The following is a 72,089-nucleotide window of genomic DNA, read 5'->3' as shown; positions in this document are numbered from 1 at the left end:
AACACCAGTTATCATCACACAACCTTCTGTGAGTCACAAACTTTTTTATTTATTTTTGATTCCATGTTTATCTTCACCAATAGTCACTCAAAAGGTAGAACATGTTTAAACGTCACAGATGTCAGATATTACACAATAGAAACTGAGCTTGAATAGAAACGTTCATGTTACTTTGGTCACTTATTTAAACTTCCTGTGTCTTTCTTAATGAGGTCAAGAACATTTGTTTCTTCTTCTCACTGCATGTGACAAAACCACAAAGACCTTCCTCACAGTCCAAACATTCTTCATTTTGATATTGCATTATTAAATAAGGCCGCAATTTAAAAGTTGACTTGTGTGAATATATTTATCAATGAAAATATTGTATATATTAAGAAAATTAAATTACTTGACTGTATTATGTCTGTTAAAGGAGTTGTCCATGAGGCTTCCAATGTTCCTGATCCTCCTCCTAGTCCATCCACACAGTTCTTTCTATTGATTGAAGTAGTTCCTGAGTAGAGGTTGAGGTTGTGACGTATCAATCCTTGAAGATCCGAGCAGGTCAGACTCCTCTTTTGGCCTCTTGTTCTCTTGTGAAGGATCTCTCTGGTGTTTCCACGTCCAGGCTCATCTGAGGTCCAACAGAAGTATCATGATGACAAATCTATTCCTTCACATTGACCCCAGAATAGATCACGTTTTCCTGTATATCCACACGTTTTTCCTTTCTTCCGCTTCTCCTCTTGGTGTAACTCGGCACAGTGTAAACCAATGATTCAGAATTGTCCTGCTGGAAAACGAGAAACATATTAGTACTGATGGATGAATAGAGAAGTTCAGTGACGTCTGATTTCTACCTGCTGGTCCCCGTCATCAGCTTTGGACGTTGGTTGAAAACGTGAAGATTCTATAGAGGAAAGAAAATATTACGCAGATGAACGTGTTTCATTAAACTTTCAACCAAAATAACGTGAAAACTTCTCTGAACTTTCACTTGTGATTCCTGTCTCTAGTTTGAGTTTCTATTCTTCTCTTGACAGCATTGATGAGATCAACTGTAGATGATCCTCCTAAAAACCACCAGAACCTGATGTTACTGGATCCTGTGGTTCATCTCTCTTATATATACAGTATATACATATATATATACACATAGGTATATATATATATATAGATTCATGCCAGTAAAAATGAGTTAAAATTCAGTCATAGACAAATCAATACTAATATGATTTTACCTGAAAAAAATAACAGAAATAACCAATTTCCAAAACAAATATCAACTTAAAGATTTCTAATATAAATCAAGCAATTATAGGATATGTAAACATACGTTGAACGGGGAGGTGATGAAGACAAAACACATCCCTGATGATTAAAAAACAATGTATTTTCACCCCCCCCCCAAAAAAAAAGTCAACCCCTTCTTTTCTATTTTGTCTTTGTGTGTAATCATCATCTAAAGTGAGGAATTCGAGGTGAAAGAAGAACAAAAAGAAAGTTTGTGGCAGGAAACAGACTTTTGGAACTTCAGAGTTCTCATGAAGAGAAAAAAATAAGAGTCAATATGAAGTCAAACTATTGCATCATTCCGAAGCAAGAACATTGAAGGTGCACCTAATTCACTGATCTACGTTTAAAAAAAGAAAGATCTAACAGTTAGTCTTCCTTTCACATCTTTACACATTAAACATCAGAAGAAACCAAGACAAGAAAATAAATTCGAACCATCAATTAACTTTTTTGAATCCAAAAACGACTTTCTAAGTCAACAATGGATCAGATGTTACTTATTTTGTATCATTTTTAATTTGTGGATAAAAAAATATATATTCTTACTGTTTAAATCTTGCTTTAGTTTCCAGATGATGTAGGTCATTAGAAGAATAATGAGCAGACAAATGGCGAGACCAGCACCAAACACAATCTCCAGTTTACTTCTGAAGTCACTGCTATTATTTCCTGTTGGAAAATACATTTACAAGTGAATTCAATAATGTAAAATATTTGGTTAAAATACCTTGACTGTCTTTGGATCCATTTCCCCAAAAAATGTTTCCACATGAGACCACGGCGCAGGAGAGGGTCTCATGGTGAGAGGAGCTCACGTCTCTGGACAAGGTGTAGAAACATTTCCTCGACTGAATGGTAGAGTTTTCTTCACATTCATCTCCTCTAATGTCATGAGCCAAGAGAAAACTCGGTGCTTTGTCTGCTCCAGATTTGAACCAGTAAACTGATTCCTTTCCAGAACATGAGTTTTTCTTCTTTGTGAGGAGTGAACATTGAAGATTACCGGAGGTTCCTGAATGCAGCAGATCAGTCTGAACCACATCAGTTATATCAGAATCTCTGTCTGTGAAGAAGTCCAAATATTTAGTTCTGATTGATTAAAATGGAGAATGAAAACAGATTTAACACGGAAGTTAAATATTGTAAATATAAATATGTGATTCTGATCTGTATCAATAGTGGCGAATAAGATACTCCTTACCTTTAACGTGCAGAAAAAATGTATTTATAAATGTCGTCTTTAAGAACAAAACTTCACTGCAGAAGTAAAATCCAGTGTCTCCAGACTCTGCTCTGCTAAGATTCAGATCAAAATGATCTGAGTCACGTTTTGCGGTCAATCGGGGAGACTTGGTTATTATTCGACTTCCAGAGTGATCCATAGAGAGTAAAACTTCCAGCAGGTTGTCAGAAGTTAATCTGGTAAACTGTGTGATTCCATAGCTCGTCCCAATGTTGCATTTGAAAGTCACATCCTGTCCAACAAGTACGGTGATTGTTGAGAAGTTTTGATCACATCCTGAAACAGATTAAACATGTCATTTTTTTGTGTAAATGTAAAATTGTGAACGTTTTAATTCACAATTTATTTTTATTCCACACCAATTTTTCTCAATTTCTCAATAAAAAGCTGAGTATTGCTATAATGTTAAGATAAAATAAAGATCTATTTTTGGTTGAAATTGTACCAAATAACCAAAACAATTTGATCGGTTTATTACGAATGTTTCTGATGAATTTAGAGAAACACAAAACTAACTCATCCAGAATCAAAATGTTTTCAAACAAAAACTAAAAAATAACAGATGAAAACAACGAGTAAGTAGTATATAAAAAACAGAACAAATTATTGTTATTACAAGTAAATCAAGTGTTTTAATGAACTAAAAGTTCATAAAGCTGATAATTCTTACCTCCAGTCGAGACAAATATGAAGAGAAAATAAATGTAAAACATCTTCACCACAAGTCCAGCCAAGTTTGAGATACAAAACCTACAAACTGAAGCGTTTATGTTGCAACACAAGTGGGTGGGAACAAAAGAATCATTGGTCGGTCGTCGTTTGTTTCTTCTCAGTTCGACCAATCAAAATAATCTGCATTTTTTTTACCCCAGAAGAACTTCTGTGTAGAGATTTCAAAGCATGGTTGTGAAAATATGTTACTCCTCTTTTTACAAGCTTGAAGAATGAATTAAATGGCTCTCAGAGTTATTGTTTTTTCTTAAATATCTTCTGCTTCATGTGAGTTTGGTGCAGCACGAACGAATAATCTTCTTCTGATGTATTCAATTATTGTTTATATATTTATATTTGAACTTTTAACTTGATTTTTGGAGGAAGTCTTAGAAGCGTCTCTTATTTATTGGGCTTCTTAACACAACATTCTTTGACTCACTATGAGAATGAAGATGGATGTGACAAAAGATGTTGATCCTGCTTGTGAAGAATGTCTATTTTCCTCTTTCTTTGGTGTTTTTCTAGTATTTCTGAACTTTATAATAAGATTAAATTACATGAAAAGATTCCGGATAAAAGAGGCCAAACTACGTTTCTACGTGGATCAGAACCGCTCCTCTGTCATCTGTGACCCAAGAGTAGCACATTACATTTTGAATGAACAAACAAATTAATAGATTATACATGTTGGCCATTAACCTGAAGACACAGAGAAAGATAAATAATCCAACAAAGATATAAAAAAAATAATTTAGGCAATCAATAAAATGTAATTAAAAGAAAATGATACATATTTAATTATGATGGTTATTTTTTAAGTATATTACAATAAGTAAATGATTTACTTAAAAACAAGAATTAAATGATGATTTAATTGATTTAAAAAAAAAAACGTGTAATTTAATCTTTTCAAATAAATACAGAAGAAAAAAAATGATTTACAAAGATATGGAATAGCGACAGTTTTAAGGTTTTTTCTATTCAAATCAAATTTATGTGCAATACTTTACATACTCCATGTTGTTTATACTCACTAGATATATATATTTTCCCATTTAAGTTACATTTCAGTGACACATAAAGACAGAAATATGATGAAAGTGTGCAACATTAAAACCTGTCAAGCAATGGCCCCTGACTTCCTGTCTTCTTCTCTCTGAGGCTTGATGTGCTTCCTCTCTAATGACTCCTAGTGTAACATGTCTTTTAAACATGTTCACACAAAACATTTAAGCAAGCTTTTTGGGCAAATGGGCAAATAAAAGGTAATTAAATATCATAAAACATGAAAAAGGGACATGTTGAGTGTTTTAATGTCTTTCAAAATGGACTTGACTCCACAGAGCATGTTCATGACGCTCGACTGCTGCAGTTCAAGTCACACCTTCATGCAGGATGAGGTTTGCAGAGGGTATTTATGTTTGTGCAGCTCTCGTGTCGTTACTTCACACCCAGAAATGAAAAAAAGTCCACTTTTCTAAACCTTGTGCAGCAATAGACAGGAAGAGCGTCTGACGACCACAACAAAAATAAACTTTCCATTCAACTGTGAACAACAAGTTCTGCTGGATCTGAAACTGTTTTAAAATAAAAATAAAAAAACTTTAGTTTATAATTAGATAAAAATCAAATCAAAGTGTAACCTTTAAGGGGGATTTAAAGTTGTAAGGTAATTAGAAAAAGGCAATCAACAATATAAACAGTTAAATTGATTTTGTGACTAAATTGTGTGTTCGTTCTGTGGAGTGTGTTACGAGAGTGACTTATCTTCATGAACTTTATAAACTGTGTCATCAAATGCATCTACTGTCTTTATGAATCTCCACAGTTTTCCAAATGTTATTTCAAACTTATGACAATTCAGATAAAGGGTCTCAAACTCAGTTTAACAGTGTTTTGACACTTAAAATAATCACTAGAAAAGGTCATAAAATGAAATGTGTTGTTGTTCCATCCAGTAAAGTTGTTGAAGTCTGATCTGAGTGGAGGTGAACTGTCAAAAACGTTTATTTATTGTGTGCAAAAGCTAAGAAGAAGATGAGGAGGATGTTTCAATATTAAAAGGGGCGTTTTGAGATCAACCTATCAAATCACAGGTACATGTTCTTGTTCCCACCCCTTCTTTGTTTCTCTTTGAAGGCAACAGATGAAGACGTTTCACGTCAAAGTGTCGATGTTAGTGGATTTACCGTGACGATGTGGTAAGTATTTATCTCTCACTGGCTGATTGATTTTCATTTAATGTTTGATAAAACTGATAACTGATCTGATCCAGCCTTACACCCCAGCTCGGGCTCTGAGGTCTGTGGATCAGAATCTAATTATGGTTCCACGCACACGACTCAGGACCAGAGGAGAGAAATCTTTTCAGGCTGTTGCTCCTTAGCTTTGGAACAATCTTCCTCTCTCTTTGCGCTTGATGGAGTCTACTGACTCCTTCAAGAAACATCTTAAGATGTTTATATTTGTTCAGGCTTTTCCTTGATTTTCTGGAACTCCTGTGTTGTTCTCAGTATTATCTTGATCTTTAAAGTGTATATACTTTTTTTAATATTGTTTTGTTTGTTTAAGCGCTTTGTGACCCTGGTCTAGAAAAGCGCTATATAAATAAATATTACTTACTTACTTACTTACTTACTTACTTTAAGTTTCTCCACGTTTATTCATTTTTCAACCACATTTCAATCAGACTAACAAAGTTTTAACATATAATAATATGTTTTAATTCAAGTCGAATACATGCTGAACTTTTTAGTTCACACTAGTTGATGTTTTCTGCTCGCTCTTGTTACTTCATATCTTCCATTTTGCAAAGTCCTGAGCTACTTCTATTTCCTCCCACAACCACACAAACACGTCAATGCACGTAAGTGACAGCCCATTTCCAGCTTTCAACTGTAAGCGTTGAAGTAGGTCGTCTGAAGGTACGAGAAACTTGGTTTGAAAGAAACATGATTTAAAATCAAATGACTTATGATTTTGATTTTGAAACAAACGCAAAACATTGAACTTCTTCAGGACAAGTTTAAAATGTTTGACATCTACAGAATATTGGTTTTGAGGTTCATATGAATGTGTGACTTATATTTGTTTTTATTATTATGTTGTAGCTGCTTTTCAACAAATGCTCATGAAGACCAGGAGGTAAAACTTTAAAAGAACACACTGAGCAACTCAATCCAGATTATTCTCAAAGTATATCACTGTGTTTTCTTATAATCCGGCAGGTTAATGAGGACGTTCTGGTCTTTGCGGCACCAATTTACAACAAGAGGAAAAAATGGAAAAGAGAATCCTGATATGCAAGATAACGTCAAAAATACTGGTGTGAGAGGACGTGAATAGAAGATTACTGGAGGTCAAATTCTTCCTCCTTCTGGATTATTTGATTGGGATTAATAGCCTTCAACATAAAGGAGACAAAGTTCAACAAACCAGCTTCCATGGTTGCATCATCTCGATCAGTCGACAAAAACAGATGGTTTTTAAAACGACATTCTATCATCACTTTGCTTTCCAACTGAATCATCCACTAGATTGTTCCTGTGATGTCACATGACAATTACACCATTGATGTTTAAAGTGAAATCAAACATTTATTTCTAGGTTTTGTTTTGTATTTGTGACTGACAAGTAAATTAATATGGTAAAAAAAGCCTAGGATTTTTTTTTTCAAAATTAATGTAATGGTAAAATAAATATCTTTAATTTATTGTTGATGTAAATATGAACTCAACATGTTCTCAGTCAAACTAAAGTCAGGCTCTCTATATTTTAAGATAGAAGCTTTAAATATAGAGAGCCTGACAATAAACAATTCAAATTTAATGTAAAAATCTAATACAAACACTCACACGGGATCACACCTACAACACAAATGCACTAACAATCATGTTTCTGTGTTGAATTAGTTTTTGTTTGCTACATTTGAGCTGCTTTTACTTCCTGTTGACGACCACACAGAGATCTGTTTGAAAAGATCAGTGATGTCGGTCGTTCACACGCCCACATTTTTTTCTTTTTGCTGTGGCTGCTCCTTTTATAGGAGCTGTTGTCGATTGTGCTTCATGTTGCTTCATATACTTATCTCTCTCATGTGACCTCCCTGGAGGTTGTTAACCAAACATCCGAGGTCTTTGAAAATCAATTTCAAGTGTTTTATCGGTGCGTACAAAAGAGCTGTCCGAGGTGCTGAAGATGCTGCGCGCAGCGGTAATATAAAAAAATAAATACTTTGAAAAGAAAATAAACTGTTCCAAACATCTCATTACAAAGTATAATATTCACCAGTATAGTTAACATTCATCGTCTATAAAATATGTCTGTGCATGTGCAGGTGAATTTGTGTGTGCGTCACAAGTGTGCTTGAGGATGCTTCTAGAGTCCACCTCAAATTCCCTGAAGTTGTTTTTAAAACGTTTTTAATTAAATAATTTTCCTGTCTACTTTTCATCAGCGCTTTTTGTTAAAGCTTCTCAGAGGATATTGTGCTTTGCTGCCTCCCTCCGTTATAGAAAGAGACTCTCGGAAATAAATCCTGTCGATGTAGCTCTGTGCAGCAAAACCAAAATCTTTATTTTTTCTTTGACTTGCTGGTTTAGGATAACATATCATTTAAAGAGACATTTAGTTGGATAACTATCCCTGAATATCTACCTGTTGGTGATGTTGTTCACCAGTTGCTGCTCGTTGGAAACTGTTAGCTCCTAGATTAGAACAATACAACTGTTCAACAGACGACAATAAGAGTTTCAAACTCGCAATTTGAGTTCAATATTTCCTTCCATACAGTAGAAACACTATGACGTTTTTTCAGAATCAAATCAGATCTCTCTGAGAAGTTTTAATTCAAAAGCAGGATGGAAAACTTTTCTCATGTTTTGAAATGATTTTGTCTGATCGTCAAGATAGCAACACCAGTTATCATCACACAACCTTCTGTGAGTCACAAACTTTTTTATTTATTTTTGATTCCATGTTTATCTTCACCAATAGTCACTCAAAAGCTAGAACATGTTTGAACGTCACAGATGTCAGATATTACGCAATAGAATCTGAGCTTGAATAGAAAAGTTCATGTTACTTTGGTCACTTATTTAAACTTCCTTTCTCTTTCTTAATGAGGTCAAGAACATTTGTTTCTTCTTCTCACTGCATGTGACAAAACCACAAAGACCTTCCTCACAGTCCAAACATTCTTCATTTTGATATTGCATTATTAAATGAGGCCGCAATTTAAAAGTTGACTTGTGTGAAAATAGTTATCAATGAAAATATTCTATATATTAAGAAAATTAAATAACTCGACTGTATTATGTCTGTTAAAGGAGTTGTCCATGAGGCTTCCAATGTTCCTGATCCTCCTCCTAGTCCATCCACACAGTTCTTTCTATTGATTGAAGTAGTTCCTGAGTAGAGGTTGAGGTTGTGACGTATCAATCCTTGAAGATCCGAGCAGGTCAGACTCCTCTTTTGGCCTCTTGTTCTCTTGGGAAGGATCTCTCTGGTGTTTCCAAGTCCAGGCTCATCTGAGGTCCAACATAAGTATCATGATGACAAATCTATTCCTTCACATTGACCCCAGAATAGATCACGTTTTCCTGTAGATCCACACGTTTTTCCTTTCTTCCGCTTCTCCTCTTGGTGTAACTCGGCACAGTGTAAACCAATGATTCATAATTGTCCTGCTGGAAAACGAGAAACATATTAGTACTGATGGATAAATAGAGAAGTTCAGTGACGTCTGGTTTCTACCTGCTGGTCCCCGTCATCAGTGGTGGATGTTGGTTGAAAACGTGAAGATTCTATAGAGGAATGAAAATATTACGCAGATGAACGTGTTTCATTGAACCTCCAACCAAAATAGTGTGAAAAATTCTCTGAACTTTCACTTGTGCTTCTTGTCTCTAGTTTGAGTTTCTATTATTCTCTTGACAGCATTGATGAGATCAACTGTAGACGATCCTCCTAAAAACCGCCAGAACCTGATGTTACTGGATCCTGTGGTTCATCTCTCTTATATATATACATATATATATATATATATATATATAGATTCATGCCAGTAAATATGAGTTAAAATTCAGTCATAGACAAATCAATACTAATATGTTTTATTCTGAAAAAAATAACAGAAATAACCAATTTCCAAAACAAATCTCAACTTAAAGATTTCTAATATAAATCAAGGAATTATAGGATATGTAAAAATATGTTGAACGGGGAGGTGATGAAGACAAAACACATCCCTGATGATTAAAAAACAATGTATTTTCACCCCCCCCCCCCAAAAAAGTCAACCCCTTCTTTTCTATTTTGTCTTTGTGTGTAATCATCATCTGAAGTGAGGAATTTGAGGTGAAAGAAGAACAAAAAGAAAGTTTGTGGCAGGAAACAGACTTTTGGAACTTCAGAGTTCTCATGAAGAATAACTCACAAAAGAAAGTCAAACTATTGCATCATTCCGAAGCAAGAACATTGAAGGTGCACCTAATTCACTGATCTACATTTAAAAAAAGAAAGATCTAACAGTTAGTCTTCTTTTTACATCTTTACAAATTAAACATCAGAAGAAACCAAGACAAGAAAATAAATTCGAACCATCAATAAACTTTTTTGAATCCAAAAACGACTTTCTAAGTAAATAATGGATCACATGTTACTTATTTTGTATCATTTTTAATTTGTGGATAAAAATATATATATTCTTACTGTTTAAATCTTGCTTTAGTTTCCAGATGATGTAGGTCATTAGAAGAATAATGAGCAGACAAATGGAGAGACCAGCACCAAACACAATCTCCAGTTTACTTCTGAAGTCACTGCTATTATTTCCTGTTGGAAAATACATTTACAAGTGAATTCAATAATGTAAAATATTTGGTTAAAATACCTTGACTGTCTTTGGATCCATTTCCCCAAAAGATGTGTCCACATGAGACCACGGCGCAGTAGAGGGTCTCATGGTGAGAGGAGCTCACGTCTCTGGACAAGGTGTAGAAACATTTCCTCGACTGAATCTTAGAGTTTTCTTCACATTCATCTCCTCCAATGTCACGAGCCAAGAGAAAATGTGGTGCTTTGTCTGCTCCAGATTTGAACCAGTAAACTGATTCTTTTCCAGAACATGAGTTTTTCTTCTTTGTGAGGAGTGAACATTGAAGATTACCGGAGGTTCCTGAATGCAGCAGATCAGTCTGAACCACATCCGTTACATAAGCATCTCTGTCTGTGAAGAAGTCCAAATATTTAGAGATGATTGATTAAAATGGAGAATGAAAACAGATTTATCACAGAAGTTAAATATTATAAATGTAAATATGTGATTTTAAACTGTATCAATAGTGACGAAGAAGATACTTTTACCTTTAACATGCAGAAACGTTGTATTCATAAATGTCGTCTTTAAGAACAAAACTTCACTGCAGTAGTAAAATCCAGTGTCTCCAGACTCTGCTCTGCTAAGATTCAGATCAAAATGATCTGAGTCACGTTTTGCAGTGAATCGAATCTTGTTTGAAGATAATCTTCCAAAGCGATCCACAGAGACTAAAACTTCCAGCAGGTTGTCAGAAGTTAATCTGGTCCACTGTAAGTCTCCGAGTCTGTTCTCAATGTTGCATTTGAAAGTCACATCCTGTCCAACAAGTACGGTGATTGTTGAGAAGTTTTGATCACATCCTGGAACAGATTAATTTTTTAATTTGTCATTTTTCAGTGTAAATGTAAAATTGTGAACATTTTAATTCACAATTTATCTTTGTTCCACAACAATTTGTCAGTAAAAAGCTGAGTACTGCAGAAATGTTAAAATAAAATAAAAATCTATTTTTGGTTGAAATAGTACCAAATAACCAAAAAAACTTACTTGAACAGTTTGTTACGAATGTTTTAGGTGAATTTATAGAAACACAAAACTAACTCATCCAGAATCAAAAGGATTTCAAACGAAAACTCAAAACAACAGATGAAAACAATGAGGAAGTGATATAAAAAAACAGCACAAATTATTGTTATTACAAGTAAATCAAGGGTTTTAATGAACTAAAAGTTCATAATGCTGATAATTCTTACCTCCAGTCGAGACAAAGACGAAGAGAAAATAAACGTAAAACATCTCCACCACAAGTCCAGCCAAGTTTGAGATACAAAACCTACAAACAAAGCGTTTATGTTGCAACACCAGTTGGTGGGAACAAAAGAATCATTGGTCGGTCGTCATTTTTTTCTTCTCAGTTCGACCAATGAAAATAATCAGCCTTTTTTTTTACCCCAGAAGAACTCAATGGAAACTTCTGTGTAGAGATTTCAAAGCATGTTTGTGAAAGTATGTTACTCCTCTTTTTACAAGCTTGAAGAATGAATTAAATGGCTCTCAGAGTTATTGTTTTTTCTTAAATATCTTCTGCTTCATGTGAGTTTGGTGCAGCACGTACGAATAATCTTCTTCTGATGTATTCAATTATTGTTTGTATATTTATATTTGAACTTTGAACAGTTCATCTCAAATACTCGGCTGATTTTTGGATATAGTTTTAGATGAGGGCTGTCTGTTCTCCTTAAGAACAGAGTCAAAGCTCGGTCTGCATAGATTCTATTAATTAGGACTCGTTTCCCATGAAGGTTGGAGCATTTTCCGGGTGGAAGATAAGATCTTGCCCCAAATGGAGAAGTTTAAGTACCTTTGGGTCTTGTTCAGGTGTGAGGGAATAAAGGATTGGTAGTAAAAAGAGAGCTAAGCAAAAAGGCAAAACTCTGTGTATACCAGTCGATCTAAGTCTCTACCCGCACCAAGATTCAATCTTTATTAACCAGTACATATTGTTATACATACATAGAATTTTTCGTGGTTGTAACATATGGCAACGAACGCTGGGCAGTGACGGAAAGAAACGAGATTGCGGATAAAAGAGGTCAAACTAAGTTTCCTACGTAGATCAGAACCGCTCCTCTGTCTTCTGTGACCCAAGAGTAGCACAAAACATTTTGAATAAACAAACAAATAAATAGATTATACATGTTGGCAATTAACCTGAAGACACAGAAAAAGATGAAAAAAATAAAAAATAAAACGTGTAATTTAATCAAAAATTTCAAAAAATCAAATAAATATATAAGAAAAAATTGATTAAAAAAAAATATGGAATAGCGACAGATTTGTTTTTTTTTCTATTCAAATCAAATTTATGTGGAATACTTTACTCACTCCATGTTGTTTACACTCACTATAGATATATATTTTTCCATTCAAGTTACACTACAACGACACATAAAGTCAGACATATGATAAAATATGAAGATTTTTGTGCTTGAATAACATATTTGAACTATTTTCATGTTGGATGGATGAGTCTGTGGATAAATGGATGAAAGATACATTTACAATTATAGCTTATAAATGACTGCTGAAACAACTTTCCAAAAAATATATATTTTGTTTGGATATTTTTTTGTTCAAATCTTTATTTCTTTATTGTGAAGAAAACACTCACAGTCTCATAGAGATGTGGTCTAGAGTGCAACATTAAAACCTGTCAAGCGATGGCCCCTGACTTCCTGTCTTCTTCTCTCTGAGGCTTGATGGGCTTCCTGTCTAATGACTCCTAGTGTAAGAAAACATGTCTTTTACACATGTTGACACAACACATGTAAGCAAGCTTTTTGGGCAAATGGGAAAATAAAACTTAATTAAATATCATAAAACATGAAAAAGGGACATGTTGAGTGTTTTAATATCTTGAAAAATGGACTTGACTCCACAGAGCATGTTCATGACGCTCGACTGCTGCAGTTCAAGTCACACCTTCGTGCAGGATGAGGTCTGCAGAGGCTGTTTGTGTAGCTCTCGTGTGGTTACTTCACACGCAGAGATGAAAAAAAGTCCCCTTTTTTAAAGCTTGTGCAGCAATAGACAGGAAGGGCGTTTGACGACCACAACAACAAGAAACTTTCCATTCAACTGTGAACAACAAGTTATTCTGCTGGATATGAAACTGTTTAAAAAAAAAGTTTATAATTAGTTAAAATGAAATCAAAAGTTTAACCTTTAAGGGAGATTCGAAGTTGTAAGGTAATTAGAAAAAGGTAATCAACAATATAAACAGTTTACTTGATTTTGTGACTAAATTGTATGTTGGTTCTGTGGAGTGTGTTACTAGAGTGACTTATTTTCATGAACTTTATAAACTGTGTCATCAAATGCATCTACTGTCTTTATGAATCTCCACAGTCTCCAAATGTTTTTTTTAAACTTATGACAACTCAGATAAAGGGTCTCAAACTCAGTTTAACAGTCACTGAAAATGTGTTTTGACACTTAAAATAATCACTACAAAAGATCATAAAATGAAATGTGTTGTTGTTCCATCCAGTAAAGTTGTTGAAGTCTGATCTGAGTGGAGGTGAACTGTCAAAAACGTTTATTTATTGTGTGCAAAAGCTAAAAAGAAGATGAGGAGGATGTTTCAATATTAAAAGGGGCGTTTTGAGATCAACCTATCAAATCACAGGTACATGTTCTTGTTCCCACCCCTTTTTTGTTTCTCTTTAAAGGCAACAGATGAAGACGTTTCACGTCAAAGTGTCGATGTTAGTGGATTTACCGTGACGATGTGGTAAGTATTTATCTCTCACTGGCTGATTGATTTTCATTTAATGTTTGATAAAGTTTCTCCACGTTTATTCTTTTTTTCAATTACATTGGAATCAGACTAACAAAGTTTTAACATATAATAATATGTTTTAATTCAAGTTGAATACGTGCTGAACTTTTTAGTTCACACTAGTAGATGCTTTCTGCTCGCTCTTGTTACTTTCATATCTTCCCTCTTGCAAAGTCCCGAGCTACTTCAATTTCCTCCCACAACCACACAAACACGTCAATGCATATAAGTGACAGCCCATTTCCTGCTTTCAACTGTCAGGGTTGAAGTATGTCGTCTGAAGGTACGAGAAACTTGGTTTAAAAGAAACATGATTTAAAATCAAATGAGTTTTGATTTTGAATTTGAAACAAACGCAAAACATTGAACTTCTTCAGGACAAGTTTAAAATGTTTGACATCTACAGAATATTGGTTTTGAGGTTCATATGAATGTGTGACTTATATTTGTTTTTATTATTATTTTGTAGCTGCTTTTCAACAAATGCAGACCAAAGATCATGAAGACCAGGAGGTAAAACTTTCAAAGAACACACTGACCAACTCAATCCAGATGATTCTCAAAGTATATCACTGTGTTTTCTTATAATCCAGCAGGTTAATGAGGACGTTCTGGTCTTTGCGGCACCGATTTACAACAAGAGGAAAAAATGGAAAAGAGAATCCTGATATGCAAGATAACGTCATAAATACTGGTGGGAGAGGACGTGAATAGAAGATTGCTGGAGGTCAAATTCTTCCTCCTTCTGGAATATTTGATTGGGATTAAGAGCCTTCAACATAAAGGAGATAAAGTTCAACAAACCAGCTTCCATGGTTGCATCATCTCGATCAGTCGACAAAAACAGATGGTTTTTAAAACGAGATTCTATCATCACTTTGCTTTCCAACTGAATCATCCACTAGATTGTTCCTGTGATGTCACATGACAATTACACCATTGATGTTTAAAGATAAATCAAAAGTCCTGCTTGGTTGAAAAGATCAAAAACTGTCACCGGTTGAAAACGGTTCATAAAGACACAACTTTTTCAACACTGAGGAGGTTCAGATGCCACCCTTTTGTCAAGTCCAAGACCTGAGGACAAAAAGTAATACTAATAATAACATAATGGAGTATTTGTATGGTTACTATTTGTGTCAAATTGCCAATAAATGTCCAGTTTTACAAACTTTCCTCCTTGACCACTGCTTCCATCATTAAAACTCAAACATTTATTTCTAGTTTTTGTTTTGTATTTGTGACTGGCAAGTGAATTAAGATGGTAAAAAAAGCCTAGGATTTTTTTTTTCAAAATGAATGTAATGGTAAAATAAATATCTTTAATTTATTGTTGATGTAAATATGAACTCAACATGTTCTCAGTCAAACTAAAGTCAGGCTCTCTATATTTTAAGATAGAAGCTTTAAATATAGAGAGCCTGACAATAAACAATTAAAATTTAATGTAAAAATCTAACACAAACACTCACACGGGATCACACCTACAACACAAAGTCACTAACACGCACCAACACACACAGATACATAAGCAATCATGTTTCTGTGTTGAATTAGTTTTTGTTTGCTACATTTGAGCTGCTTTTACTTCCTGTTGACGACCACACAGATTTGTTTGAAAAGATCAGTGATGTCGGTCGTTCACACGCCCACATTTTTTTCTTTTTGCTGTGGCTGCTCCTTTTTTAGGAGCTTTTGTCGATTGTGCTTCATGTTGCTTCATATACTTATCTCTCTCATGTGACCTCCCTGGAGGTGGTTAACCAAACATCCGAGGTCTTTGAAAATCAATTTCAAGTGTTTTATCGGTGCATACAAAAGAGCTGTCCGAGGTGCTGAAGATGCTGCGAGCAGCGGTAATATAAAAAAATAAATACTTTGAAAAGAAAATAAACTGTTCCAAACATCTCATTACAAAGTATAATATTCACCAGTAAAGTTAACATTCATCGTCTATAAAATATGTCTGTGCATGTGCAGGTGAATTTGTGTGTGCGTCACAAGTGTGCTTGAGGATGCTTCTAGAGTCAACCTCAAATTCCCTGAAGTTGTTTTTAAATAGTTTTTAATTAAATAATTTTCCTGTCTACTTTTCATCAGTGCTTTTTGTTAAAGCTTCTCAGAGGATCTTGTGCTTTGCTGCCTCCCTCCGTTATAGAAAGAGACTCTCGGAAATAAATCCTGTCGATGTAGCTCTGTGCAGCAAAACCAAAATCTTTATTTTTTCTTTGACTTGCTGGTTTAGGATAACATATCATTTAAAGAGACATTTAGTTGGATAACTATCCCTGAATATCTACCTGTTGGTGATGTTGTTCACCAGTTGCTGCTCGTTGGAAACCGTTAGCTCCTAGATTAGAACAATAAAACTGTTCAACAGACGACAATAAGAGTTTCAAACTCGCAATTTGAGTTCAATATTTCCTTCCATACAGTAGAAACACTATGACGTTTTTTCAGAATCAAATCAGATCTCTCTGAGAAGTTTTAATTCAAAAGCAGGATGGAAAACTTTTGTCATGTTTTGAAATGATTTTGTCTGATCGTCAAGATAGCAACACCAGTTATCATCACACAACCTTCTGTGAGTCACAAACTTTTTTATTTATTTTTGATTCCATGTTTATCTTCACCAATAGTCACTCAAAAGGTAGAACATGTTTAAACGTCACAGATGTCAGATATTACACAATAGAAACTGAGCTTGAATAGAAACGTTCATGTTACTTTGGTCACTTATTTAAACTTCCTGTGTCTTTCTTAATGAGGTCAAGAACATTTGTTTCTTCTTCTCACTGCATGTGACAAAACCACAAAGACCTTCCTCACAGTCCAAACATTCTTCATTTTGATATTGCATTATTAAATAAGGCCGCAATTTAAAAGTTGACTTGTGTGAATATAGTTATCAATGAAAATATTGTATATATTAAGAAAATTAAATTACTTGACTGTATTATGTCTGTTAAAGGAGTTGTCCATGAGGCTTCCAATGTTCCTGATCCTCATCCTAGTCCATCCACACAGTTCTTTCTATTGATTGAAGTAGTTCCTGAGTAGAGGTTGAGGTTGTGACGTATCAATCCTTGAAGATCCGAGCAGGTCAGACTCCTCTTTTGGCCTCTTGTTCTCTTGTGAAGGATCTCTCTGGTGTTTCCACGTCCAGGCTCATCTGAGGTCCAACATAAGTATCATGATGACAAATCTATTCCTTCACATTGACCCCAGAATAGATCACGTTTTCCTGTATATCCACACGTTTTTCCTTTCTTCCGCTTCTCCTCTTGGTGTAACTCGGCACAGTGTAAACCAATGATTCAGAATTGTCCTGCTGGAAAACGAGAAACATATTAATACTGATGGATGAATAGAGAAGTTCAGTGAGGTCTGGTTTGTACCTGCTGGTCCCCGTCATCAGCTTTGGACGTTGGTTGAAAACGTGAAGATTCTATAGAGGAAAGAAAATATTACGCAGATGAACGTGTTTCATTAAACCTCCAACCAAAATAACGTGAAAACTTCTCTGAACTTTCACTTGTGCTTCCTGTCTCTAGTTTGAGTTTCTATTCTTCTCTTGACAGCATTGATGAGATCAACTGTAGATGATCCTCCTAAAAACCACCAGAACCTGATGTTACTGGATCTTGTGGTTCATCTCTCTTATATATACAGTATATACATATATATATACACATATATATATATATATATATATATATATATATATAGATTCATGCCAGTAAAAATGAGTTAAAATTCAGTCATAGACAAATCAATACTAATATGATTTTATCTGAAAAAAATAACAGAAATAACCAATTTCCAAAGCAAATATAAACTTAAAGATTTCTAATATAAATCAAGCAATTATAGGATATGTAAACATACGTTGAACGGGGAGGTGATGAAGACAAAACACATCCCTGATGATTAAAAAACGATGTATTCCCCCCCCCCCAAAAAAAAAAGTCAACCCCTTCTTTTCTATTTTGTCTTTGTGTGTAATCATCATCTGAAGTGAGGAATTCGAGGTGAAAGAAGAACAAAAAGAAAGTTTGTGGCAGGAAACAGACTTTTGGAACTTTTAAGTAAATAATGGATCAGATGTTACTTATTTTGTATCATTTTTAATTTGTGGACAAAAATATATATATATTCTTACTGTTTAAATCTTGCTTTAGTTTCCAGATGATGTAGGTCATTAGAAGAATAATGAGCAGACAAATGGCGAGACCAGCACCAAACACAATCTCCAGTTTACTTCTGAAGTCACTGCTATTATTTCCTGTTGGAAAATACATTCACAAGTGAATTCAATAATTTAAAATATTTGGTTAAAATACCTTGACTGTCTTTGGATCTATTTCCAAAGAAAATGTGTCCACATGAGACCACGGCGCAGTAGAGGGTCTCATGGTGAGAGGAGCTCACGTCTCTGGACAAGTTGTATAAACATTTCCTCGACTGAATCGTGGAGTTTTCTTCACATTCATCTCCTCCAATGTCACGAGCCAAGAGAAAATGTGGTGCTTTGTCTGCTCCAGATTTGAACCAGTAAACTGATTCCTTTCCAGAACATGAGTTTTTCTTCTTTGTGAGGAGTGAACATTGAAGATTGCCGGAGGTTCCTGAATGCAGCAGATCAGTCTGAACCACATCAGTTACATCAGCATCTCTGTCTGTGAAGAAGTACAAATATTTAGAGATGATTTATTAAAATGGAGAATGAAAACAGATTTATCACAGAAGTTAAATATTATAAATGTAAATATGTGATTTTAAACTGTATCAATAGTGGCGAAGAAGATACTTTTACCTTTAACATGCAGAAACATTGTATTCATAAATTTCGTCTTTAAGAACAAAACTTCACTGCAGTAGTAAAATCCAGTGTCTCCAGACTCTGCTCTGCTAAGATTCAGATCAAAATGATCTGAGTCACGTTTTGCAGTCAATCGAATCTTGTTTGAAGATAATCTTCCAAAGCGACCCACAGATACTAAAACTTCCAGCAGGTTGTCAGAAGTTAATCTGGTCCACTGTAAGTCTCCGAGTCTGTTCTCAATGTTGCATTTGAAAGTCACATCCTGTCCAACAAGTACGGTGATTGTTGAGAAGTTTTGATCACATCCTGGAACAGATTAAACATGTCATTGTTTTGTGTAAATGTAAAATTGTGAACATTTTAATTCACAATTTATCTTTATTCCACAACAATTTCTCAATAAAAAGCTGAGTACTGCAGAAATGTTAAAATAAAATAAAAATCTATTTTTGGTTGAAATTGTACCAAATAACCAAAAAAACTTACTTGAACAGTTTGTTACGAATGTTTCAGGTGAATTTATAGAAACACAAAACTAACTCATCCAGAATCAAAAGGATTTCAAACGAAAACTCAAAACAACAGATGAAAACAATGAGGAAGTGATATAAAAAAAAACAGCACAAATTATTGTTATTACAAGTAAATCAAGGGTTTTAATGAACTAAAAGTTCATAATGCTGATAATTCTTACCTCCAGTCGAGACAAAGACGAAGATAAAATAAACGTAAAACATCTTCACCACAAGTCCAGCCAAGTTTGAGATACAAAACCTACAAACAAAGCGTTTATGTTGCGACACAAGTGGGTGGGAACAAAAGAATCATTGGTCGGTTGTCACTCTTTTCTTCTCAGTTCGACCAATGAAAATAATCTGCATTTTTTTTACCCCAGAAGAACTCAATGGAAACTTCTGTGTAGAGATTTCAAAGCATGTTTGTGAAAGCATGTTACTCCTGTTTTTAAAAGCTTGAAGAATGAATTAAATGGCTCTCAGAGTTATTGTTTTTTCTTAAATATCTTCTGCTTCATCTGAGTTTGGTGCAGCTGTTCTGATGTATTCAATTATGGTTTATATATTTATATTTGAACTTTGAACTTGATTTTTGGAGGAAGTCTTAGAAGCGTCTCTTATTTATTGGGCTTCTTAACACAACATTTTTTGACTCACTATGAGAATGAAGATGGATGTGACAAAAGATGTTGATCCTGCTTGTGAAGAATGTCTATTTTCCTCTTTCTTTTGTGTTTTTCTACTATTTTTGAACTTTATAATAAGATTAAATTACATGACGAGATTGTGGATAAAAGAGGCCAAACTACGTTTTCTATCAGAACCGCTCCTCTGTCATCTGTGACCCAAGAGTAGCACAATACATTTTGAATGAACAAGCAAATTAATAGATTATACATGTTGGCCATTAACCTGAAGACACAGAGAAAGATAAATAATCCAACAAAGATATAAAAAAAAATAATTTAGGCAATCAATAAAATGTAATAAAAAAAAATGATACATATTTAATTATGATGCTTATTTTTTAGGTATATTAAGGTAAATGATTTACTTAAAAACAAGAATTAAATGATGATTTAATTGATTTAAAAAAAAAAAGTGTAATTTAATCTTTTCAAATAAATACAGAAGAAAAAAATGATTTACAAAGATATGGAATAGCGACAGTTTTAAGGTGTTTTCTATTAAACTCAAATTTATGTGCAATACTTTACATACTCCATGTTGTTTATACTCACTAGATATATCTATTTTTCCATTCAAGTTACATTTCAGTGACACATAAAGACAGAAATATGATGAAAGTGTGCAACATTAAAACCTGTCAAGAAATGGCCCCTGACTTCCTGTCTTCTTCTCTCTGAGGCTTGATGTGCTTCCTGTCTTATGACTCCTAGTGTAAGAAAACATGTCTTTTACACATGTTTACACAAAACATTTAAGCAAGCTTTTTGGGCAAATGGGCAAATAAAACGTAATTAAATATCATAAAACATGAAAAAGGGACATGTTGAGTGTTTTAATATCTTTAAAAATGGAATTGACTCCACAGAGCATGTTCATGACGCTGAAGTTTAAGTCACACCTTCGTGCAGGATGAGGTCTGCAGAGGATCTATATGTTTGTTCAGCTCTCATGTCGTTACTTCACACCCAGAGATGAAAAAAAGTCCCCTTTTCTAAACCTTGTGCAGCAATAGACAGGAAGAGCGTCTGACGACCACAAAAACAAAAACTTTCCATTCAACTGTGAACAACAAGTTCTTCTGCTGGATCTGTAACTGTTTTAACATAAAAATAAAAAAAACTTTAGTTTATAATTAGATAAAAATCAAATCAAAGTGTAACCTTTAAGGGGGATTTAAAGTTTTAAAGTAATTAGAAAAAGGTAATCAACAATATAAACAGTTTACTAGATTTTGTGACTAAATTGTGTGTTCGTTCTGTGGAGTGTGTTACGAGAGTGACTTATCTTCATGAACTTTATAAACTGTGTCATCAAATGCATCTACTGTCTTTATGAATCTCCACAGTTTTCCAAATGTTTATTTAAACTTATGACAATTCAGATAAAGGGTCTCAAACTCAGTTTAACAGTGTTTTGACACTTAAAATAATCACTACAAAAGGTCATTAAATTAAATGTGTTGTTGTTCCATCCAGTAAAGTTGTTGAAGTCTGATCTGAGTGGAGGTGAACTGTCAAAAACGTTTATTTATTGTGTGCAAAAGCTAAGAAGAAGATGAGGAGGATGTTACAATATTAAAAGGGGCGTGTTGAGATCAACCTATCAAATCACAGGTACATGTTCTTGTTCCCACGCCTTTTTGGTTTCTCTTTGAAGGCAACAGATGAAGACGTTTCACGTCAAAGTGTCGATGTTAGTGGATTTACCGTGACGATGTGGTAAGTATTTATCTCTCACTGGCTGATTGATTTTCATTTAATGTTTGATAAAGTTTCTCCAAGTTTATTGTTTTTTTCAACCTTCACCAAAAGTCACTCAAAAGATAAAAAATGTTAGAACGTCAAAGAAGTCAGATATTACACACAGTAGAATCTGAGCTTGTTTAGATACGTTCACGTTACTTTGGTCACATATTCAAACTTCCTGTTTCTTTCTTAATGAGGTCAAGAACATATGTTTCTTCTTCTCACTGCATGTGACGAAACCACGAAGACCTTCGTCACACTCAGTTAAAAAACATATTCTTCATATTGATATTTCATCATTAAATGACGCCACAATTTAAAAGTTGACTTACGTGAATATGGTTGTATATATGAAAATATTTTATATATTAAATAATAAATGACTTTACTGTATATGTTTATAACTATGTGGTTGAGCATCAACGTAAGTAAGTTGAGAAAATAGATTTATTAAAGAAAAAAAATACATACAAGATAAAAATGTAGTCAGAAACAGGTACTTTTATATATTTAATTAACTCTCTGTAAAAACTTGATTATAAAGGAACAAAAACAATTAAACCAATATAATGAATTAAACAAAAACTTTCAAGTTTTGGAATGAAGTAACTTTCAGATACAGAGGCCTGAAAATAATGTTCTTCACAATCCTCTCATCACTTTTGAACGTGTCTTCTCTTCACATCTGCTCTGTATTCTCCCTCTCCAGCCTTCATCAGAGTAAAAATGGCCACAGAGTGCACGGATGAATCTTCACTTCCCTGCATGAAAGGAACAGAACATGTCAAGAAAAAGATGGAAAATGTTTCACTTTTACATCTTAAATATTTACCTGCTGCACGTGTTGGTCTTCAGTGGATGGTGAAACATGTATCGAGGTAAAAAAGCAGATAAAAAAAACATAATTTTTTAACTCTTCAATGCTAATAGTTTATCTTTATATTTTTTTCTATTTTTACTCACCAATGGATTCATCATTTCTCATGAGGATGTAAATCAGTAGAAGAATAATGAGCAGACAAATGAAGAGACCAGCACCAAACACAATCACCAGTTTACTCATCAAGTCACTGCTATTATTTCCTGTTGGAAAATACATTTACAAGTGAATTCAATAATGTAAAATATTTGGTAAAAATACCTTGACTGTCTTTGATGTTCGATCCATTTCCAAATAAAATGTGTCCACATGAGACCACGGCGCAGTAGAGGGTCTCATGGTGAGAGGAGCTCACGTCTCTAAACAAGTTGTAGAAACATTTCCTCGACTGAATCGTAGAGTTTTCTTCACATTCATCACCTCCAATGTCACGAGCCAAAAGAAAACTTGGTGAATTGTCAGCTCCAGATTTGAACCAGTAAACTGATTCCTTTCCAGAACATGAGTTTTTCTTCTTTGTGAGGAGTGAACATTGAAGATTACCGGAGGTTCCTGAATGCAGCAGATCAGTCTGAACCACATCGGTTACATCAGCATCTCTGTCTGTGAAGAAGTCCAAATATTTAGAGATGATTCATGAAAATGGAGAAAGAAAACAAATTTAACACGGAAGTTAAAAATTATAAATGTAGATATGTGATTTTAAACTGTATCAATAGTGGCGAAGAAGATACGTTTACCTTTTACATGCAGAAACATTGTATTTATAAATGTCGTCTTTAAGAAAAAAACTTCACTGCAGAAGTAAAATCCAGTGTCTCCAGACTCTGCTCTGCTAAGATTCAGATCAAAATGATCTGAGTCACGTTTTGCAGTGAATCGAGTCTTGTTTAAAGATAATCTTCCAAAGCGATCCACAGAGACTAAAACCTTCGGCAGGTTGTCAGAAGTTAATCTGGTCCACTGTAACTCTCCGTATCTCAACTCAATGTTGCATTTGAAAGTCACATCCTGTCCAACAAGTACGGTGATCGTTGAGAAGTTTTGATCACATCCTGGAACAGATAAATCATGTCATTTTTTTTTGTAAATGTAAAATTGTGAACATTTTAATTTACAATTCATCTTTATTCCACAACATTTTGTCAGTAAAAAACTGAGTACTGCCAGAATGTTAAAATAAAATAAAAATCTATTGTTGGTTGAAATTGTACTAAATAACCAAAGTCGTTACGAATGTTTCAATTGAATTTACAAAAACACAAAACTAATTCATTCAGAATCAAAATGATTCCAAACAAAAACTAAAAAATAACAGATGAAAACGATGAGGAAGTGATATATAAAAAAAAAGCACAAGTCATTGTTATTACAAGTATATCAAGTGTTTTAATGAACTAAAGTTCATAAAGCTGATAATTCTTACCTCCAGTCGAGACAAAGACGAAGAGAAAATAAACGTAAAACATCTTCACCACAAGTCCAGCCAAGTTTGAGATACAAAACCTACAAACAAAGCGTTTATGTTGCAACACAAGTGGGTGGGAACAAAAGAATCATTGGTCGGTCGTCATTTTTTTCTTCTCAGTTCGACCAATGAAAATAATCAGCCTTTTTTTTTACCCCAGAAGAACTCAATGGAAACTTCTGTGTAGAGATTTCAAAGCATGTTTGTGAAAGTATGTTACTCCTCTTTTTACAAGCTTGAAGAATGAATTAAATGGCTCTCAGAGTTATTGTTTTTTCTTAAATATCTTCTGCTTCATCTGAGTTTGGTGCAGCACGTACGAATAATCTTCTTCTGATGTATTCAATTATTGTTTGTATATTTATATTTGAACTTTGAACAGTTCATCTCAAATACTCGGCTGATTTTTGGATATAGTTTTAGATGAGGGCTGTCTGTTCTCCTTAAGAACAGAGTCAAAGCTCGGTCTGCATAGATCCTATTAATTAGGACTCGTTTCCCATGAAGGTTGGAGCATTTTCCGGGTGGAAGATAAGATCTTGCCCCAAATGGAGAAGTTTAAGTACCTTTGGGTCTTGTTCAGGTGTGAGGGAATAAAGGATTGTTAGTAAAAAGAGAGCTAAGCAAAAAGGCAAAACTCTGTGTATACCAGTCGATCTAAGTCTCTACCCGCACCAAGATTCAATCTTTATTAACCAGTACATATTGTTATACATACATAGAATTTTTCGTGGTTGTAACATATGGCAACGAACGCTGGGCAGTGACGGAAAGAAACGAGATTGCGGATAAAAGAGGTCAAACTAAGTTTCCTACGTAGATCAGAACCGCTCCTCTGTCTTCTGTGACCCAAGAGTAGCACAAAACATTTTGAATAAACAAACAAATAAATAGATTATACATGTTGGCAATTAACCTGAAGACACAGAAAAAGATGAAAAAAATAAAAAATAAAACGTGTAATTTAATCAAAAATTTCAAAAAATCAAATAAATATATAAGAAAAAATGATTGAAAAAAAATATGGAATAGCGACAGATTTGTTTTTTTTTCTATTCAAATCAAATTTATGTGGAATACTTTACTCACTCCATGTTGTTTACACTCACTATAGATATATATTTTTCCATTCAAGTTACACTACAAAGACACATAAAGTCAGACATATGATAAAATATGAAGATTTTTGTGCTTGAATAACATATTTGAACTATTTTCATGTTGGATGGATGAGTCTGTGGATAAATGGATGAAAGATACATTTACAATTATAGCTTATAAATGACTGCTGAAACAACTAATTCCAACTATTCCAAAAAATATATATTTTGTTTGGATATTTTTTTTGTTCAAATCTTTATTTCTTTATTGTGAAGAAAACACTCACAGTCTCATAGAGATGTGGTCTAGAGTGCAACATTAAAACCTGTCAAGCGATGGCCCCTGACTTTCTGTCTTCTTCTCTCTGAGGCTTGATGTGCTTCCTGTCTAATGACTCCTAGTGTAAGAAAACATGTCTTTTACACATGTTGACACAACACATGTTAGCAAGCTTTTTGGGCAAATGGGAAAATAAAACTTAATTAAATATCATAAAACATGAAAAAGGGACATGTTGAGTGTTTTAATATCTTGAAAAATGGACTTGACTCCACAGAGCATTTTCATGACGCTCGACTGCTGCAGTTCAAGTCACACCTTCGTGCAGGATGAGGTTTGCAGAGGCTGTTTGTGTAGCTCTCGTGTCGTTACTTCACACGCAGAGATGAAAAAAACTTTTTTAAAGCTTGTGCAGCAATAGACAGGAAGGGCGTTTGACGACCACAACAACAAGAAACTTTCCATTCAACTGTGAACAACAAGTTATTCTGCTGGATATGAAACTGTTTAAAAAAAAAGTTTATAATTAGTTAAAATGAAATCAAAAGTTTAACCTTTAAGGGAGATTCGAAGTTGTAAGGTAATTAGAAAAAGGTAATCAACAATATAAACAGTTTACTTGATTTTGTGACTAAATTGTATGTTGGTTATGTGGAGTCACGAGAGTGACTTATTTTCATGAACTTTATAAACTGTGTCATCAAATGCATCTACTGTCTTTATGAATCTCCACAGTCTCCAAATGTTTTTTTAAACTTATGACAACTCAGATAAAGGGTCTCAAACTCAGTTTATCAGTCACTGAAAATTTGTTTTCACACTTAAAATAATCACTACAAAAGGTCATAAAATTAAATTTGTAGTTATTCGATCCAGTAAAGTTGATGAAATCTGATCTGAGTGGAGGTGAACTGTCAAAAACTTTTCATTTCTTGTGTGCAAAAGCTAAGAAGAAGATGAGGAGGATGTTTCGAAATTAAAAGGGACGTTTTTAGATCAACCAATCAAATCACAGGTACATGTTCTTGTTCCCACCCCTTTTTTGTTTCTCTTTAAAGGCAACAGATGAAGACATTTCACGTCAAAGTGTCGATGTTAGTGGATTTACCGTGACGATGTGGTAAGTATTTATCTCTCACTGGCTGATTGATTTTCATTTAATGTTTGATAAAGTTTCTCCACATTTATTCTTTTTTTCAACTACATTGGAATCAGACTAACAAAGATTTAACATATAATAATATGTTTTAATTCAAGTTGAATACTTTCTGAACTTTTTAGTTCACACTAGTAGATGCTTTCTGCTCGCTCTTCTTACTTTCATATCTTCCATTTTGCAAAGTCCCGAGCTACTTCTATTTCCTCCCACAACCACACAAACACGTCAATGCACATAAGTGACAGCCCATTTCCTGCTTTCAACTGTCAGGGTTGAAGTATGTCGTCTGAAGGTACGAGAAACTGGGTTTAAAAGAAACATGATTTAAAATCAAATGAGTTTTGATTTTGACTTTGAAACAAACGCAAAACATTGAACTTCTTCAGGACAAGTTTAAAATGTTTGACATCTACAGAATATTGGTTTTGAGGTTCAATGAATGTGTGACTTATATTTGTTTTTATTATTATGTTGTAGCTGCTTTTCAACAAATGCTCATGAAGACCAGGAGGTAAAACTTTCAAAGAACACACTGAGCAACTCAATCCAGATTATTCTCAAAGTATATCACTGTGTTTTCTTATAATCCAGCAGGTTATTGAGGACGTTCTGGTCTTTGCTGCACCAATTTACAACAAGAGGAAGAAATGGAAAAGAGAATCCTGATATGCAAGATAACGTCATAAATACTGGTGTGAGAGGACGTCAATAGAAGATTACTGGAGGTCAAATTCTTCCTCCTTCTGGAATATTTGATTGGGATTAATAGCCTTCAACATAAAGGAGACAAAGTTCAACAGACCAGCTTCCATGGTTGCATCATTTCGATCAGTCGACAAAAACAGATGGTTTTTAAAACGACATTCTATCATCACTTTGCTTTCCAACTGAATCATCCACTAGATTGTTCCTGTGATGTCACATGACAATTACACCATTGATGTTTAAAGTGAAATCAAAAGTCCTGCTCGGTTGAAAAGATCAAAAACTGTCACTGGTTGAAAACGGTTCATAAAGACAAAACTTTTTCAACACTGAGGAGGTTCAGATGCCACCCTTTTGTCAAGTCCAAGACCTGAGGACAAAAAGTAATACTAATAATAACATAATGGAGTATTTGTATGGTTACTATTTGTGTCAAATTGCCAATAAATGTCTCCTTGACCACTGCTTCCATCATTAAAACTCAAACATTTATTTCTAGTTTTTGTTTTGTATTTGTGACTGGCAAGTAAATTAAGATGGTAAAAAAAGCCTAGGATTTTTCAAAATTAATGTAATGGTAAAATAAATATCTTTAATTTATTGTTGATGTAAATATGAACTCAACATGTTCTCAGTCAAACTAAAGTCAGGCTCTCTATATTTTAAGATAGAAGCTTTAAATATAGAGAGCCTGACAATAAACAATTGAAATTGAATGTAAAAATCTAACACAAACACTCACACGGGATCACACCTACAACACAAAGTCACTAACACGCACCAACACACACAGATACATAAACAATCATGTTTCTGTGTTGAATTAGTTTTTGTTTGCTACATTTGAGCTGCTTTTACTTCCTGTTGACGACCACACAGATTTGTTTGAAAAGATCAGTGATGTCGGTCGTTCACACGCCCACAATCTTTTTTTTTTGCTGTGGCTGCTCATTTTTTAGGAGCTGTTGTCGATTGTGCTTCATGTTGCCTCACCTACTTGTCTCTCTCATGTGACATGTTTCCTCCCTGGAGGTGGTTAACCAAACATCCCAGGTCTTTGAAAGTCAATTTTAAGTGACTTCTTGGTGCGTACAAGGAGCTGTCCGAGGTGCTGAAGATGCTGCGAGCAGCAGTAATAGAAAAAAAATATTACTGTGAAAAGAAAATATACTGTTCCTAACATCTCATTACAAAGTATAATATTCACCAGTCAACATTTATAGTTAACATTCATCGTCTATAAAATATGTCTGTGCATGTGGAGGTGAATTTGTGTGTGCGTCACAAGTGTGCGTGAGGATGCTTCTAGAGTCCACCTCAAATCCCCTGAGGTTGTTTTTAAATAGTTTTTAATTAATAATTATATTATATAATTGTCCTGGCTACTTTTAATCAGTGCTTTTTGTTAAAGCTTCTCAGAGGATCTTGTGCTTTGCTGCCTCCCTCCCTTATTGAAAGAGACTCTCGGAAATAAATCCTGTCGATGTAGCTCTGTGCAGCATAACCAAAATCTTTTTTTTTTTTTGACTTGCTGGTTTAGTATAACATATCATTTAAGGAGACATTTAGTTGGATAACTAACCCTGAATATGTACCTGCTGGTGATGTTGTTCACCAGTTGCTGCTCGTTGGAAACCGTTAGCTGCTAGATTAGAACAAAACAACTGTTCAACAGACGACAATAAGAGTTTCACACTTGCAATTTGAATTTATTATTTCCTTCCATACAGTAGCAACACTATTATGTTTTTCAGAATCAAATCAGATCTCTCTGAGAGGTTTTAATTCAAAAGCTGGATGGAAAACTTTTGTCATGTTTTTTAATGATTTTGACTGATTGTCAAGATAGCAACAGCAGTTATCATCACACAACTTCTGTGAGTCACAAACGTTTTGATTTATTTTTGATTCCATGTTTATCTTCACCAAAAGTCACTCAAAAGATGAAAATAATATTGTCTTCTTCTTCATAATCCTCTCATCACTTTTGAACATGTCTTCTCTTCACATCTGCTCTGTATTCTCCCTCTCCAGCCTTCATCAGAGTAAAAATGGCCACAGAGTGCACAGACAAATCTACACTTCCCTGCATGAATGATAGAGAAAATTTCAAGAAAAAGATGGAAAATGTTTTACTTTTACATATTAAATATTTACCTGCTGCACGTGTTGTTCTTCAGTGAAAAAAATGTATAGAGGTAAAAAAGCAGATTGAAAAATCCTTATTATAAATTATTCAATGCTGATACTTTATCTTCACATTTTTCTCTATTTTTACTCACCAACAGATTCATAATTTCTTGTAAGGAGGTAAATCAGTAGAATAATAATGACCAGACAAATGGTGAGACCAGCACCAAATACAATCACCAGTTTACTTCTGAAATCACAGTTATTATTTCCTGTTGAAAAATTAAAGGTTAATACAGTGAATAAATACCATGTTGTTCTAATACCTTGAGTGTCTTTGATCTTGGATCCATTTCCAAATAAAATGTTTCCACATGAAACTACGACGCAGTAGAGGGTCTCATGGTGAGAGGAGCTCACTTCTCTGGACAACTTGTAGAAACATTTCATGTAATCTCGGAGTTGAAAACTTCATTGCACAAGTAAAATCCAGTGTCTCCAGACTCTGCTCTGCTGAGATGCAGATCAAAATGATCTGAGTCACGTTTTGCAGTGAATCGAGGAGACTTGGTTGAAGATGATTTTCCATAGGAATCCGTAGAGACTAAAAGCTTACGGCAGAAGTTAATCTGGTCCACTGTAAGTCCCTGTATCTCCTCTCAATGTTGCATTTGAAAGTCACATCATGTCCAGCAAGTACGATGCTTAAAGAGAAGATCTGATCACATCCTGGACGAGGATAAAAAAGTTTGGATTTTTCGATTAAAGAATCACTTTTTCCTCAACACAAATAATATTTCCTATTTCCACCATGGAAGGAGTCAAATGTAAAAAAGACATAAACAGGTTTACAAATAAAACTAAAAATGTTTTTAAGATTAAGAAAAAATAAACAATTGAGAGAAAAATACGATCAAACGCTTACCAACAATTGTGAAAGGAAGAACAAGAGAGTAAATAAAAAGCATCGTCACAGTCAAAGTCGAGGTTCTCACTGTCAGGGAGACGCGTATGAGCCGAAACCCAAGAGGATATGGGAGGTACCGAGACGTTCTGTGTCACTTTATTGGTTGACCTGAATCCTTTGTTTTTTAACCTAGAAAGAGTTGAAAATATATTTTTCATCTCTAGACAAGACTTGATTGTATTTCATGATTTCATGGAATTCTGAATTTAAAAGTAAATTATTTATATACAACATTTGAATGTTGATGAAAAAATCATCACTTTATCAATTTCATTCCATGAAGCTTCGTGTTATCAGAGATGATAATCACTAAATGAGAATCAAGAACCAGTGATTCAAGCGAAAATTAATTGCAACAGACATTTTTGAATCTCGAAAAGAAGGGGGAACATGTTTAAAAAATAAAATAAAAAACTCTGGGAAAAATTGAAATATGATTTGTTTTATTGTTTTTTTATTTGCAAAAAACAAAACTCTGATGCATTTTCTTAATTGTGGAGGGTTTTTTTCCTCCTTTTTTTTCAGGGAAACTTTTAATGGTTTTAATGAAATTGAACATATTCACATGAAGAATGAAAAACAATATAATAACAATATAAATGATCTAGATTAGATATAACTTTCCATTAAAGTCAAATAAAATAAGGACACCATGTATGTATGATTCTGAAATCATGTGTTTTAAATTCCAAGAAAGTCCATCCATAGCAATAAATGCATTGTCGCTCCTTGGCATTGCTCTGGTGTTGTGGCTTCTGGCTGAAGATTGTTTCATGTAGGATCTTTGATGGATATTCAATAATGTCTAACTTCTTATGTTTTTGTCCAAGAGTACATCTGACTGATCATTTGTTCTCCTCAACAAGTTTTTGACCTTAATTCTGCTCCAGTTAAAGGAGTTTTCCATGAGGCTTCCAATGTTCCTGATCCTCCTCTTAGTCCATCCACACAGTTCTTTCTATTGATGGATTTAGCTCCAGAGTAGAGGTTGAGGTTGTGACGTATCAATCCTTAAAGATCTGAGCAGGTCAGACTCCTCTTTTGGCCTCTTGTTCTCTTGGGAAGGATCTCTCTGGTGTTTCCACATCCAGGCTCATCTAAGGTCCAGCAGGAGCATCATGATGACTAATCTATTCCTTCAGATTAACCCCAGAATAGATCACGTTTTCCTGTAGATCCACACGTTTTTCCTTTCTTCCGCTTCTCCTCTTGGTGTAACTCGGTACAGCGTAAACCAATGATTCAGAATTGTCCTGCTGGAAAATGAGAAACATATTAATACTGATGGATGAATAGAGAAGTTTAGTGACGTCTGGTTTCTACCTGCTGGTCCCCGTCATCAGTGGTGGATGTTGGTTGAAGACATGAAGATTCTAAAGAGGAATGAAAATATTAAGCAGATGAATGTGTTTCATTGAACCTTCAACCAAAATAGTGTCAAAACTTCTCTGAACTTTCACTTCTACTTCCTGTCTGTAGTTTGAGTTTCTATTCTTCTCTTGACAGCACTGATGAGATTAACTGTAGATGATCCTCCTAAAAACCGCCAGAACCTGATGTTACTGGATCCTGTGGTTCATCTCTCTCTCCTTTGATCATCTTTCTCCTTGACACTTATTCTATATTGTCTCTTGGTTTAAGTTGCACCTTTATTTCGGGGTATATAGGCAAGTGATCTCAGTTTCTCCTCCAATGATTGTGACTGACCATCCAGTTCATCTAAGTTAGTGGTGATTTATATATACATTCATGCCAGTAAAAATAAGTTAAGATTCAGTCATAGACAAATCAATACTTATATGTTTTATTGTGAAAGAAAACCCCAGAAATAACCAATTTGCAAAACAAATGTCAACTTAAGGAGTTATAATATAAATCAAGGAATTATAGGATATGTAAAAATAGGTTGAACAGGCATGTGATGAAGAAAATACTCATCACTGATGATTAAAAAACAATGTATTTTCACCGAAAAAAAAAAGTCAAACCCTACTTTTCTATTTTGTCTTCGTGTGTAATCATCACCTAAAGTGAGGAAGTCGAGATGAAAGAAGAACAAAAATAAAGTTTGTGGCAGGAAACAGACTTTTGGAACTTCAGAGTTCTCATGAAGAGAAAGAAATAACCGACAATAGAAAGTCAAACTAAAAGAAAATTCGAACCATCAATTAACTTTTTTAAATCCAAAAACTGCTTTGTAAAGTCTAAGTAAATAATGGATCAGATGTTACTTATTTTGTATCATTTTTAATTTGTGGATAAAAATATATATATTCTTACTGTTTAAATCTTGCTTTAGTTTCCAGATGATGTAGGTCATTAGAACAATAATGAGCAGACAAATGGCGAGACCAGCACCAAACACAATCTCCAGTTTACTTCTGAAGTCACTGCTATTATTTCCTGTTGGAAAATAAATTTACAAGTGAATTCAATAATGTAAAATATTTGAATAAATACCTTGACTGTCTTTGATGTTGGATCCATTTCCAAAAAAAATGTGTCCACATGAGACCACGGCGCAGTAGAGGGTCTCATGGTGAGAAGAGCTCACTTCTCTGGACAAGTTGTAGAAACATTTCCTCGACTGAATCGTAGAGTTTTCTTCACATTCATCACCTCCAATGTCACGAGCCAAGAGAAAACTTGGTGATTTGTCTGCTCCAGATTTGAACCAGTAAACCGATTCTTTTCCAGAACATGAGTTTTTCTTCTTTGTGAGGAGTGAACATTGAAGATTACCGGAGGTTCCTGAATGCAGCAGATCAGTCTGAACCACATCAGTTACATCAGCATCTCTGTCTGTGAAGAAGTCTGAATATTTAGTTATGCTTGATTAAAATGGAGAAAGAAAACTAATTTAACACGGAAGTTAAATATTATAAATGTAAATATGTGATTTTAAACGGTATCAATAGTGGCGGAGAAGATACTTTTACCTTTCACATGCAGAAACATTGTATTTGTAAATGTTGTCTTTAAGAACAAAACTTCACTGCAGAAGTAAAATCCAGTGTCTCCAGTCTCTGCTCTGCTAAGATTCAGATCAAAATGATCTGAGTCACGTTTTGCAGTCAATCGGGGAGACTTGTTTATTATTCGACTTCCAGAGGGATCCACAGAGACCAAAACTTCCAGCAGGTTGTCAGAAGTTAATTTGATCCACTGTAAGTTCCCGAATCTGCTCACAATGTTGCATTTGAAAGTCACATCCTGTCCAACAAGTACGGTGCTTGAAGAAAAGTTTCGATCACATCCTGAAACGGATTAAACATGTAATTTTTTTGTGTAAATGTAAAATTGTGAACATTTTAATTCACAATTTATTTTTATTCCACACCAATTTTTCTCAATTTCTTAATAAAAAGCTGAGTATTGCTATAATGATAAGATAAAATAAAAATCTATTTTTGGTTGAAATTGTACCAAATAACCAAAAAAATTTGATCGGTTTGTTACGAATGTTTCTGATGAATTTATAGAAACATAAAACTAACTCATCCAGAATCAAAATGATTTCAAACAAAAACAAAAAAAGAACAGATGAAAACGATGAGGAAGTGATATATAAAAAACAGCACAAATTATTGTTATTACAAGTAAATCAAGTGTTTTTTTAATGAGCTAAAAGTTCATAATGCTGATAATTCTTACCTCCAGTCGAGACAAAGACGAAGATAAAATAAACGTAAAACATCTTCACCACAAGTCCAGCCAAGTTTGAGATACAAAACCTACAAACAAAGCGTTTATGTTGCGACACAAGTGGGTGGGAACAAAAGAATCATTGGTCGGTTGTCACTCTTTTCTTCTCAGTTCGACCAATGAAAATAATCTGCATTTTTTTTACCCCAGAAGAACTCAATGGAAACTTCTGTGTAGAGATTTCAAAGCATGTTTGTGAAAGCATGTTACTCCTGTTTTTACAAGCTTGAAGAATGAATTAAATGGCTCTCAGAGTTATTGTTTTTTCTTAAATATCTTCTGCTTCATGTGAGTTTGGTGCAGCACGTACGAATAATCTTGTTCTGATGTATTCAATTATGGTTTATATATTTATATTTGAACTTTGAACTTGATTTTTGGAGGAAGTCTTAGAAGCGTCTCTTATTTATTGGGCTTCTTAACACAACATTTTTTGACTCACTATGAGAATGAAGATGGATGTGACAAAAGATGTTGATCCTGCTTGTGAAGAATGTCTATTTTCCTCTTTCTTTTGTGTTTTTCTAGTATTTTTGAACTTTATAATAAGATTAAATTACATGACAAGATTGTGGATAAAAGAGGCCAAACTACGTTTTCTATCAGAACCGCTCCTCTGTCATCTGTGACCCAAGAGTAGCACAATACATTTTGAATGAACAAGCAAATTAATAGATTATACATGTTGGCCATTAACCTGAAGACACAGAGAAAGATAAATAATCCAACAAAGATATAAAAAAAATAATTTAGGCAATCAATAAAATGTAATAAAAAAAAATGATACATATTTAATTATGATGCTTATTTTTTAGGTATATTAAGGTAAATGATTTACTTAAAAACAAGAATTAAATGATGATTTAATTGATTTAAAATAAAAAATAAAATTTAATCTTTTCACATAAATACAGAAGAAAAAAATGATTTACAAAGATATGGAATAGCGACAGTTTTAAGGTGTTTTCTATTAAACTCAAATTTATGTGCAATACTTTACATACTCCATGTTGTTTATACTCACTAGATATATCTATTTTTCGATTCAAGTTACTTTTCAGTGACACATAAAGACAGAAATATGATGAAAGTGTGCAACATTAAAACCTGTCAAGAAATGGCCCCTGACTTCCTGTCTTCTTCTCTCTGAGGCTTGATGTGCTTCCTGTCTTATGACTCCTAGTGTAAGAAAACATGTCTTTTACACATGTTTACACAAAACATTTAAGCAAGCTTTTTTGGCAAATGGGCAAATAAAACGTAATTAAATATCATAAAACATGAAAAAGGGACATGTTGAGTGTTTTAATATCTTTAAAAATGGAATTGACTCCACAGAGCATGTTCATGACGCTGAACTTTAAGTCACACCTTCGTGCAGGATGAGGTCTTCAGAGGATCTATATGTTTGTGCAGCTCTCATGTCGTTACTTCACACCCAGAGATGAAAAAAAGTCCCCTTTTCTAAACCTTGTGCAGCAATAGACAGGAAGAGCGTCTGACGACCACAACAACAAAAACTTTCCATTCAACTGTGAACAACAAGTTCTTCTGCTGGATCTGAAACTGTTTTAACATAAAAATAAAAAAAACTTTAGTTTATAATTAGATAAAAATCAAATCAAAGTGTAACCTTTAAGGTGGATTTAAAGTTTTAAAGTAATTAGAAAAAGGTAATCAACAATATAAACAGTTTACTAGATTTTGTGACTAAATTGTGTGTTCGTTCTGTGGAGTGTGTTACGAGAGTGACTTATCTTCATGAACTTTATAAACTGTGTCATCAAATGCATCTACTGTCTTTATGAATCTCCACAGTTTTCCAAATGTTTATTTAAACTTATGACAATTCAGATAAAGGGTCTCAAACTCAGTTTAACAGTGTTTTGACACTTAAAATAATCACTACAAAAGGTCATTAAATAAAATGTGTTGTTGTTCCATCCAGTAAAGTTGTTGAAATATGATCTGAGTGGAGGTGAACTGTCAAAAACGTTTATTTATTGTGTGCAAAAGCTAAGAAGAAGATGATGAGGATGTTTCAATATTAAAAGGGGCGTGTTGAGATCAACCTATCAAATCACAGGTACATGTTCTTGTTCCCACCCCTTTTTGGTTTCTCTTTGAAGGCAACAGATGAAGACGTTTCACGTCAAAGTGTCGATGTTAGTGGATTTACCGTGACGATGTGGTAAGTATTTATCTCTCACTGGCTGATTGATTTTCATTTAATGTTTGATAAAGTTTCTCCACGTTTATTCTTTTTTTCAACTACATTGGAATCAGACTAACAAAGATTTAACATATAATAATATGTTTTAATTCAAGTTGAATACGTGCTGAACTTTTTAGTTCACACTAGTAGATGCTTTCTGCTCGCTCTTGTTACTTCATATCTTCTATTTTGCAAAGTCCTGAGCTACTTCTATTTCCTCCCACAACCACACAAACACGTCAATGCACATAAGTGACAGCCCATTTCCTGCTTTCAACTGTCAGGGTTGAAGTAGGTCGTCTGAAGGTACGAGAAACTTGGTTTAAAAGAAACATGATTTAAAATCAAATGAGTTTTGATTTTGATTTTGAAACAAACGCAAAACATTGAACTTCTTCAGGATAAGTATTAAATGATTGACATCTACAGAATATTGGTTTTGAGGTTCATATGAATGTGTGACTTATATTTGTTTTTATTATTATTTTGTAGCTGCTTTTCAACAAATGCAGACCAAAGATCATGAAGACCAAGAGGTAAAACTTTCAAAGAACACACTGAGCAACTCAATCCAGATTATTCTGAATGTATATCCCTGTGTTTTCTTATAATCCAGCAGGTTAATGAGGACGTTCTGGTCTTTGCGGCACCAATTTACAACAAGAGGAAAAAATGGAAAAGAGAATCCTGATATGCAAGATAACGTCATAAATACTGGTGTGAGAGGACGTCAATAGAAGATTACTGCTTCATGGTTGCATCAACTCGATCAGTCGACAAAAACAGATGGTTTTTAAAACGACATTCTATCATCACTTTGCTTGCCAACTGAATCATCCACTAGATTGTTCCTGTGATGTCACATGACAATTACACCATTGATGTTTAAAGTGAAATCAAAAGTCCTGCTTGGTTGAAAAGATCAAAAACTGTCACTGGTTGAAAACGGTTCATAAAGACAAAACTTTTTCAACACTGAGGAGGTTCAGATGCCACCCTTTTGTCAAGTCCAAGACCTGAGGACAAAAAGTAATACTAATAATAACATAATGGAGTATTTGTATGGTTACTATTTGTGTCAAATTGCCAATAAATGTCTCCTTGACCACTGCTTCCATCATTAAAACTCAAACATTTATTTCTAGTTTTTGTTTTGTATTTGTGACTGGCAAGTAAATTAAGATGGTAAAAAAAGCCTAGGATTTTTTTTTTCAAAATTAATGTAATGGTAAAATAAATGTCTTTAATTTATTGTTGATGTAAATATGAACTCAACATGTTCTCAGTCAAACTAAAGTCAGGCTCTCTATATTTTAAGCTATAAGCTTTAAATATAGAGAGCCTGACAATAAACAATTAAAATTGAATGTAAAAATCTAACACAAACACTCACACGGGATCACACCTACAACACAAAGTCACTAACACGCACCAACACACACAGATACATAAACAATCATGTTTCTGTGTTGAATTAGTTTTTGTTTGCTACATTTGAGCTGCTTTTACTTCCTGTTGACGACCACACAGATTTGTTTGAAAAGATCAGTGATGTCGGTCGTTCACACGCCCACATTTTTTTCTTTTTGCTGTGGCTGCTCCTTTTTTAGGAGCTGTTGTCGATTGTGCTTCATGTTGCTTCACCTACTTGTCTCTCTCATGTGACATGTTTCCTCCCTGGAGGTGGTTAACCAAACATCCCAGGTCTTTGAAAGTCAATTTTAAGTGACTTCTTGGTGCGTACAAGGAGCTGTCCGAGGTGCAGAAGAAAAAAAATATTACTGTGAAAAGAAAATATACTGTTCCTAACATCTCATTACAAAGTATAATATTCACCAGTATCGACATGTATAGTTAACATTCATCATCTATAAAATATGTCTGTGCATGTGAAGGTGAATTTGTGTGTGCGTCACAAGTGTGCGTGAGGATGCTTCTAGAGTCCACCTCAAATTCCCTGAAGTTGTTTTTAAATAGTTTTTAATTAAATGATTTTCCTGGCTACTTTTCATCAGCGCTTTTTGTTAAAGCTTCTCAGAGGATCTTGTGCTTTGCTGCCTCCCTCCGTTATAGAAAGAGACTCTCGGAAATAAATCCTGTCGATGTAGCTCTGTGCAGCATAACCAAAATATTTATTTTTTCTTTGACTTGCTGGTTTAGGATAACATATCATTTAAAGAGACATTTAGTTGGATAACTATCCCTGAATATCTACCTGATGGTGATGTTGTTCACCAGTTGCTGCTGGTTGGAAACCGTTAGCTGCTAGATTAGAACAAAACAACTGTTCAACAGACGACAATAAGAGTTTCACACTTGCAATTTGAATTTATTATTTCCTTTCATACAGTAGAAACACAATTATGTTTTTCAGAATCAAATCAGATCTCTCTGAGAGGTTTTAATTCAAAAGCTGGTTGGAAAACTTGCGTCATGTTTTTTACTGATTTCGACTGATCGTCAAGATAGCAACACCAGTTATCATCACACAACTTCTGTGAGTCACAAACTTTTTGATTTATTTTTGATTCCATGTTTATCTTCACCAAAAGTCACTCAAAAGATGAAAATAATTCACAATCCTCACATAACTTTTGAACATGTCTTCTCTTCACATCTGCTCTGTATTCTCCCTCTCCAGCCTTTATCAGAGTAAAAATGGCCACAGAGTGCACAGACAAATCTACACTTCCCTGCATGAATGATAGAGAAAATTTCAAGAAAAAGATGGAAAATGTTTTACTTTTACATCTTAAATATTTACCTGCTGCACGTGTTGTTCTTCAGTGAAAAAAATGTATCTAGGTAAAAAAGCAGATTGAAAAATCCTTATTATAAATTATTCAATGCTGATACTTTATCTTCACATTTTTACTCACCAACAGATTCATAATTTCTTGTAAGGAGGTAAATCAGTAGAATAATAATGACCAGACAAATGGTGAGACCAGCACCAAATACAATCACCAGTTTACTTCTGAAATCACAGTTATTATTTCCTGTTGAAAAATTAAAGGTTAATACAGTGAATAAATACCATGTTGTTCTAATACCTTGAGTGTCTTTGTTGTTGGATGCATTTCCAAATAAAATGTTTCCACATGAAACTATGACGCAGTAGAGGGTCTCATGGTGAGAGGAGCTCGCTTCTCTGGACAATTTGTAGAAACATTTCATGTAATCTCGGAGTTGAAAACTTCATTGCACAAGTAAAATCCAGTGTCTCCAGACTCTGCTCTGCTGAGATGCAGATCAAAATGATCTGAGTCTCGTTTTGCAGTAAATCGAAGAGACTTGGTTGAAGATGATTTTCCATAGGAATCCATAGAGACTAAAAGCTTACGGCATAAATTAATCTGGTCCACTGTAAGTCCCTGTATCTCCTCTCAATGTTGCATTTGAAAGTCACATCATGTCCAGCAAGTACGATGCTTAAAGAGAAGATCTGATCACATCCTGGACGAGGATAAAAAAGTTTGGATTTTTCGATTAAAGAATCACTTTTTCCTCAACACAAATAATATTTCCTATTTCCACCATGGAAGGAGTCAAATGTAAAAAAGACATAAACAGGTTTACAAATAAAACTAAAAATGTTTTTAAGATTAAGAAAAAATAAACAATTGAGAGAAAAATACGATCAAACGCTTACCAACAATTGTGAAAGGAAGAACAAGAGAGTAAATAAAAAGCATCGTCACAGTCAAAGTCGAGGTTCTCACTGTCAGGGAGACGCATATGAGCCGAAACCCAAGAGGATATGGGAGGTACCGAGACGTTCTGTGTCACTTTATTGGTTGACCTGAATCCTTTTTTTTTTAACCTAGAAAGAGTTGAAAATATATTTTTCATCTCTAGAAAAGACTTGATTGTATTTCATGATTTCATGGAATTCTGAATTTAAAAGTAAATTAATTATATACAACATTTGAATGTTGATGAAAAAATCCTCACTTTATCAATTTCATTCCATGAAGCTTCATGTTATCAGAGATGATAATCACTAAATGAGAATCAAGAACCAGTGATTCAAGCGAAAATTAATTGCAACAGACATTTTTGAATCTCGAAAAGAAGGGGGAACATGTTTAAAAATAAAATAAAAAACTCTGGGAAAAATTGAAATATAATTTGTTTTATTGTTTTTTTATTTGCAAAAAACAAAACTCTGATGCATTTTCTTAATTGTGGAGGGTTTTTTTCCTCCTTTTTTTCAGGGAAACTTTTAATGGTTTTAATGAAATTGAACATATTCACATGAAGAATGAAAAACAATATAATAACAATATAAATGATCTATATTAGATATAACTTTCCATTAAAGTCAAATAAAATAAGGACACCATGTATGTATGATTCTGAAATCATGTGTTTTAAATTCCAAGAAAGTCCATCCATAGCAATAAATGCATTGTCGCTCCTTAGCGTTGCTCTGGTGTTGTGGCTTCTGGCTGAAGATTGTTTCATGTAGGATCTTTGATGGATATTCAATAATGTCTAACTTCTTATGTTTTTGTCCAAGAGTAGATCTGACTGATCATTTGTTCTCCTCAACAAGTTTTTGACCTTAATTCTGCTCCAGTTAAAGGAGTTTTCCATGAGGCTTCCAATGTTCCTGATCCTCCTCTTAGTCCATCCACATAGTTCTTTCTATTGATGGATTTAGCTCCAGAGTAGAGGTTGCGGTTGTGACGTATCAATCCTTAAAGATCTGAGCAGGTCAGACTCCTCTTTTGGCCTCTTGTTCTCTTGGGAAGGACCTCTCTGGTGTTTCCACATCCAGGCTCATCTAAGGTCCAGCAGGAGCATCATGATGACAAATCTATTCCTTCAGATTAACCCCAGAATAGATCACGTTTTCCTGTAGATCCACACGTTTTTCCTTTCTTCCGCTTATCCTCTTGGTGTAACTCGGAACAGTGTAAACCAATGATTCAGAATTGTCCTGCTGGAAAATGAAAAACATATTAAGACTGATGGATAAATAGAGAAGTTCAGTGATGTCTGGTTTCTACCTGCTGGTCCCCGTCATCAGTGGTGGATGTTGGTTGAAGACATGAAGATTCTAAAGAGGAATGAAAATATTAAGCAGATGAATGTGTTTCATTGAACCTTCAACCAAAATAGTGTCAACACTTCTCTGAACTTTCACTGGTACTTCCTGTCTCTAGTTTGAGTTTCTATTCTTCTCTTGACAGCACTGATGAGATTAACTGTAGCAGATCCTCCTAAAAAACAACTAAGTGAAGCCTGAATAGGTCGCCAGAACCTGATGTTCCTGGATCCTGTGGTTCATCTCTCTCTCCTTTGATCATCTTTCTCCTTGACACTTCTTCTATATTGTCTCCTGGTTTAAGTTGCACCTTTATTTTGGGGTATATAGGCAAGTGATCTCAGTTTCTCCTCCAATGATTGTGACTGACCATCCAGTTTATCTAAGTTAGTGGTGATTTATATATACATTCATGCCAGTAAAAATAAGTTAAGATTCAGTCATAGACAAATCAATACTTATATGTTTTATTGTGAAAAAAAATAACAGAAATAACCAATTTGCAGTTCTAATATAAATCAAGGAATTATAGGATATGTAAAAATAAGTTGAACGGGCATGTGATGAAGAAAAAACTCATCCCTGATGATTAAAAAACACCGGAAAAAAAAGTCAAACCCTACTTTTCTATTTTGTCTTTGTGTGTAATCATCATCTAAAGTGAGGAAGTCGAGGTGAAAGAAGAACAAAAAGAAAGTTTGTGGCAGGAAACAGACTTTTGGAACTTCAGAGTTCTCATGAAGAGAAAAAAATAACAGACAATAGAAAGTCAAACTATTGCATCATTCGGAAGCAAGAACGTTGAAGGTGCACCTAATACACTGATCTACGTTTAAAAAAAGAAAGATCTAACAGTTGGTCTTCTTTTTACATCTTTACACAGAAAACATCAGAAGAAACCAAGACAAGAAAAGAAATTCGAACCATCAATCATCTTTTTTAAATCCAAAAACTACTTTGTAAGTAAATAATGGATCACATGTTACTTATTTTGTATCATTTTTAATTTGTGGATAAAAATATATATATATTCTTACTGTTTAAATCTTGCTTTAGTTTCCAGATGATGTAGGTCATTAGAAGAATAATGAGCAGACAAATGGAGAGACCAGCACCAAACACAATCTCCAGTTTACTTCTGAAGTCACTGCTATTATTTCCTGTTGGAAAATACATTTACAAGTGAATTCAATAATTTAAAATATTTGGTTAAAATACCTTGACTGTCTTTGATGTTGGATCCATTTCCAACGAAAATGTGTCCACATGAGACCACGGCACAGTAGAGGGTCTCATGGTGAGAGGAGCTCACGTCTCTGGACAAGTTGTAGAAACATTTCCTCGACTGAATCGTAGAGTTTTCTTCACATTCATCACCTCCAATGTCACGAGCCAAAAGAAAACTTGGTGAATTGTCAGCTCCAGATTTGAACCAGTAAACCGATTCTTTTCCAGAACATGAGTTTTTCTTCTTTGTGAGGAGTGAACATTGAAGATTACCGGAGGTTCCTGAATGCAGCAGATCAGTCTGAACCACATCAGTAACATCAGCATCTCTGTCTGTGAAGAAGTCCAAATAGTTAGTTATGATATATTAAAATGGAGAAAGAAAATAAATTTAACACAGAAGTTAAATATTATAAATGTAAATATGTGATTTTAAACTGTATAAAAAGTGGCGGAGAAGATACTTTTACCTTTCACATGCAGAAACATTGTATTTGTAAATGTCGTCTTTAAGAACAAAACTTCACTGCAGAAGTAAAATCCAGTGTCTCCAGACTCTGCTCTGCTAAGATTCAGATCAAAATGATCTGAGTCACGTTTTGCAGTCAATCTAGGAGAATTGTTAATTATTCGACTTCCAGAGTGATCCACAGCGACTAAAACTTCCAGCAGGTTGTCAGAAGTTAATCTGGTCAACTGCGTGTTTCCATAGCTCGTTTCAATGCTGCATTTGAAAGTCACATCCTGTCCAACAAGTACGGTGATTGTTGAGAAGTTTTGATCACATCCTGAAACAGATTAAACATGTCATTTTTCAGTGTAAATGTAAAATTGTGAACGTTTTAATTCACAATTTATTTTTATTCAACACCAATTTTACTCAATTTCTCAATAAAAAGCTGAGTATTGCTATAATGTTAAAATAAAATAAAAATCTATTTTTGGTTGAAATTGTACCAAATAACCAAAACAATTTGATCGGTTTATTACGAATGTTTCTGATGAATTTAGAGAAACACAAAACTAACTCATCCAGAATCAAAATTATTTCAAACAAAAACTAAAAAATAACAGATGAAAACAACGAGTAAGTAGTATATAAAAAACAGGACAAATGATTGTTAGTACAAGTAAATCAAGGGTTTTAATGAACTAAAAGTTCATAATGCTGATAATTCTTACCTCCAGTCGAGACAAAGACGAAGAGAAAATAAATGTAAAACATCTTCACCACAAGTCCAGCCAAGTTTGAGATACAAAACCTACAAACAAAGCGTTTATGTTGCAACACAAGTGGGTGGGAACAAAAGAATCATTGGTCGGTCGTCGTTTGTTTCTTCTCAGTTCGACCAATCAAAATAATCTGCATTTTTTTTACCCCAGAAGAACTCAATGGAAACTTCTGTGTAGAGATTTCAAAGCATGTTTGTGAAAGTATGTGACTCCTCTTTTTACAAGCTTGAAGAATGAATTAAATGGCTCTCAGAGTTATTGTTTTTTCTTAAATATCTTCTGCTTCATGTGAGTTTGGTGCAGCACGAACAAATAATCTTCCTCTGATGTATTCAATTATTGTTTGTATATTTATATTTGAACTTTTAACTTGATTTTTGGAGGAAGTCTTAGAAGTGTCTCTTATTTATTGGGCTTCTGAACACAACATTTTTTGACTCACTATGAGAATGAAGATGGATGTGACAAAAGATGTTGATCCTGCTTGTGAAGAATGTCTATTTTCCTCTTTCTTTGGTGTTTTTCTAGTATTTCTGAACTTTATAATAAGATTAAATTACATGACAAGATTCCGGATAAAAGAGGCCAAACTACGTTTCTACATGGATCAGAACCGCTCCTCTGTCATCTGTGACCCAAGAGTAGCACATTACATTTTGAATGAACAAACAAATTAATAGATTATACATGTTGGCCATTAACCTGAAGACACAGAGAAAGATAAATAATCCAACAAAGATATAAAAAAAATAATTTAGGCAATCAATAAAATGTAATAAAAAAAAATGATACATATTTAATTATGATGCTTATTTTTTAAGTATATTACGGTAAATGATTTACTTAAAAACAAGAAGTAAATGATGATTTAATTGATTAAAAAAAAAAAGTATAATTTAATCTTTTCAAATAAATACAGAAGAAAAAAATGATTTACAAAGATATGGAATAGCGACAGTTTTAAGGTGTTTTCTATTAAACTCAAATTTATGTGCAATACTTTACATACTCCATGTTGTTTATACTCACTAGATATATATATTTTTCCATTCAAGTTACATTTAAGTGACACATAAAGACAGAAATATGATGAAAGTGTGCAACATTAAAACCTGTCAAGCGATGGCCCCTGACTTCCTGTCTTCTTCTCTCTGAGGCTTGATGTGCTACCTGTCTTATGACTCCTAGTGTAAGAAAACATGTCTTTTACACATGTTTACACAAAACATTTAAGCAAGCTTTTTGGGCAAATGGGCAAATAAAATGTAATTAAATATCATAAAACATGAAAAAGGGACATGTTGAGTGTTTTAATATCTTTAAAAATGGAATTGACTCCACAGAGCATGTTCATGACGCTGAAGTTTAAGTCACACCTTCGTGCAGGATGAGGTCTGCAGAGGATCTATATGTTTGTTCAGCTCTCATGTCGTTACTTCACACACAGAGATGAAAAAAAGTCCCCTTTTCTAAACCTTGTGCAGCAATAGACAGGAAGAGCGTTTGACGACCACAACAACAAAAACTTTCCATTCAACTGTGAACAACAAGTTCTTCTGCTGGATCTGAAACTGTTTTAACATAAAAATAAAAAAAACTTTAGTTTATAATTAGATAAAAATCTAATCAAAGTGTAACCTTTAAGGGGGATTTAAAGTTTTAAAGTAATTAGAAAAAGGTAATCAACAATATAAACAGTTTACTTGATTTTGTGACTAAATTGTGTGTTCGTTCTGTGGAGTGTGTTACGAGAGTGACTTATCTTCATGAACTTTATAAACTGTGTCATCAAATGCATCTACTGTCTTTATGAATCTCCACAGTTTTCCAAAAGTTTATTTAAACTTATGACAATTCAGATAAAGGGTCTCAAACTCAGTTTAACAGTGTTTTGACACTTAAAATAATCACTAGAAAAGGTCATAAAATGAAATGTGTTGTTGTTCCATCCAGTAAAGTTGTTGAAGTCTGATCTGAGTGGAGGTGAACTGAAACAACGTTTTATTTATTGTGTGCAAAAGCTAACAAGAAGATGAGGAGGATGTTTCAATATTAAAAGGGGCGTTTTGAGATCAACCTATCAAATCACAGGTACATGTTCTTGTTCCCACCCCTTTTTTGTTTCTCTTTGAAGGCAACAGATGAAGACGTTTCACGTCAAAGTGTAGATGTTAGTGGATTTACCGTGACGATGTGGTAAGTATTTATCTCTCACTGGCTGATTGATTTTCATTTAATGTTTGATAAAACTGATAACTGATCTGATCCAGCCTTACACCCCAGCTCGGGCACTGAGGTCTGTGGATCAGAATCTACTTGTGGTTCCACGCACACGACTCAGGACCAGAGGAGAGAAATCTTTTCAGGCTGTTGCTCCTAAACTTTGGAACAATCTTCCTCTCTCTTTGCGCTTGATGGATCTACTGACTCCTTCAAGAAACATCTTAAGACGTTTCTATTTGTTCAGGCTTTTCCTTGATTTTCTGGAACTCCTGTGTTGTTCTCAGTATTATCTTGTTCTTTAAAGTGTATATACTTTTTTTAATATTGTTTTGTTTGTTTAAGCACTTTGTGACCCTGGTCTAGAAAAGCGCTATATAAATAAATATTACTTACTTACTTACTTACTTACTTACTTTAAGTTTCTCCACGTTTATTCATTTTTCAACCACATTTCAATCAGACTAACAAAGTTTTAACATGTAATAATGTGTTTTAATTCAAGTCGAATACATGCTGAACTTTTTAGTTCACACTAGTTGATGTTTTCTGCTCGCTCTTGTTACTTCATATCTTCCATTTTGCAAAGTCCCGAGCTACTTCTATTTCCTCCCACAACCACACAAACACGTCAATGCACATAAGTGACAGCCCATTTCCTGCTTTCAACTGTAAGCGTTGAAGTAGGTCGTCTGAAGGTACGAGAAACTTGGTTTGAAAGAAACATGATTTAAAATCAAATGACTTATGATTTTGATTTTGAAACAAACGCAAAACATTGAACTTCTTCAGGACAAGTTTAAAATGTTTGACATCTACAGAATATTGGTTTTGAGGTTCATATGAATGTGTGACTTATATTTGTTTTTATTATTATTTTGTAGCTGCTTTTCAACAAATGCAGACCAAAGATCATGAAGACCAAGAGGTAAAACTTTCAAAGAGCACACTGAGCAACTCAATCCAGATTATTCTGAATGTATATCACTGTGTTTTTTTATAAGCCAGCAGGTTAATGAGGACGTTCTGGTCTTTGCGGCACCAATTTACAACAAGAGGAAAAAATGGAAAAGAGAATCCTGATATGCAAGATAACGTCATAAATACTGGTGTGAGAGGACGTGAATAGAAGATTACTGGAGGTCAAATTCTTCCTCCTTCTGGAATATTTGATTGGGATTAAGAGCCTTCAACATAAAGGAGATAAAGTTCAACAAACCAGCTTCCATGGTTGCATCATCTCGATCAGTCGACAAAAACAGATGGTTTTTAAAACGAGATTCTATCATCACTTTGCTTTCCAACTGAATCATCCACTAGATTGTTCCTGTGATGTCACATGACAATTACACCATTGATGTTTAAAGTGAAATCAAAAGTCCTGCTTGGTTGAAAAGATCAAAAACTGTCACTGGTTGAAAACGGTTCATAAAGTCAAAACTTTTTCAACACTGAGGAGGTTCAGATGCCACCCTTTTGTCAAGTCCAAGAACTGAGGACAAAAAGTAATACTAATAATAACATAATGGAGTATTTGTATGGTTACTATTTGTGTCAAATTGCCAATAAATGTCTCCTTGACCACTGCTTCCATCATTAAAACTCAAACATTTATTTCTAGTTTTTGTTTTGTATTTGTGACTGGCAAGTAAATTAAGATGGTAAAAAAAGCTTAGGATTTTTCAAAATTAATGTAATGGTAAAATAAATATCTTTAATTTATTGTTGATGTAAATATGAACTCAACATGTTCGCAGTCAAACTAAAGTCAGGCTCTCTATATTTTAAGCTAGAAGCTTTAAATATAGAGAGCCTGACAATAAACAATTGAAATTTAATGTAAAAATCTAACACAAACACTCACACAGGATCACACCTACAACACAAAGTCACTAACACGCACCAACACACACAGATACATAAACAATCATGTTTCTGTGTTGAATTAGTTTTTGTTTGCTACATTTGAGCTGCTTTTACTTCCTGTTGACGACCACACAGATTTGTCTGAAAAGATCAGTGATGTCGGTCGTTCACACGCCCACAATCTTTTTTTTTTGCTGTGGCTGCTCATTTTTTAGGAGCTTTTGTCGATTGTGCTTCATGTTGCTTCACCTACTTGTCTCTCTCATGTGACATGTTTCCTCCCTGGAGGTGGTTAACCAAACATCCCAGGTCTTTGAAAGTCAATTTTAAGTGACTTCTTGGTGCGTACAAGGAGCTGTTCCGAGGTGCTGAAGACGCTGCGAGCAGCAGTAATAGAAAAAAAATATTACTGTGAAAAGAAAATATACTCTTCCTAACATCTCATTACAAAGTATAATATTCACCAGTATCAACATGTATAGTTAACATTCATCATCTATAAAATATGTCTGTGCATGTGCAGGTGAATTTGTGTGTGCGTCACAAGTGTGCTTGAGGATGCTTCTAGAGTCCACCTCAAATTCCCTTAAGTTGTTTTTAAATAGTTTTTAATTAAATGATTTTCCTGTCTACTTTTCATCACCGCTTTTTGTTAAAGCTTCTCAGAGGATATTGTGCTTTGCTGCCTCCCTCCGTTATAGAAAGAGACTCTCGGAAATAAATCCTGTCGATGTAGCTCTGTGCAGCAAAACCAAAATCTTTATTTTTTCTTTGACTTGCTGGTTTAGGATAACATATCATTTAAAGAGACATTTAGTTGGATAACTATCCCTGAATATCTACCTGTTGGTGATGTTGTTCACCAGTTGCTGCTCGTTGGAAACCGTTAGCTGCTAGATTGGAACAATACAACTGTTCAACAGACGACAATAAGAGTTTCAAACTCGCAATTTGAATTCAATATTTCCTTCCATACAGTAGAAACACTATGACGTTTTTTCAGAATCAAATCAGATCTCTCTGAGAAGTTTTAATTCAAAAGCAGGATGGAAAACTTTTGTCATGTTTTGAAATGATTTTGTCTGATCGTCAAGATAGCAACACCAGTTATCATCACACAACCTTCTGTGAGTCACAAACTTTTTTATTTATTTTTGATTCCATGTTTATCTTCACCAATAGTCACTCAAAAGGTAGAACATGTTTGAACGTCACAGATGTCAGATATTACACAATAGAAACTGAGCTTGAATAGAAACGTTCATGTTACTTTGGTCACTTATTTAAACTTCCTGTGTCTTTCTTAATGAGGTCAAGAACATTTGTTTCTTCTTCTCACTGCATGTGACAAAACCACAAAGACCTTCCTCACAGTCCAAACATTCTTCATTTTGATATTGCATTATTAAATAAGGCCGCAATTTAAAAGTTGACTTGTGTGAATATAGTTATCAATGAAAATATTGTATATATTAAGAAAATTAAATTACTTGACTGTATTATGTCTGTTAAAGGAGTTGTCCATGAGGCTTCCAATGTTCCTGATCCTCCTCCTAGTCCATCCACACAGTTCTTTCTATTGATTGAAGTAGTTCCTGAGTAGAGGTTGAGGTTGTGACGTATCAATCCTTGAAGATCTGACCAGGTCAGACTCCTCTTTTGGCCTCTTGTTCTCTTGTGAAGGATCTCTCTGGTGTTTCCACTTCCAGGCTCATCTGAGGTCCAGCAGAAGTATCATGATGACAAATCTATTCCTTCACATTGACCCCAGAATAGATCACGTTTTCCTGTAGATCCACACGTTTTTCCTTTCTTCCGCTAATCCTCTTGGTGTAACTCGGTACAGCGTAAACCAATGATTCAGAATTGTCCTGCTGGAAAACAAGAAACATATTAGTACTGATGGATAAATAGAGAAGTTCGGTGACGTCTGGTTTCTACCTGCTGGTCCCCGTCATCAGCTTTGGACGTTGGTTGAAAACGTGAAGATTCTATAGAGGAAAGAAAATATTACGCAGATGAACATGTTTCATTAAACCTCCAACCAAAATAGTGTGAAAAATTCTCTGAACTTTCACTTGTGCTTTTTGTCTCTAGTTTGAGTCTCTATTCTTCTCTTGACAGCATTGATGAGATCAACTGTAGACGATCCCCCTAAAAACCGCCAGAACCTGATGTTACTGGATCCTGTGGTTCATCTCTCTTATATATATATATATATATATATATATATATATATATATATATATATATATATATATATATACAGTATATATATATATATATAGATTCATGCCAGTAAGTATGAGTTAAAATTCAGTCATAGACAAATCAATACTAATATGTTTTATTCTGAAAAAAATAACAGAAATAACCAATTTCCAAAACAAATCTCAACTTAAAGATTTCTAATATAAATCAAGGAATTATAGGATATGTAAACATACGTTTAACGGGGAGGTGATGAAGACAAAACACATCCCTGATGATTAAAAAACAATGTATTTTCACCCCCCCCCCAAAAAAGTCAACCCCTTCTTTTCTATTTTGTCTTTGTGTGTAATCATCATCTGAAGTGAGGAATTCGAGGTGAAAGAAGAACAAAAAGAAAGTTTGTGGCAGGAAACAGACTTTTGGAACTTCAGAGTTCTCATGAAGAATAACTGACAAAAGAAAGTCAAACTATTGCATCATTCGGAAGCAAGAACATTGAAGGTGCACCTGATTCACTGATCTACGTTTAAAAAAAGAAAGATCTAACAGTTAGTCTTCCTTTCACATCTTTACACATTAAACATCAGAAGAAACCAAGACAAGAAAAGAAATTCGAACCATCAATTAACTTTTTTAAATCCAAAAACTACTTTCTAAGTAAATAATGGATCAGATGTTACTTATTTTGTATCATTTTTAATTTGTGGATAAAAAAATATATATTCTTACTGTTTAAATCTTGCTTTAGTTTCCAGATGATGTAGGTCATTAGAAGAATAATGAGCAGACAAATGGAGAGACCAGCACCAAACACAATCTCCAGTTTACTTCTGAAGTCACTGCTATTATTTCCTGTTGGAAAATACATTTACAAGTGAATTCAACAATGTAAAATGTTTGGTTAGAATACCTTGACTGTCTTTGGATCTATTTCCAACAAAAATGTGTCCACATGAGACCACGGCGCAGTAGAGGGTCTCATGGTGAGAGGAGCTCACGTCTCTGGACAAGTTGTAGAAACATTTCCTCGACTGAATCGTGGAGTTTTCTTCACATTCATCACCTCCAATGTCACGAGCCAAGAGAAAATGTGGTGCCTTGTCTGCTCCAGATTTGAACCAGTAAACTGATTCCTTTCCAGAACATGAGTTTTTCTTCTTTGTGAGGAGTGAACATTGAAGATTACCAGAGGTTCCTGAATGCAGCAGATCAGTCTGAACCACATCAGTTACATCAGCATCTCTGTCTGTGAAGAAGTACAAATATTTAGAGATGATCGATTAAAATGGAGAATGAAAACAGATTTATCACAGAAGTTAAATATTATAAATGTAAATATGTGATTTTAATCTGTATCAATAGTGGCGAAGAAGATACGTTTACCTTTAACATGCAGAAACATTGTATTCATAAATGTCGTCTTTAAGTACAAAACTTCACTGCAGAAGTAAAATCCAGTGTCTCCAGACTCTGCTCTGCTAAGATTCAGATCAAAATGATCTGAGTCACGTTTTGCAGTGAATCGAATCTTGTTTGAAGATAATCTTCCAAAGCGAGCCACAGAGACTAAAACTTCCAGCAGGTTGTCAGAAGTTAATCTGGTCCACTGTAAGTCTCCGAGTCTGTTTTCAATGTTGCATTTGAAAGTCACATCCTGTCCAACAAGTACGGTGATTGTTGAGAAGTTTTGATCACATCCTGGAACAGATTAAACATGTCATTGTTTTGTGTAAATGTAAAATTGTGAACATTTTAATTCACAATTTATCTTTATTCCACAACAATTTGTCAGTAAAAAGCTGAGTACTGCAGAAATGTTAAAATAAAATAAAAATCTATTTTTGGTTGAAATAGTACCAAATAACCTAAAAAACTTACTTGAACAGTTTGTTACGAATGTTTCAGGTGAATTTATAGAAACACAAAACTAACTCATCCAGAATCAAAAGGATTTCAAACGAAAACTCAAAACAACAGATGAAAACAATGAGGTAGTGATATAAAAAAAACAGCACAAATTATTGTTATTACAAGTAAATCAAGGGTTTTAATGAACTAAAAGTTCATAATGCTGATAATTCTTACCTCCAGTCGAGACAAAGACGAAGAGAAAATAAACGTAAAACATCTTCACCACAAGTCCAGCCAAGTTTGAGATACAAAACCTACAAACAAAGCGTTTATGTTGCAACACAAGTGGGTGGGAACAAAAGAATCATTGGTCGGTCGTCATTTTTTTCTTCTCAGTTCGACCAATGAAAATAATCAGCCTTTTTTTTTACCCCAGAAGAACTCAATGGAAACTTCTGTGTAGAGATTTCAAAGCATGTTTGTGAAAGTATGTTACTCCTCTTTTTACAAGCTTGAAGAATGAATTAAATGGCTCTCAGAGTTATTGTTTTTTCTTAAATATCTTCTGCTTCATCTGAGTTTGGTGCAGCACGTACGAATAATCTTCTTCTGATGTATTCAATTATTGTTTGTATATTTATATTTGAACTTTGAACAGTTCATCTCAAATACTCGGCTGATTTTTGGATATAGTTTTAGATGAGGGCTGTCTGTTGTCCTTAAGAACAGAGTCAAAGCTCGGTCTGCATAGATCCTATTAATTAGGACTCGTTTCCCATGAAGGTTGGAGCATTTTCCGGGTGGAAGATAAGATCTTGCCCCAAATGGAGAAGTTTAAGTACCTTTGGGTCTTGTTCAGGTGTGAGGGAATAAAGGATTGGTAGTAAAAAGAGAGCTAAGCAAAAAGGCAAAACTCTGTGTATACCAGTCGATCTAAGTCTCTACCCGCACCAAGATTCAATCTTTATTAACCAGTACATATTGTTATACATACATAGAATTTTTCGTGGTTGTAACATATGGCAACGAACGCTGGGCAGTGATGGAAAGAAACGAGATTGCGGATAAAAGAGGTCAAACTAAGTTTCCTACGTAGATCAGAACCGCTCCTCTGTCTTCTGTGACCCAAGAGTAGCACAAAACATTTTGAATAAACAAACAAATAAATAGATTATACATGTTGGCAATTAACCTGAAGACACAGAAAAAGATGAAAAAAATAAAAAATAAAACGTGTAATTTAATCAAAAATTTCAAAAAATCAAATAAATATATAAGAAAAAATTGATTAAAAAAAAATATGGAATAGCGACAGATTTGTTTTTTTTTCTATTCAAATCAAATTTATGTGGAATACTTTACTCACTCCATGTTGTTTACACTCACTATAGATATATATTTTTCCATTCAAGTTACACTACAACGACACATAAAGTCAGACATATGATAAAATATGAAGATTTTTGTGCTTGAATAACATATTTGAACTATTTTCATGTTGGATGGATGAGTCTGTGGATAAATGGATGAAAGATACATTTACAATTATAGCTTATAAATGACTGCTGAAACAAAATTCCAAAAAATATATATTTTGTTTGGATATTTTTTTTGTTCAAATCTTTATTTCTTTATTGTGAAGAAAACACTCACAGTCTCATAGAGATGTGGTCTAGAGTGCAACGTTAAAACCTGTCAAGCGATGGCCCCTGACTTTCTGTCTTCTTCTCTCTGAGGCTTGATGTGCTTCCTGTCTAATGACTCCTAGTGTAAGAAAACATGTCTTTTACACATGTTGACACAACACATGTTAGCAAGCTTTTTGGGCAAATGGGAAAATAAAACTTAATTAAATATCATAAAACATGAAAAAGGGACATGTTGAGTGTTTTAATATCTTGAAAAATGGACTTGACTCCACAGAGCATGTTCATGACGCTCGACTGCTGCAGTTCAAGTCACACCTTCGTGCAGGATGAGGTTTGCAGAGGCTGTTTGTGTAGCTCTCGTGTCGTTACTTCACACGCAGAGATGAAAAAAACTTTTTTAAAGCTTGTGCAGCAATAGACAGGAAGGGCGTTTGACGACCACAACAACAAGAAACTTTCCATTCAACTGTGAACAACAAGTTATTCTGCTGGATATGAAACTGTTTAAAAAAAAAGTTTATAATTAGTTAAAATGAAATCAAAAGTTTAACCTTTAAGGGAGATTCGAAGTTGTAAGGTAATTAGAAAAAGGTAATCAACAATATAAACAGTTTACTTGATTTTGTGACTAAATTGTATGTTGGTTCTGTGGAGTGTGTTACGAGAGTGACTTATTTTCATGAACTTTATAAACTGTGTCATCAAATGCATCTACTGTCTTTATGAATCTCCACAGTCTCCAAATGTTTTTTTAAACTTATGACAACTCAGATAAAGGGTCTCAAACTCAGTTTAACAGTCACTGAAAATTTTTTTTCACACTTAAAATAATCACTACAAAAGGTCATAAAATTAAATTTGTAGTTATTCGATCCAGTAAAGTTGATGAAATCTGATCTGAGTGGAGGTGAACTGTCAAAAACTTTTCATTTCTTGTGTGCAAAAGCTAAGAAGAAGATGAGGAGGATGTTTCGAAATTAAAAGGGACGTTTTGAGATCAACCAATCAAATCACAGGTACATGTTCTTGTTCCCACCCCTTTTTTGTTTCTCTTTAAAGGCAACAGATGAAGACATTTCACGTCAAAGTGTCGATGTTAGTGGATTTACCGTGACGATGTGGTAAGTATTTATCTCTCACTGGCTGATTGATTTTCATTTAATGTTTGATAAAGTTTCTCCACATTTATTCTTTTTTTCAACTACATTGGAATCAGACTAACAAAGATTTAACATATAATAATATGTTTTAATTCAAGTTGAATACTTTCTGAACTTTTTAGTTCACACTAGTAGATGCTTTCTGCTCGCTCTTCTTACTTTCATATCTTCCATTTTGCAAAGTCCCGAGCTACTTCTATTTCCTCCCACAACCACACAAACACGTCAATGCACATAAGTGACAGCCCATTTCCTGCTTTCAACTGTCAGGGTTGAAGTATGTCGTCTGAAGGTACGAGAAACTGGGTTTAAAAGAAACATGATTTAAAATCAAATGAGTTTTGATTTTGACTTTGAAACAAACGCAAAACATTGAACTTCTTCAGGACAAGTTTAAAATGTTTGACATCTACAGAATATTGGTTTTGAGGTTCATATGAATGTGTGACTTATATTTGTTTTTATTATTATGTTGTAGCTGCTTTTCAACAAATGCTCATGAAGACCAGGAGGTAAAACTTTCAAAGAACACACTGAGCAACTCAATCCAGATTATTCTCAAAGTATATCACTGTGTTTTCTTATAATCCAGCAGGTTATTGAGGACGTTCTGGTCTTTGCTGCACCAATTTACAACAAGAGGAAGAAATGGAAAAGAGAATCCTGATATGCAAGATAACGTCATAAATACTGGTGTGAGAGGACGTGAATAGAAGATTACTGGAGGTCAAATTCTTCCTCCTTCTGGAATATTCGATTGGGATTAATAGCCTTCAACATAAAGGAGACAAAGTTCAACAGACCAGCTTCCATGGTTGCATCATCTCGATCAGTCGACAAAAACAGATGGTTTTTAAAACGACATTCTATCATCACTTTGCTTTCCAACTGAATCATCCACTAGATTGTTCCTGTGATGTCACATGACAATTACACCATTGATGTTTAAAGTGAAATCAAAAGTCCTGCTCGGTTGAAAAGATCAAAAACTGTCACTGGTTGAAAACGGTTCATAAAGACAAAACTTTTTCAACACTGAGGAGGTTCAGATGCCACCCTTTTGTCAAGTCCAAGACCTGAGGACAAAAAGTAATACTAATAATAACATAATGGAGTATTTGTATGGTTACTATTTGTGTCAAATTGCCAATAAATGTCTCCTTGACCACTGCTTCCATCATTAAAACTCAAACATTTATTTCTAGTTTTTGTTTTGTATTTGTGACTGGCAAGTAAATTAAGATGGTAAAAAAAGCCTAGGATTTTTCAAAATTAATGTAATGGTAAAATAAATATCTTTAATTTATTGTTGATGTAAATATGAACTCAACATGTTCTCAGTCAAACTAAAGTCAGGCTCTCTATATTTTAAGATAGAAGCTTTAAATATAGGGAGCCTGACAATAAACAATTGAAATTGAATGTAAAAATCTATCACAAACACTCACACGGGATCACACCTACAACACAAAGTCACTAACACGCACCAACACACACAGATACATAAACAATCATGTTTCTGTGTTGAATTAGTTTTTGTTTGCTACATTTGAGCTGCTTTTACTTCCTGTTGACGACCACACAGATTTGTTTGAAAAGATCAGTGATGTCGGTCGTTCACACGCCCACAATCTTTTTTTTTTGCTGTGGCTGCTCATTTTTTAGGAGCTGTTGTCGATTGTGCTTCATGTTGCCTCACCTACTTGTCTCTCTCATGTGACATGTTTCCTCCCTGGAGGTTGTTAAAGTCAATTTTAAGTGACTTCTTGGTGCGTACAAGGAGCTGTCCGAGGTGCTGAAGACGCTGCGAGCAGCAGTAATAGAAAAAAAATATTACTGTGAAAAGAAAATATACTCTTCCTAACATCTCATTACAAAGTATAATATTCACCAGTATCAACATGTATAGTTAACATTCATCATCTAAAAAATATGTCTGTGCATGTGCAGGTGAATTTGTGTGTGCGTCACAAGTGTGCTTGAGGATGCTTCTAGAGTCCACCTCAAATTCCCTGAAGTTGTTTTTAAATAGTTTTTAATTAAATGATTTTCCTGTCTACTTTTCATCACCGCTTTTTGTTAAAGCTTCTCAGAGGATATTGTGCTTTGTTGCCTCCCTCCGTTATAGAAAGAGACTCTCGGAAATAAATCCTGTCGATGTAGCTCTGTGCAGCAAAACCAAAATCTTTATTTTTTCTTTGACTTGCTGGTTTAGGATAACATATCATTTAAAGAGACATTTAGTTGGATAACTATCCCTGAATATCTACCTGATGGTGATGTTGTTCACCAGTTGCTGCTCGTTGGAAACCGTTAGCTGCTAGATTGGAACAATACAACTGTTCAACAGACGACAATAAGAGTTTCAAACTCGCAATTTGAATTCAATATTTCCTTCCATACAGTAGAAACACTATGACGTTTTTTCAGAATCAAATCAGATCTCTCTGAGAAGTTTTAATTCAAAAGCAGGATGGAAAACTTTTGTCATGTTTTGAAATGATTTTGTCTGATCGTCAAGATAGCAACACCAGTTATCATCACACAACCTTCTGTGAGTCACAAACTTTTTTATTTATTTTTGATTCAATGTTCATCTTCACCAATAGTCACTCAAAAGGTAGAACATGTTTGAACGTCACCGATGTCAGATATTACACAATAGAAACTGAGCTTGAATAGAAACGTTCATGTTACTTTGGTCACTTATTTAAACTTCCTGTGTCTTTCTTAATGAGGTCAAGAACATTTGTTTCTTCTTCTCACTGCATGTGACAAAACCACAAAGACCTTCCTCACAGTCCAAACATTCTTCATTTTGATATTGCATTATTAAATAAGGCCGCAATTTAAAAGTTGACTTGTGTGAATATAGTTATCAATGAAAATATTGTATATATTAAGAAAATTAAATTACTTGACTGTATTATGTCTGTTAAAGGAGTTGTCCATGAGGCTTCCAATGTTCCTGATCCTCCTCCTAGTCCATCCACACAGTTCTTTCTATTGATTGAAGTAGTTCCTGAGTAGAGGTTGAGGTTGTGACGTATCAATCCTTGAAGATCCGAGCAGGTCAGACTCCTCTTTTGGCCTCTTGTTCTCTTGTGAAGGATCTCTCTGGTGTTTCCACGTCCAGGCTCATCTGAGGTCCAACAGAAGTATCATGATGACAAATCTATTCCTTCACATTGACCCCAGAATAGATCACGTTTTCCTGTATATCCACACGTTTTTCCTTTCTTCCGCTTCTCCTCTTGGTGTAACTCGGCACAGTGTAAACCAATGATTCAGAATTGTCCTGCTGGAAAACGAGAAACATATTAGTACTGATGGATAAATAGAGAAGTTCAGTGACGTCTGATTTCTACCTGCTGGTCCCCGTCATCAGCTTTGGACGTTGGTTGAAAACGTGAAGATTCTATAGAGGAAAGAAAATATTACGCAGATGAACGTGTTTCATTAAACTTTCAACCAAAATAACGTGAAAACTTCTCTGAACTTTCACTTGTGCTTCCTGTCTCTAGTTTGAGTTTATATTCTTCTCTTGACAGCATTGATGAGATCAACTGTAGATGATCCTCCTAAAAACCACCAGAACCTGATGTTACTGGATCCTGTGGTTCATCTCTCTTATATATACAGTATATACATATATATATACACATAGGTATATATATATATATAGATTCATGCCAGTAAAAATGAGTTAAAATTCAGTCATAGACAAATCAATACTAATATGATTTTATCTGAAAAAAATAACAGAAATAACCAATTTCCAAAACAAATATCAACTTAAAGATTTCTAATATAAATCAAGCAATTATAGGATATGTAAACATACGTTGAACGGGGAGGTGATGAAGACAAAACACATCCCTGATGATTAAAAAACAATGTATTTTCACCCCCCCCCCAAAAAAAAAGTCAACCCCTTCTTTTCTATTTTGTCTTTGTGTGTAATCATCATCTGAAGTGAGGAATTCGAGGTGAAAGAAGAACAAAAAGAAAGTTTGTGGCAGGAAACAGACTTTTGGAACTTCAGAGTTCTCATGAAGAGAAAAAAATAAGAGTCAATATGAAGTCAAACTATTGCATCATTCCGAAGCAAGAACATTGAAGGTGCACCTAATTCACTGATCTACGTTTAAAAAAAGAAAGATCTAACAGTTAGTCTTCCTTTCACATCTTTACACATTAAACATCAGAAGAAACCAAGACAAGAAAATAAATTCGAACCATCAATTAACTTTTTTGAATCCAAAAACGACTTTCTAAGTAAACAATGGATCAGATGTTACTTATTTTGTATCATTTTTAATTTGTGGATACAAAAATATATATTCTTACTGTTTAAATCTTGCTTTAGTTTCCAGATGATGTAGGTCATTAGAAGAATAATGAGCAGACAAATGGCGAGACCAGCACCAAACACAATCTCCAGTTTACTTCTGAAGTCACTGCTATTATTTCCTGTTGGAAAATACATTTACAAGTGAATTCAATAATGTAAAATATTTGGTTAAAATACCTTGACTGTCTTTGGATCCATTTCCCCAAAAAATGTTTCCACATGAGACCACGGCGCAGTAGAGGGTCTCATGGTGAGAGGAGGTCACGTCTCTGGACAAGGTGTAGAAACATTTCCTCGACTGAATGGTAGAGTTTTCTTCACATTCATCTCCTCTAATGTCACGAGCCAAGAGAAAACTCGGTGCCTTGTCTGCTCCAGATTTGAACCAGTAAACTGATTCCTTTCCAGAACATGAGTTTTTCTTCTTTGTGAGGAGTGAACATTGAAGATTACCGGAGGTTCCTGAATGCAGCAGATCAGTCTGAACCACATCAGTTATATCAGAATCTCTGTCTGTGAAGAAGTCCAAATATTTAGTTCTGATTGATTAAAATGGAGAATGAAAACAGATTTAACACGGAAGTTAAATATTGTAAATATAAATATGTGATTCTGATCTGTATCAATAGTGGCGAATAAGATACTCCTTACCTTTAACGTGCAGAAAAAATGTATTTATAAATGTCGTCTTTAAGAACAAAACTTCACTGCAGAAGTAAAATCCAGTGTCTCCAGTCTCTGCTCTGCTAAGATTCAGATCAAAATGATCTGAGTCACGTTTTGCGGTCAATCGGGATAGACTTGGTTATTATTCGACTTCCAGAGTGATCCATAGAGAGTAAAACTTCCAGCAGGTTGTCAGAAGTTAATCTGGTTAACTGTGTGATTCCATAGCTCGTCCCAATGTTGCATTTGAAAGTCACATCCTGTCCAACAAGTACGGTGATTGTTGAGAAGTTTTGATCACATCCTGAAACAGATTAAACATGTCATTTTTTTGTGTAAATGTAAAATTGTGAACGTTTTAATTCACAATTTATTTTTATTCCACACCAATTTTTCTCAATTTCTCAATAAAAAGCTGAGTATTGCTATAATGTTAAGATAAAATAAAGATCTATTTTTGGTTGAAATTGTACCAAATAACCAAAACAATTTGATCGGTTTATTACGAATGTTTCTGATGAATTTAGAGAAACACAAAACTAACTCATCCAGAATCAAAATGATTTCAAACAAAAACTAAAAAATAACAGATGAAAACAACGAGTAAGTAGTATATAAAAAACAGAACAAATTATTGTTATTACAAGTAAATCAAGTGTTTTAATGAACTAAAAGTTCATAAAGCTGATAATTCTTACCTCCAGTCGAGACAAATACGAAGAGAAAATAAATGTAAAACATCTTCACCACAAGTCCAGCCAAGTTTGAGATACAAAACCTACAAACAAAGCGTTTATGTTGCAACACAAGTGGGTGGGAACAAAAGAATCATTGGTCGGTCGTCGTTTGTTTCTTCTCAGTTCGACCAATCAAAATAATCTGCATTTTTTTTACCCCAGAAGAACTCAATGGAAACTTCTGTGTAGAGATTTCAAAGCATGGTTGTGAAAATATGTTACTCCTCTTTTTACAAGCTTGAAGAATGAATTAAATGGCTCTCAGAGTTATTGTTTTTTCTTAAATATCTTCTGCTTCATGTGAGTTTGGTGCAGCACGAACGAATAATCTTCTTCTGATGTATTCAATTATTGTTTATATATTTATATTTGAACTTTTAACTTGATTTTTGGAGGAAGTCTTAGAAGCGTCTCTTATTTATTGGGCTTCTTAACACAACATTCTTTGACTCACTATGAGAATGAAGATGGATGTGACAAAAGATGTTGATCCTGCTTGTGAAGAATGTCTATTTTCCTCTTTCTTTGGTGTTTTTCTAGTATTTCTGAACTTTATAATAAGATTAAATTACATGACAAGATTCCGGATAAAAGAGGCCAAACTACGTTTCTACGTGGATCAGAACCGCTCCTCTGTCATCTGTGACCCAAGAGTAGCACATTACATTTTGAATGAACAAGCAAATTAATAGATTATACATGTTGGCCATTAACCTGAAGACACAGAGAAAGATAAATAATCCAACAAAGATATAAAAAAAATAATTTAGGCAATCAATAAAATGTAATTAAAAGAAAATGATACATATTTAATTATGATGGTTATTTTTTAAGTATATTACAATAAGTAAATGATTTACTTAAAAACAAGAATTAAATGATGATTTAATTGATTTAAAAAAAAAAACGTGTAATTTAATCTTTTCAAATAAATACAGAAGAAAAAAAATGATTTACAAAGATATGGAATAGCGACAGTTTTAAGGTTTTTTCTATTCAAATCAAATTTATGTGCAATACTTTACATACTCCATGTTGTTTATACTCACTAGATATATATATTTTTCCATTTAAGTTACATTTCAGTGACACATAAAGACAGAAATATGATGAAAGTGTGCAACATTAAAACCTGTCAAGCAATGGCCCCTGACTTCCTGTCTTCTTCTCTCTGAGGCTTGATGTGCTTCCTGTCTAATGACTCCTAGTGTAACATGTCTTTTAAACATGTTCACACAAAACATTTAAGCAAGCTTTTTGGGCAAATTGGCAAATAAAAGGTAATTAAATATCATAAAACATGAAAAAGGGACATGTTGAGTGTTTTAATGTCTTTCAAAATGGACTTGACTCCACAGAGCATGTTCATGACGCTCGACTGCTGCAGTTCAAGTCACACCTTCATGCAGGATGAGGTTTGCAGAGGGTATTTATGTTTGTGCAGCTCTCATGTCGTTACTTCACACCCAGAGATGAAAAAAAGTCCACTTTTCTAAACCTTGTGCAGCAATAGACAGGAAGAGCGTCTGACGACCACAACAAAAATAAACTTTCCATTCAACTGTGAACAACAAGTTCTGCTGGATCTGAAACTGTTTTAAAATAAAAATAAAAAAAACTTTAGTTTATAATTAGATAAAAATCAAATCAAAGTGTAACCTTTAAGGGGGATTTAAAGTTGTAAGGTAATTAGAAAAAGGCAATCAACAATATAAACAGTTAAATTGATTTTGTGACTAAATTGTGTGTTCGTTCTGTGGAGTGTGTTACGAGAGTGACTTATCTTCATGAACTTTATAAACTGTGTCATCAAATGCATCTACTGTCTTTATGAATCTCCACAGTTTTCCAAATGTTATTTCAAACTTATGACAATTCAGATAAAGGGTCTCAAACTCAGTTTAACAGTGTTTTGACACTTAAAATAATCACTAGAAAAGGTCATAAAATGAAATGTGTTGTTGTTCCATCCAGTAAAGTTGTTGAAGTCTGATCTGAGTGGAGGTGAACTGTCAAAAACGTTTATTTATTGTGTGCAAAAGCTAAGAAGAAGATGAGGAGGATGTTTCAATATTAAAAGGGGCGTTTTGAGATCAACCTATCAAATCACAGGTACATGTTCTTGTTCCCACCCCTTTTTTGTTTCTCTTTGAAGGCAACAGATGAAGACGTTTCACGTCAAAGTGTCGATGTTAGTGGATTTACCGTGACGATGTGGTAAGTATTTATCTCTCACTGGCTGATTGATTTTCATTTAATGTTTGATAAAACTGATAACTGCTCTGATCCAGCCTTACACCCCAGCTCGGGCTCTGAGGTCTGTGGATTAGAATCTAATTATGGTTCCACGCACACGACTCAGGACCAGAGGAGAGAAATCTTTTCAGGCTGTTGCTCCTAAGCTTTGAAACAATCTTCCTCTCTCTTTGCGCTTGATGGATCTACTGACTCCTTCAAGAAACATCTTAAGATGTTTATATTTGTTCAGGCTTTTCCTTGATTTTCTGGAACTCCTGTGTTGTTCTCAGTATTATCTTGATCTTTAAAGTGTATATACTTTTTTTAATATTGTTTTGTTTGTTTAAGCGCTTTGTGACCCTGGTCTAGAAAAGCGCTATATAAATAAATATTACTTACTTACTTACTTACTTACTTACTTTAAGTTTCTCCACGTTTATTCATTTTTCAACCACATTTCAATCAGACTAACAAAGTTTTAACATATAATAATATGTTTTAATTCAAGTCGAATACATGCTGAACTTTTTAGTTCACACTAGTTGATGTTTTCTGCTCGCTCTTGTTACTTCATATCTTCCATTTTGCAAAGTCCTGAGCTACTTCTATTTCCTCCCACAACCACACAAACACGTCAATGCACATAAGTGACAGCCCATTTCCAGCTTTCAACTGTAAGCGTTGAAGTAGGTCGTCTGAAGGTACGAGAAACTTGGTTTGAAAGAAACATGATTTAAAATCAAATGACTTATGATTTTGATTTTGAAACAAACACAAAACATTGAACTTCTTCAGGACAAGTTTAAAATGTTTGACATCTACAGAATATTGGTTTTGAGGTTCATATGAATGTGTGACTTATATTTGTTTTTATTATTATGTTGTAGCTGCTTTTCAACAAATGCTCATGAAGACCAGGAGGTAAAACTTTAAAAGAACACACTGAGCAACTCAATCCAGATTATTCTCAAAGTATATCACTGTGTTTTCTTATAATCCGGCAGGTTAATGAGGACGTTCTGGTCTTTGCGGCACCAATTTACAACAAGAGGAAAAAATGGAAAAGAGAATCCTGATATGCAAGATAACGTCAAAAATACTGGTGTGAGAGGACGTGAATAGAAGATTACTGGAGGTCAAATTCTTCCTCCTTCTGGATTATTTGATTGGGATTAATAGCCTTCAACATAAAGGAGACAAAGTTCAACAAACCAGCTTCCATGGTTGCATCATCTCGATCAGTCGACAAAAACAGATGGTTTTTAAAACGACATTCTATCATCACTTTGCTTTCCAACTGAATCATCCACTAGATTGTTCCTGTGATGTCACATGACAATTACACCATTGATGTTTAAAGTGAAATCAAAAGTCCTGCTTGGTTGAAAAGATCAAAAACTGTCACTGGTTGAAAACGGTTCATAAAGACAAAACTCTTTCAACACTGAGGAGGTTCAGATGCCACCCTTTTGTCAAGTCCAAGACCTGAGGACAAAAAGTAACACTAATAATAACATAATGGAGTATTTGTATGGTTACTATTTGTGTCAAATTGCCAATAAATGTCCAGTTTTACAAACTTTCCTCCTTGACCACTGCTTCCATCATTAAAACTCAAACATTTATTTCTAGGTTTTGTTTTGTATTTGTGACTGACAAGTAAATTAAGATGGTAAAAAAAGCCTAGGATTTTTTTTTTCAAAATTAATGTAATGGTAAAATAAATATCTTTAATTTATTGTTGATGTAAATATGAACTCAACATGTTCTCAGTCAAACTAAAGTCAGGCTCTCTATATTTTAAGATAGAAGCTTTAAATATAGAGAGCCTGACAATAAACAATTCAAATTTAATGTAAAAATCTAACACAAACACTCACACGGGATCACACCTACAACACAAATGCACTAACAATCATGTTTCTGTGTTGAATTAGTTTTTGTTTGCTACATTTGAGCTGCTTTTACTTCCTGTTGACGACCACACAGAGATCTGTTTGAAAAGATCAGTGATGTCGGTCGTTCACACGCCCACATTTTTTTCTTTTTGCTGTGGCTGCTCCTTTTTTAGGAGCTGTTGTCGATTGTGCTTCATGTTGCTTCATATACTTATCTCTCTCATGTGACCTCCCTGGAGGTTGTTAACCAAACATCCGAGGTCTTTGAAAATCAATTTCAAGTGTTTAATCGGTGCGTACAAAAGAGCTGTCCGAGGTGCTGAAGATGCTGCGCGCAGCGGTAATATAAAAAAATAAATACTTTGAAAAGAAAATAAACTGTTCCAAACATCTCATTACAAAGTATAATATTCACCAGTAAAGTTAACATTCATCGTCTATAAAATATGTCTGTGCATGTGCAGGTGAATTTGTGTGTGCGTCACAAGTGTGCTTGAGGATGCTTCTAGAGTCCACCTCAAATTCCCTGAAGTTGTTTTTAAATAGTTTTTAATTAAATAATTTTCCTGTCTACTTTTCATCAGCGCTTTTTGTTAAAGCTTCTCAGAGGATATTGTGCTTTGCTGCCTCCCTCCGTTATAGAAAGAGACTCTCGGAAATAAATCCTGTCGATGTAGCTCTGTGCAGCAAAACCAAAATCTTTATTTTTTCTTTGACTTGCTGGTTTAGGATAACATATCATTTAAAGAGACATTTAGTTGGATAACTATCCCTGAATATCTACCTGTTGGTGATGTTGTTCACCAGTTGCTGCTGGTTGGAAACCGTTAGCTGCTAGATTAGAACAATACAACTGTTCAACAGACGACAATAAGAGTTTCAAACTCGCAATTTAAGTTCAATATTTCCTTCCATACAGTAGAAACACTATGACGTTTTTTCAGAATCAAATCAGATCTCTCTGAGAAGTTTAAATTCAAAAGCAGGATGGAAAACTTTTGTCATGTTTTGAAATGTGTGTTTCCCCTCTGGGGATGAATAAAGCTTTTCTATAAATTATTTTGTCTGATCGTCAAGATAGCAACACCAGTTATCATCACACAACCTTCTGTGAGTCACAAACTTTTTTATTTATTTTTGATTCCATGTTTATCTTCACCAATAGTCACTCAAAAGCTAGAACATGTTTGAACGTCACAGATGTCAGATATTACGCAATAGAATCTGAGCTTGAATAGAAACGTTCATGTTACTTTGGTCACTTATTTAAACTTCCTTTCTCTTTCTTAATGAGGTCAAGAACATTTGTTTCTTCTTCTCACTGCATGTGACAAAACCACAAAGACCTCCCTCACAGTCCAACATTCTTCATTTTGATATTTCATGATTAAATGATGCCGCAATTTAAAAGTTGACTTGTGTGAATATAGTTATTAATGAAAATATTGTATATATTAAGAAAATTAAATTACTTGACTGTATTATGTCTGTTAAAGGAGTTGTCCATGAGGCTTCCAATGTTCCTGATCTTCCTCCTAGTCCATCCACACAGTTCTTTCTATAGATTGATTTAGCTCCAGAGTAGAGGTTAAGGTTGTGACGTATCAATCCTTGAAGATCCGAGCAGGCCAGACTCCTCTTTTGGCCTCTTGTTCTCTTGGGAAGGATCTCTCTGGTGTTTCCACATCCAGGCTCATCTGAGGTCCAGCAGGAGCATCATGATGACAAATCTATTCCTTCACATTGACCCCAGAATAGATCACGTTTTCCTGTAGATCCACACGTTTTTCCTTTCTTCCGCTTCTCCTCTTGGTGTAACTCGGTACAGCGTAAACCAATGATTCAGAATTGTCCTGCTGGAAAACAAGAAACATATTAGTACTGATGGATAAATTGAGAAGTTCGGTGACGTCTGGTTTCTACCTGCTGGTCCCCGTCATCAGCTTTGGACGTTGGTTGAAAACGTGAAGATTCTATAGAGGAAAGAAAATATTACGCAGATGAACATGTTTCATTAAACCTCCAACCAAAATAGTGTGAAAAATTCTCTGAACTTTCAGTCTCTATTCTTCTCTTGACAGCATTGATGAGATCAACTGTAGACGATCCCCCTAAAAACCGCCAGAACCTGATGTTACTGGATCCTGTGGTTCATCTCTCTTATATATATATATATATATATATATATATATATATATATATATATATATATATATATATATATATATACAGTATATATATATATATATAGATTCATGCCAGTAAATATGAGTTAAAATTCAGTCATAGACAAATCAATACTAATATGTTTTATTCTGAAAAAAATAACAGAAATAACCAATTTCCAAAACAAATCTCAACTTAAAGATTTCTAATATAAATCAAGGAATTATAGGATATGTAAACATATGTTGAACGGGGAGGTGATGAAGACAAAACACATCCCTGATGATTAAAAAACAATGTATTTTCACCCCCCCCCCAAAAAAGTCAACCCCTTTATTTCTATTTTGTCTTTGTGTGTAATCATCATCTGAAGTGAGGAATTCGAGGTGAAAGAAGAACAAAAAGAAAGTTTGTGGCAGGAAACAGACTTTTGGAACTTCAGAGTTCTCATGAAGAATAACTGACAAAAGAAAGTCAAACTATTGCATCATTCGGAAGCAAGAACATTGAAGGTGCACCTGATTCACTGATCTACATTTAAAAAAAGAAAGATCTAACAGTTAGTCTTCCTTTCACATCTTTACACATTAAACATCAGAAGAAACCAAGACAAGAAAAGAAATTCGAACCATCAATTAACTTTTTTAAATCCAAAAACTACTTTCTAAGTAAATAATGGATCAGATGTTACTTATTTTGTATCATTTTTAATTTGTGGATAAAAAAATATATATTCTTACTGTTTAAATCTTGCTTTAGTTTCCAGATGATGTAAGTCATTAGAAGAATAATGAGCAGACAAATGGAGAGACCAGCACCAAACACAATCTCCAGTTTACTTCTGAAGTCACTGCTATTATTTCCTGTTGGAAAATACATTTACAAGTGAATTCAACAATGTAAAATGTTTGGTTAGAATACCTTGACTGTCTTTGGATCTATTTCCAACAAAAATGTGTCCACATGAGACCACGGCGCAGTAGAGGGTCTCATGGTGAGAGGAGCTCACGTCTCTGGACAAGTTGTAGAAACATTTCCTCGACTGAATCGTGGAGTTTTCTTCACATTCATCACCTCCAATGTCACGAGCCAAGAGAAAATGTGGTGCCTTGTCTGCTCCAGATTTGAACCAGTAAACTGATTCTTTTCCAGAACATGAGTTTTTCTTCTTTGTGAGGAGTGAACATTGAAGATTACCGGAGGTTCCTGAATGCAGCAGATCAGTCTGAACCACATCAGTTACATCAGGATCTCTGGCTGTGAAGAAGTACAAATATTTAGAGATGATTGATTAAAATGGAGAATGAAAACAGATTTATCACAGAAGTTAAATATTATAAATGTAAATATGTGATTTTAATCTGTATCAATAGTGGCGAAGAAGATACGTTTACCTTTAACATGCAGAAACATTGTATTCATAAATGTCGTCTTTAAGTACAAAACTTCACTGCAGAAGTAAAATCCAGTGTCTCCAGACTCTGCTCTGCTAAGATTCAGATCAAAATGATCTGAGTCACGTTTTGCAGTGAATCGAATCTTGTTTGAAGATAATCTTCCAAAGCGAGCCACAGAGACTAAAACTTCCAGCAGGTTGTCAGAAGTTAATCTGGTCCACTGTAAGTCTCCGAGTCTGTTCTCAATGTTGCATTTGAAACTCACATCCTGTCCAACAAGTACGGTGATTGTTGAGAAGTTTTGATCACATCCTGGAACAGATTAAACATGTCATTGTTTTGTGTAAATGTAAAATTGTGAAAATTTTAATTCACAATTTATCTTTATTCCACAACAATTTGTCAGTAAAAAGCTGAGTACTGCAGAAATGTTAAAATAAAATAAAAATCTATTTTTGGTTGAAATAGTACCAAATAACCTAAAAAACTTACTTGAACAGTTTGTTACGAATGTTTCAGGTGAATTTATAGAAACACAAAACTAACTCATCCAGAATCAAAAGGATTTCAAACGAAAACTCAAAACAACAGATGAAAACAATGAGGAAGTGATGTAAAAAAAAACAGCACAAATTATTGTTATTACAAGTAAATCAAGGGTTTTAATGAACTAAAAGTTCATAATGCTGATAATTCTTACCTCCAGTCGAGACAAAGACGAAGAGAAAATAAACGTAAAACATCTTCACCACAAGTCCAGCCAAGTTTGAGATACAAAACCTACAAACAAAGCGTTTATGTTGCAACACAAGTGGGTGGGAACAAAAGAATCATTGGTCGGTCGTCATTTTTTTCTTCTCAGTTCGACCAATGAAAATAATCAGCCTTTTTTTTTACCCCAGAAGAACTCAATGGAAACTTCTGTGTAGAGATTTCAAAGCATGTTTGTGAAAGTATGTTACTCCTCTTTTTACAAGCTTGAAGAATGAATTAAATGGCTCTCAGAGTTATTGTTTTTTCTTAAATATCTTCTGCTTCATGTGAGTTTGGTGCAGCACGTACGAATAATCTTCTTCTGTTGTATTCAATTATTGTTTGTATATTTATATTTGAACTTTGAACAGTTCATCTCAAATACTCGGCTGATTTTTGGATATAGTTTTAGATGAGGGCTGTCTGTTGTCCTTAAGAACAGAGTCAAAGCTCGGTCTGCATAGATCCTATTAATTAGGACTCGTTTCCTATGAAGGTTGGAGCATTTTCCGGGTGGAAGATAAGATCTTGCCCCAAATGGAGAAGTTTAAGTACCTTTGGGTCTTGTTCAGGTGTGAGGGAATAAAGGATTGGTAGTAAAAAGAGAGCTAAGCAAAAAGGCAAAACTCCGTGTATACCAGTCGATCTAAGTCTCTACCCGCACCAAGATTCAATCTTTATTAACCAGTACATATTGTTATACATACATAGAATTTTTCGTGGTTGTAACATATGGCAACGAACGCTGGGCAGTGACGGAAAGAAACGAGATTGCAGATAAAAGAGGTCAAACTAAGTTTCCTACGTAGATCAGAACCGCTCCTCTGTCTTCTGTGACCCAAGAGTAGCACATTACATTTTGAATAAACAAACAAATAAATAGATTATACATGTTGGCCATTAACCTGAAGACACAGAAAAAGATGAAAAAAATAAAAAATAAAATGTGTAATTTAATCAAAAATTTCAAAAAATCAAATAAATATATAAGAAAAAATTGATTAAAAAAAAATATGGAATAGCGACAGATTTGTTTTTTTTTCTATTCAAATCAAATTTATGTGGAATACTTTACTCACTACATGTTGTTTACACTCACTATAGATATATATTTTTCCATTCAAGTTACACTACAACGACACATAAAGTCAGACATATGATAAAATATGAAGATTTTTGTGCTTGAATAACATATTTGAACTATTTTCATGTTGGATGGATGAGTCTGTGGATAAATGGATGAAAGATACATTTACAATTATAGATTATAAATGACTGCTGAAACAACTTTCCAAAAAATATATATTTTGTTTGGATATTTTTTTTGTTCAAATCTTTATTTCTTTATTGTGAAGAAAACACTCACAGTCTCATAGAGATGTGGTCTAGAGTGCAGCATTAAAACCTGTCAAGCGATGGCCCCTGACTTCCTGTCTTCTTCTCTCTGAGGCTTGATGGGCTTCCTGTCTAATGACTCCTAGTGTAAGAAAACATGTCTTTTACACATGTTTACACAACACATGTAAGCAAGCTTTTTGGGCAAATGGGAAAATAAAACTTAATTAAATATCATTAATCATTAAAAAGGGACATGTTGAGTGTTTTAATAACTTTAAAAATGGACTTGACTCCACAGAGCATGTTCATGACGCTCGACTTCTGCAGTTCAAGTCACACCTTCGTGCAGGATGAAGTTTGCAGAGGCTCTTCATGTTTGTTCAGCTCTCGTGTGGTTACTTCACGCGCAGAGATGAAAAAAAGTCCACTTTTCTAAACCTTGTGCAGCAATAGACAGGAAGAGCGTCTGACGACCACAACAACAAGAAACTTTCCATTCAACTGTGAACAACAAGTTCTTCTGCTGGATCTGAAATTGTTTTAAAATAAAAAAATAAAAAAAACTTTAGTTTACAACTAGATAAAAATCAAATCAAAGTGTAACCTTTAAGGGGGATTTACAGTTTTAAGGTAATTAGATTACCTTACCTCCACATTTTTTGACATTTTTTTTTAAACTTATGAAAATTCAGATAAAGGGTCTCAAACTCAGTTTAACCGTCACTGAAAATGTGTTTTGACACTTAAAATAACACTACAAAAGGTCATAAAATGAAATGTGTTGTTGTTCCATCCAGTAAAGTTGTTGAAGTCTGATCTGAGTGGAGGTGAACTGTCAAAAACGTTTATTTATTGTGTGCAAAAGCTAAGAAGAAGATGAGGAGGATGTTTCAATATTAAAAGGGGCGTGTTGAGATCAACCTATCAAATCACAGGTACATGTTTTTGTTCCCACCCCTTTTTGGTTTCTCTTTGAAGGCAACAGATGAAGACGTTTCACGTCAAAGTGTCAATGTTAGTGGATTTACCGTGACGATATGGTAAGTATTTATCTCTCACTGGCTGATTGATTTTCATTTAATGTTTGATAAAGTTTCTCCACATTTATTCTTTTTTTCAACTACATTGGAATCAGACTAACAAAGATTTAACATATAATAATATGTTTTAATTCAAGTTGAATACGTGCTGAACTTTTTAGTTCACACTAGTAGATGCTTTCTGCTCGCTCTTCTTACTTTCATATCTTCCATTTTGCAAAGTCCTGAGCTACTTCTATTTCCTCCCACAACCACACAAACACGTCAATGCACATAAGTGACAGCCCATTTCCTGCTTTCAACTGTCAGGGTTGAAGTAGGTCGTCTGAAGGTACGAGAAACTTGGTTTAAAAGAAACATGATTTAAAATCAAATGAGTTTTGATTTTGATTTTGAAACAAACGCAAAACATTGAACTTCTTCAGGATAAGTATTAAATGATTGACATCTACAGAATATTGGTTTTGAGGTTCATATGAATGTGTGACTTATATTTGTTTTTATTATTATTTTGTAGCTGCTTTTCAACAAATGCAGACCAAAGATCATGAAGACCAAGAGGTAAAACTTTCAAAGAACACACTGAGCAACTCAATCCAGATTATTCTGAATGTATATCACTGTGTTTTCTTATAATCCAGCAGGTTAATGAGGACGTTCTGGTCTTTGCGGCACCGATTTACAACAAGAGGAAAAAATGGAAAAGAGAATCCTGATATGCAAGATAACGTCATAAATACTGGTGTGAG

At 34.2% G+C, this 72,089-nt stretch overlaps 3 protein-coding genes and 2 long non-coding RNA genes across 6 annotated transcripts; 1 reads left to right on the top strand and 4 right to left on the bottom strand.

The window, feature by feature from the left end:
* Window positions 1-17,990: 17,990 nt before the first annotated feature.
* Window positions 17,991-19,069, bottom strand: LOC148071928 (uncharacterized). The gene is made up of 3 exons (XR_015712846.1): window positions 18,713-19,069; window positions 18,240-18,575; window positions 17,991-18,181 (listed from the first exon to the last, which is right to left on the bottom strand). It is a non-coding gene; the product is annotated as an uncharacterized LOC148071928 (long non-coding RNA).
* A 3,031-nt stretch (window positions 19,070-22,100) lies between these two features.
* On the bottom strand, window positions 22,101-24,022 carry LOC148071927 (uncharacterized). 2 transcript variants are annotated; one of them, XM_087799134.1, is made up of 7 exons: window positions 23,978-24,022; window positions 23,292-23,606; window positions 23,095-23,154; window positions 22,813-22,971; window positions 22,635-22,754; window positions 22,504-22,520; window positions 22,101-22,432 (listed from the first exon to the last, which is right to left on the bottom strand). In XM_087799134.1, exons 1-7 carry the CDS (start codon window positions 24,018-24,020, stop codon window positions 22,328-22,330), a joined length of 819 nt encoding a protein of 272 aa, XP_087655260.1. In that variant the 5' UTR covers window positions 24,021-24,022; the 3' UTR covers window positions 22,101-22,327. The 2 variants fall into 2 exon arrangements, with proteins under 2 accessions (XP_087655260.1, XP_087655259.1); XM_087799133.1 differs by having other exon boundaries at window positions 22,813-23,154.
* Window positions 24,023-26,492: 2,470 nt separating this feature from the next.
* On the top strand, window positions 26,493-27,664 carry LOC148071926 (uncharacterized). The gene is made up of 3 exons (XR_015712863.1): window positions 26,493-26,519; window positions 27,036-27,069; window positions 27,150-27,664. It is a non-coding gene; the product is annotated as an uncharacterized LOC148071926 (long non-coding RNA).
* Window positions 27,665-42,181: 14,517 nt separating this feature from the next.
* LOC148071925 (uncharacterized) lies at window positions 42,182-43,785 on the bottom strand. Its single transcript, XM_087798621.1, has 5 exons — window positions 43,743-43,785; window positions 43,031-43,348; window positions 42,552-42,893; window positions 42,385-42,493; window positions 42,182-42,206 (listed from the first exon to the last, which is right to left on the bottom strand). The coding sequence occupies exons 1-5, from the start codon at window positions 43,783-43,785 to the stop codon at window positions 42,182-42,184; spliced, it is 837 nt and encodes a 278-aa protein (XP_087654747.1).
* A 4,933-nt stretch (window positions 43,786-48,718) lies between these two features.
* LOC148071924 (uncharacterized) lies at window positions 48,719-52,221 on the bottom strand. Its single transcript, XM_087798619.1, has 6 exons — window positions 52,179-52,221; window positions 51,477-51,791; window positions 51,010-51,339; window positions 50,823-50,945; window positions 49,821-49,870; window positions 48,719-48,772 (listed from the first exon to the last, which is right to left on the bottom strand). The coding sequence occupies exons 1-6, from the start codon at window positions 52,219-52,221 to the stop codon at window positions 48,719-48,721; spliced, it is 915 nt and encodes a 304-aa protein (XP_087654745.1).
* Between the last annotated feature and the right edge of the window lie 19,868 nt (window positions 52,222-72,089).

This window comes from Callionymus lyra, chromosome 9 (assembly GCF_982586985.1).
Source record: "Callionymus lyra chromosome 9, fCalLyr1.hap1.1, whole genome shotgun sequence".
Taxonomy (NCBI): domain Eukaryota; kingdom Metazoa; phylum Chordata; class Actinopteri; order Syngnathiformes; family Callionymidae; genus Callionymus; species Callionymus lyra.
This window is presented reverse-complemented; position numbering and strand designations above follow the sequence as displayed.

What these genes read in the sequence shown, in the direction of transcription:
- LOC148071924 (XM_087798619.1), bottom strand. Translation starts at nt 52,221, where the DNA reads ATGTTTTACGTTTATTTTCTCTTCGTCTTTGTCTCGACTGGAG. An exon ending in CGTCTTTGTCTCGACTGGAG is followed by an intron (nt 51,792 to 52,178) that starts GTAAGAATTATC and finishes AATCTGTTCCAG; the next exon opens with GATGTGATCAAAACTTCTCA. An exon ending in CTGATGACGGGGACCAGCAG is followed by an intron (nt 48,773 to 49,820) that starts GTAGAAACCAGA and finishes GTTCCAATCTAG; the next exon opens with CAGCTAACGGTTTCCAACGA.
- LOC148071925 (XM_087798621.1), bottom strand. Translation starts at nt 43,785, where the DNA reads ATGTTTTACATTTATTTTCTCTTCGTCTTTGTCTCGACTGGAG. An exon ending in CAACATCAAAGACAGTCAAG is followed by an intron (nt 42,494 to 42,551) that starts GTATTTTAACCA and finishes ATTTTCCAACAG; the next exon opens with GAAATAATAGCAGTGACTTC. An exon ending in TACATCATCTGGAAACTAAA is followed by an intron (nt 42,207 to 42,384) that starts GCAAGATTTAAA and finishes TTCTGTGTAAAG; the next exon opens with ATGTAAAAAGAAGACCAACT.
- LOC148071927 (XM_087799133.1), bottom strand. Translation starts at nt 24,020, where the DNA reads ATGTTTTACGTTTATTTTCTCTTCGTCTTTGTCTCGACTGGAG. An exon ending in CGTCTTTGTCTCGACTGGAG is followed by an intron (nt 23,607 to 23,977) that starts GTAAGAATTATC and finishes TATCTGTTCCAG; the next exon opens with GATGTGATCAAAACTTCTCA. An exon ending in AATGTTTCTGCATGTAAAAG is followed by an intron (nt 23,155 to 23,291) that starts GTAAACGTATCT and finishes ACTTCTTCACAG; the next exon opens with ACAGAGATGCTGATGTAACC.